General features: G+C 44.6%; 4 protein-coding genes across 4 annotated transcripts; all 4 read left to right on the top strand.

Moving 5' to 3' along the window:
* The first annotated feature begins 9,651 nt into the window (after positions 1 to 9,651).
* Positions 9,652 to 14,356, top strand: LOC132115284 (thyrotropin-releasing hormone receptor). Its single transcript, XM_059523661.1, has 4 exons — positions 9,652 to 9,787; positions 10,487 to 11,317; positions 12,364 to 12,624; positions 13,965 to 14,356. The coding sequence occupies exons 2-4, from the start codon at positions 10,535 to 10,537 to the stop codon at positions 14,088 to 14,090; spliced, it is 1,170 nt and encodes a 389-aa protein (XP_059379644.1). The 5' UTR covers positions 9,652 to 9,787; positions 10,487 to 10,534; the 3' UTR covers positions 14,091 to 14,356.
* A 6,758-nt stretch (positions 14,357 to 21,114) lies between these two features.
* Positions 21,115 to 23,014, top strand: LOC132115057 (fibroin heavy chain-like). Its single transcript, XM_059523465.1, has 4 exons — positions 21,115 to 21,166; positions 21,492 to 21,901; positions 21,953 to 21,977; positions 22,137 to 23,014. Coding segments are annotated over exons 1-4 (1,131 nt in total). The 5' UTR covers positions 21,115 to 21,165; the 3' UTR covers positions 22,832 to 23,014.
* A 9,398-nt stretch (positions 23,015 to 32,412) lies between these two features.
* On the top strand, positions 32,413 to 38,251 carry LOC132115056 (fibroin heavy chain-like). Its single transcript, XM_059523464.1, has 4 exons — positions 32,413 to 32,584; positions 32,722 to 32,802; positions 33,114 to 34,314; positions 38,239 to 38,251. Exons 1-4 carry the CDS (start codon positions 32,503 to 32,505, stop codon positions 38,249 to 38,251), a joined length of 1,377 nt encoding a protein of 458 aa, XP_059379447.1. The 5' UTR covers positions 32,413 to 32,502.
* Positions 38,252 to 56,780: 18,529 nt separating this feature from the next.
* LOC132115055 (fibroin heavy chain-like) lies at positions 56,781 to 59,704 on the top strand (the record flags this gene model as incomplete). Its single annotated transcript, XM_059523463.1, has 5 exons — positions 56,781 to 57,003; positions 57,141 to 57,236; positions 57,531 to 57,699; positions 57,844 to 57,938; positions 58,413 to 59,704. Coding segments are annotated over exons 1-5 (1,734 nt in total), but the record flags the coding sequence as incomplete, so codon positions are not given.
* Positions 59,705 to 71,744: the final 12,040 nt, after the last annotated feature.

Genomic DNA, 71,744 nt, shown 5'->3' with positions numbered 1-71,744 from the left:
ACACCCTCCTTTGACCCGAAGCCCGTTTAGGAAAACGGTGAGCCGAGACCATAGGCGGGCGGAGACGCCTTCCTCTGACCCGAAGCTCGTTTAGGAAAACGGTGAGCCAAGACCACAGGCGGGCGGAGACGCCTTCCTCTGACCCGAAGCCCGTTTAGGAAAACGGTGAGCCGAGACCACAGGCGGGCGGAGACACCCTCCTCCGATGAGAAGCCCGTTTAGGAAATGGTGAGCCGAGACCACAGGCGATCGGAGACGCCTTCCTCTGACCCGAAGCCTGTTTAGGAAAATGGTGAGCCGAGACCATAGGCGGGCGGAGACGCCTTCGTCTGACCCGAAGCCCGTTTAGGAAATGGTGAGCCAAGACCACAGGTGGGCGCAGACACCCTCCTTTGACCCGAAGCCCGTTTAGGAAAACGGTGAGCCGAGACCACAGGCGGATACAGATACAGCAGTGGTTTACTTGTGTCAGTGGTTTGGTTCAATCTATATACCAGATTCTTTCTGGTGTATTGAACTTGATTCGGGTATTTTTCAGCTGGCTACATCTGTGTTTAGCTGTGTGGAAAATTGGTTCAAATCTGTTCATCTTGATCAAAAAGTTCAGCAGATTGTACCACTGGAAGACCTCAGCAAACTGCCAGGATTCTCTTTCTCCAAGCCTGGAAGGAGGATGGATAACTTTTAAATAAATAAATAAGTGACATTTTGTTTGTGTTTTTATTTACTCATGAGTAAGTGGTGTCCAGTTGACAGAGGTCTTCAGTATAAAACTACAGCCATTTGGACAAACTTCAGAATCGATGAAGTTCAACAGAAGCATGAAGATCCTTCAGCTTGCAACATCGTCTTTCAAAGAGTTCATCTATCATCTTTAAGAGCGAGGCCTATGAGGAATGGGATGGGATTGTTTTACAGTTGGAGTTCCAGAAGGTTCCATAGCCTGATAGTTCTTGGGTCATTGAGATTGAGCTGTTGGATTCACTTTGGGCTGGAAAACCCCTTCTAAAGATGGTTGAGGATGATGGTCCTTGCGCTGTAATGCATTTGGACAACACTCAGCGATTAATATGGCTTGCCTCATGCTCATGGTGATCGAGTTCATTGGTACAACAGTACCAATGAACAGACAAGAAAAAAAGAAAGGAAGAAAGAATAAGAAGGAAGATGCTTTTTTTCAAATCTGTTGGAAACTTTCTTCTGTGGAATACAAAAGAACATTCACCAAACACAGATTTATCACTCGTTATCACAGCAAAGTAACTGTTTAAATCGAATATGTTTTAAGTATTCAATTAACTTTGGCACATAATGTGTTTCTCTGTATGCATGAATGAGGTGAGTGTGTGTGTTTCTGCTTCAGTTTTCCAGAAACTTCTGTAAGGCATCGCCCAGACACGTCACAAAACCTCTTCACCTCGATCATTGGTTCTGTCTCAGATCCAGCGAAGGATTTCTACCTGGGTGCATTTGACTTCAACATCTCTCAGTCATTAAAAAGTGCTAGAAACACTTAGTGCACAAACAGACTCTGTTTGCACTAAAAGTTCCCTTGCTTCACTGTCAGACCAATATCCAACAAAATCTGACAATATGGATACATTCCTCCAACAGTAATTGTGTTAAAACATTTAAGCACAACATGACTCATTCAAAACAGGTGTGTCCCCTTATCATAAACCTGCCATAAAGTTATGCTATGAATTCCCCTAAGATCTCAGGCTGTATAAAACATCGTCATTCCAGCCCAGTTACACTAACCAGTGTTAAGTCCATTAATAAAAATACAATCCTGCCTGTTTCAACACCAGCACTTCATGCAGAACTCAAGTAATGCTTACTCTTGCTATGGTGTGCTAATGCTCTATGAGCATTTTGTGTATAAAGTACTTTAGTTACATCATTGCTAGCCCGGCCCCCTGCCATTCATTTATTTAACTTTTCCAACATTACCAACATTCTTCAAAATATTTAAAGAAACTCATACAGGTTTGTAAATACATGAGGGTGAGTAAAAGTAAATTTTTGGGTAATTAACCCTTTAATTGTGTGGCCATTTGTTTGTGTTTTTGGCCTATACTTTGTTCTTAAAACCCATCCAAAAGTTATTTAGCTGTAGCATGTTATGCTAGGTGAGTTTTTCAGGTACTGTTAGTGAGGTGGCCCCCTCTTGTGGCTGGAGAAATTTACTACATTTAAAATGTGCTCATCCTGGGTGCATAGCTATTACTGAACTAAATTCAGAGATCTGCAGGTCATCATATTTAAGATCTGGGTCTCATATATTAGAGAGTCTACAGATTGACTTTAATTATTTACCTTTATGAAGTCTTGGTTGTTTCTCTATTAGTAGTTAATTAGTTACTTGTTTAGCCCTGAATGTAAAAAAAAAAAGGGATAGTTCACCCAAAAATGAATATTCTGTCATTTACTCGCCTCTTGTAGTTCCAAACCTGTATGACTTTCTTTTTTACTGTAGAAAACAAAAGATGAAGTTTTGATGAATGTTGAGAAAATATGAGGCTGAGTAATTGATGACAGAATATTATGAAGAAGCACTTGGTATGTTGCTCCTTATTAAAAAAAATTTTACTTAAAAAAATTAATAGTACTTAAGCAAAGTATGTTTAAAATTATGTCCACTCACATGAGATGAAGACATCTGTGACCTAGTGATTATTTTAGGGGGAGCAGATCACCTCATGAGGATCAGGGTTGCCCAGTTTCACCCCCCTGCCAAATTATAACCCACCTCGTTACCTGATTGCCTAACCCCTCCTCCACATCTAATCCTAAACCTACCAATACTAAAAGGTGAAAATCTGGCCGGGAGTAAGAATAGGGCACAACACTGAGGGGGGTGTATTCCAGAAATCAAGGTTAACTTGAAGTCACATATACATGTATACATTTTCTTGTTGTCTTGTTTTGTAGCACGCAGCTTGTTTTCCACTGTCTGCCTGTTTTCATGCTGTCATGTTTTGTGTGAACAAGTGATTTGAGTGTTCTCATTAGCTGCTTGTTCGGGGAGCCGTTTCAATAACTAATGACTAATCCTGAGATGGGAAACTGTCCCCTTGTCCAAATATCCGCACATGTGGTCTTTGCACTTGACCACTTATATGACGTATTTCCTATATTTGGTTAAAGTGAGCATGAAGACCACAAGTGCGTGTAGAATATTTCATTACCTGATGGGATACGCTTACAGTGTTGTAAAAATGCAAGTGTTTAAAGAGCTTTCTTTTTATTTTCAATACTTAAAATAAACTTCTTAATGTCTGTTCAGTAGTTTCTATAACAGAAGACAAAATTTAATGTTGTGATGCTTCCAATTAAGTGATAAAAAGCAGTTGCAAATGTTGCACAAAACAATTATCACCACACCAATAAAACATGCATCTCTTTGTTTTACTACCAAATTGTAATAGCTTATTATTATTATTCAATATACGTGGTATGAATCTCTTTTACGCCGCAAGCCATATATGGATGCTATTGTTGCCTTGGTAACGCTGGATACAGGATTCCCCTGCTTCCACAGTCAGACCATCAAACTGCTCAGGTGAGTTCAACACAACTAACAGTGGAGCAGAAGGGAAATTAGATTTATATTTGATTCATATTGGAAAATATATTTGATTTATATGGAAAAAATGTAATGTTTAGAAAAATCAAGCTACAAAAATTTGTATTTGAATGAGATTAATTATCAGTGAGTTTTTGAAATAATGAACAAATCATGCAACATGTAAATTTAGTGAGTTAAAAAGTTAAATTACAGTACAGAATTATTAAGAAAGCATAACAGATGGCATAAAAATCTCAACAATGTGATTTATGGTTTTCCTTGATTGTAAATTGAATATTAGGCATTTTTAAAGTTTGTCCTCGATTTTTTTCCCCAACATTTTATTTAACTGTAATTGTTTTTTTTGTGTTATTATTATTATTATTATATTTGTTTGTTTATTTATTTATTTTGTTTGTAGAGATAATATTGTTAAATTATTCTATGCAATTCATTAAAATATAATTATGATTATTTAAAATGTATTACTTGAGTATGTCATGAATTTAGCCTTTGACGTTGATGTTAGACTCTATACCATCTAAGCTCCTAAAAGAGGTGCTTCCAAAAGTCATAGATCCTCTTCTGACTATTATTAATTCCTCATTGTCATTAGGATATGTCCCCAAAACCTTCAAACTGGCTGTTATTAAGCCTCTCATCAAAAAACCACAACTTGACCCCAAAGAACTAGTTAATTATAGACCAATCTCGAATCTCCCTTTTCTGTCCAAGATACTAGAAAAGGTGGTATCCACACAATTATATTCCTTCTTAGAGAAAAATGGTATATGTGAGGATTTCCAGTCAGGATTTAGACCGTATCATAGTGCTGAGACTGCTCTTCTTAGAGTTACAAATGATCTGCTCTTATCATCTGATCGTGGGTGTATCTCTCTATTAGTTTTAGTGGATCTTAGTGCTGCGTTTGACACAATTGACCTCAACATTCTTTTGCATAGACTTGAACACTTTGTTGGCATTAATGGAAGTGCATTAGCATGGTTTAAATCGTACTTATATGACCGCCATCAGTTCGTAGCAGTGAATGAAGATGTATCCTATCGATCACAAGTGCAGTATGGAGTACCTCAAGGCTCAGTACTAGGGCCGCTACTCTTCACGCTTTATATGTTACCCTTGGGAGATATCATCAGGAAACATGGTGTTAGCTTTCACTGTTATGCTGATGATACTCAGCTCTATATTTCTTCGCAGCCCGGTGAAACACACCAATTTGAAAAACTAATGGAATGCATAGTCGATATAAAAAACTGGATGACGAGTAATTTCTTACTGCTAAATTCTGAAAAAACAGAGGTGTTAATTATAGGACCTAAAAACTCTGCTTGTAATAACCTAGAACACTGTCTAAGGGCCCTATCTTGCACCCAGCGCAATTGACTTTGTACACCGACGCTTGTGTCATTCCTATTTTGCACCCGGGCAAAGCGCGCTTTTCCCTCCACAGAAGCACGTCGCTAAACTAGGGAATGAACTTGCGCTCCCTGGGCGGTTCAGCGCAAAAAAGGAGGCGTGTTCCGGAGCAAACGTTCCTTCATGCTATTTTGCAGGTTTAGAAAATAATTGCGCTACCAACCAGGAAAAAATAGTTCAAAGTCAGTGGCGCGTTGCGCATGTTATTCATATGCTATTTTAAGGGCGCATGCTTGGCCATAATCAATGTAGCGTGTGCACAACGTGCACGATTCTCTCATCTACACAGAAGCAGCAGTTATCATTTTTGCAAATCATACATTATTACGATAGATAGATAGATAGATAGATAGATAGATAGATAGATAGATCTACAATTTATTATAAAAGCATACATCTAGCTTACACATTTACCCAAATTATAATACGCCTTTTTAACCGAAGTTATTTTGGGTGGGTTTCTCCATCCCCAACGTCCCTGACGAGAGCGTTGCTCTCCTCGGCTGTGAACCGCTCCTGGCGCGCGTCTGGCAAATCCGCCGTTTTAATAGGAATCCGCTTTAGAACAAGCGCGCCTGCTCTTAAAGGGAATGTGAGATGATGCTCTGATTGGTTTATTTCACGTAACGCCCAAACCACACCTATGAATAATGAAGCTACTTCAGACCAACCCATTTTAGATTTGCGCCTGGCGCAAGAGCCGTTTATCCCGCCGGGAAAATAGCAACAGCGCCGAGACCCGCCCACAAAGTTACTTGCGCCTTGCGCTTTGACACTTGCGTTTCAGATCGTTAAAATAGGGCCCTAAGACTCGATGGTTGCTCTGTCAATTCTTCGTCATCAGTTAGGAACCTAGGTGTGCTATTTGATCGCAATCTTTCCTTAGAAAGCCACGTTTCTAGCATTTGTAAAACTGCATTTTTCCATCTCAAAAATATATCTAAATTACGGCCTATGCTCTCAATGTCAAATGCAGAAATGTTAATCCATGCATTTATGACCTCAAGGTTAGATTATTGTAATGCTTTATTGGGTGGTTGTTCTGCACGCTTAGTAAACAAACTACAGCTAGTCCAAAATGCAGCAGCAAAAGTTCTTACTAGAACCAGGAAGTATGACCATATTAGCCCGGTCCTGTCAACACTGCACTGGCTCTAGAATACCTAGAATATCAAAATCAACTGCGGGCGGCAGATCCTTTTCCTATTTGGTGCCTAAACTCTGGAATAACCTACCTAACATTGTTCGGGAGGCAGACACACTCTTGCAGTTTAAATCTAGATTAAAGACCCATCTCTTTAACCTGGCTTACACATAACATACTAATATGCTTTTATTATCCAAATCCGTTAAAGGATTTTTAGGCTGCATTAATTAGGTAAACCGGAAACACTTCCCATAACACCCTATGTACTTGCTACATCATTAGAAGAATGGCATCTACGCTAATATTAGTCTGTTTCTCTCTTGTTCCGAGGTCACCGTAGCCACCAGATCCAGTCTGTGTCCAGATCAGAGGGTCACTGCAGTCACCCGGATCCAGTACGTATCCAGACCAGATGCTGGATCAGCACCTAGAAAGGACCTCTACATCCCTGAAAGACAGCGGAGACCAGGACAACTAGAGCCCCAGATACAGATCCCCTGTAAAGACCTTGTCTCAGAGGAGCACCAGGACAAGACCACAGGAAACAGATGATTCTTCTGCACAATCTGACTTTGCTGCAGCCTGGAATTGAACTACTGGTTTCGTCTGGTCAGAGGAGAACTGGCCCCCCATCTGAGCCTGGTTTCTCCCAAGGTTTTTTTCTCCATTCTGTCACCGATGGAGTTTCGGTTCCTTGCCGCTGTTGCCTCTGGCTTGCTTAGTTGGGGACACTTCATCTACAGCGATATCGTTGACTTGATTGCAAATAAATGCACAGACACTATTTAACTGAACAGAGATGACATCACTGAATTCAATGATGAACTGCCTTTAACTATAATTTTTGCATTATTGACACTGTTTTCCTAATGAATGTTGTTCAGTTGCTTTGACGCAATGTATTTTGTTTAAAGCGCTATATAAATAAAGGTGACTTGACTTGATGTTTTAAAATTATTTTAATAACCCTGGAGTGAGTGAGAAGGAAGCAGCAGCTTTTATCATCTCACACATTAATGAATGACATTTCCCGAAATGTTTCAGTAGAAAAAACTGCTCATAATATAAATAAGATGACATGAAATGTTTTTCATTTGTTCCAGGAGCAAAACGTATGACATGATCCAGTACTATCAGAACCAGATCCCCTACTGAGTGTGTGTGTGTTTCTCTTACTGTCTCTTAACGCTAAGTTGCTCTGTTGTCTCGGTCTGGTGTGTTTGTGCACTTTATACACCTGAAATGTGTTTGCATGGATTTATTCGCACTGATTTCAGCACTTATGAAATGTTTTCTGCACACGTCACACTGTCTGCTGCACGATGGGTTTTGCGGTATGTGACTGTTTATTGATCAGTTGATTGTACAGTTTGACTAATCTTTGTTTATACAGATCGATTTTCTGCCTCTCTTTCTGTTCTACTCTGTTAGTTTGGATTATTTATTCTGTGTGTGTGATATTTAATAAATCCCCATAGTAGTTCCCTGTACACATTTGTAATGCCTATTCACTGACATTTAGTACATGTTACAATATTACATTTGATGTAAAAACGAGTGAGTCTACAATTTCAGTGCATTCAATATCAAACTCATTTGAGCTGCACAATCACTTCCTTTAATCAGTCAGTCCCAGCGGGCACCTTGATGTTGAAAAAACAAACATTAACATCAAACATCGATGTCAAAAATGCAAATCAAACCTTTTCACATCCACACACTGATATAAAAAAACATATGCTATGAAAGACAATTTCTTGAAACTTGAAATCAATAATACAGATGCAAATCCAACATGAAATGCACCTATTCTGATCTCAAACAGGAATTTTCTGTGCACCGCTACTCCAAATTGGCCAAATTCTGTAACATTCTGCATTATACAGCTTTATTCCTGGATGATAAAGGACATGTGTGTGGATGTATAATGTACATCAAGTTTCTGATTTGGATATTTGACCTGTTTTCTGACATCAGTGTTTGAAGTCAATTCAATGTCCACTCAACATCAAGTTCCCAGTGGGATGGTGGATGAATGGACATCAATATGTGGATATTAAATGGACATCAAGTTTCTGACGTCAGTCTGATTTGGATATCTGACCTGTGTTTTGAAGTCAGTGTTTGATGTCAATATTTAAGGTCTTTTGAACCTCATTTGTCCACTAGGACACGTCTCAAAGGGAGATGCGGAGAATGCATGCTGTTCGAGGCCCCAGTTAAGAAAAAAAAAATCGAAATAAACTTAATCAGGCTGACAAAGAATTCATATTATGCAATAAATATCAATCAAACACACAAATCAAGGATGTCAATGTGATATGAAATCCATTTGACGTCTAAAGCATGGCACTTATTTGATGTAAACTGAACGTTAAACATATTGGCCTGTATTTCGCTGATTTCACACGATTATATAAATATGATAATCATTTTTTCATGATATAAAAATGTGCAGCGGGTTCATTACTCATAGTATTTTTTTTTTCATTTCATCTGGATTGTTCGCTTCATTATTTCCCCCATTATTTTAGTTCTTGTGCATCAGCTGGAAACAATTCAACTAAACATTTAATGACCACCTGGATAATAAATGAGAAAATTCAGACATTAAGAACAAATTCCAATAATGACAGATAATCTGCTGCACTGAACTCTGAACTATAAAGAGTCTCAAATAGGGCAATATTTGGCCGAGATGCAACTATCTGAAAATTTGGAATCTGAAGGTGCAAAATAATCGAAATATTGAAAAAATCGCTTTTAAAGTTGTTCAAATGAAGTTCTTAGAAATGCATATAACTAATCAAAAATTATGTCTTGACATATATAGACAGTAGGAAATTTACCAAATATCTTCATGGAACATTATCTTTACTTAATGTCCTAATGATTTTTGGCATAAAAGAAAAATCTTTTTTTGGTTATTGCTACAAACATACCCCAGAGACTTAAAAGTGCTTTTGTGCTCCAGGCTCACATTTAGCTTTGTCACCAGTGACTCGTGAAAGTCGGGGATAAATTTCAGAAGCCGATCGGTCGCAATGCCACATCAGCTTTTAGATGACCAGCAAACTGATATTTATTTGAATGAATATTTGTCTATTTCTCCTACATATAAGTGCAAATGTTTAGGTAAATGGTCAATGCTGTGTGTTCACACACTAAAGGTACTCTTTTCTGATTGGGCTATTAAACGTCGGCTTTGTTTGACATTGCATTGCATTGTAGACTCATGTTGTTTAAAGACGTAAAAAAAAGCAGCTTCATCAGTTCATGACCTTCATTGCAAAATAACTTCAATGAACTAACTCCTAACTGAACACATAGACAGTAATTAATGAAGAGAGAGAGAGAAGAAAGATTCATTAGTGAAGGTGTTTCATCATGGCCATTGACCCAAAAGAGCCCTTAAATATGCTACTCATAATTGAACAAAAAGCTTTAGACAAGAATGAAGAGACAGCGAGGAGAGAGATTGATTGGCAGTGAGAGAAAGAGGAGGAGAGAGAAGAGACGAAGAGGACTGATGCTGGTTCTCAGCAGATGCTGCAGCTCTCTGGAGAAGAAACACCTTTCGTTAGTGAAGTATAACTGAAGATCCATCGTCTGGAAGATCATCCAGCTTCACGGTGAGGGACATTTCATGCATCTGAGAGCACATGCATTCATTTGTACACGAAATATGTGAAACAATTGCATTCATTTCTTAAAAGTTAGATTTTCAACTGTGTATAAAGGTTTTGTCCTAAGTAACTGTTTTATTTTATCTTTTGCATGAAATGTCGTAGTGGAAGTGATGCAGCTCATGAAAAAAAGGAGTCTGTGATAATCCTTCAGCCTGTATTTTTCAGTTAATGTATAAAATGATCTGTAAATATTATGGAATTGTGTATCAGGGTTGACTAAAAACAGACAAAAATAAACATTTTAAATAACATATAAATAAAATACACTTTAATTAAAACAATATCAAATATAAAAAGGCATTTTAAAATATATATATATATATAAAAAAATATTTCCACTATTTATTTTTTTTCCGCTATGCATATTAAAAATATATTTATTCACTTTCCACTATTAATTTTTTTTATTTTATTTCAACTATTTTATTTCTCATTTTCATTTAGTTCAACTTGATGTACTAAAATGACCAAAACTAAAACAAAAAAATATATAGAAATAAAAAAGACAATAAAATACGAAATTTTAACTAAAATTAAATATTAAATAAATATAAATAATATTAATAAAAATTCTGAAGATATCTAAAAACTCATCAAAGAAATGGTGTGCATTTTTCTTAATTCTTCTCCAACTTTCTCCAGGAGTTTTGTTGAGATGGCTATAATGGGAATATCTTGAGAAACTCCACGATGGATAACAGCAGCTCAACATCTCCTGACAGAAACTCCAGCGACGGTCAGACGCTGACCACGATGCCGGAGAACTCGCTGGAGGTTCAGGCGGTCACCATCTCTCTGTCGCTGCTCATCTGCGGCGTGGGAATCGCTGGGAACGTCATGGTGGTTCTGGTGGTGATCCGTAGCAAACACATGATGACCGCGACCAACTGTTACCTGGTAAGTTTAGCCATGGCTGATCTGACCGTGCTTTTGGCCGCCGGTTTACCAAACATCTCTGAGGTTGTGGCTTCGTGGATCTATGGTTATGCCGGCTGTGTTTGCATCACGTACCTGCAGTATCTGGGAATCAATGTCTCCTCCTGCTCCATCACGGCCTTCACCATCGAGCGCTACATCGCCATCTGCCACTCCATCAAAGCCCAGTTCATCTGCACCGCATCGAGAGCCAAGAAGATCATCGCCTGCGTCTGGATCTTCACATCTCTGTACTGCATCATGTGGTTCTTCCTGGTGGACACCAATGAGACGGTTTATTCTAACGGCGTCGTGGTTCGCTGCGGCTACCGGGTGTCCAGGAACCTCTATATGCCCATCTACTTCCTGGACTTCACCCTGTTTTATGTGGTTCCTCTCGTCGTGGCTTTGGTTCTTTACGGTCTGATCGCCAGGATCTTGTTTCAAGACCCGCTGCCAACGAATCTGTCCGAGCAGAAGCTCTCCGTCCATCAGAGCCGACGACAGAGCTCTGTCAAAGTTTCCTGCAGAGCAAACGCAGCGTCTTCCAGAAAACAGGTGCGCTCTGTCGGTCTGTCAATCATCTGCATTCTAGAAACCATAAAGAAACAAACTATTCTTTTATTTATATATTCATGTGAGTCTGGGTAATTCAGATAAAATATATATTTGTTTTTATGAATAATTTCTAAAGAAAGAAATAAGTATATGCTTATGTATTTGTTCGTCTATAGTGTAGAAGAAAAATGTATATATATTATATAGCTTTTTTTATTTTTTTTTAATAGTTTAAATTATTTTTTATTTTAAGATTTTCTATTTTTATATTGTTTTATATTTTGTTTTTTTGTGGTATTGTTTTTATTATTTTTTTATGTTTATATAGATTATTTTATTTTTTTATTTCAGTAATACTAATTTTAGTTTAACTAAATAAAAATGTGAAGTTTCTTTGGGAACTAGTTAAAATAAGTTTTAGTTAATTATAATAACCCTGATATATACATTATAAATACTGTGTGTGTGTGTGTGTGTGTGTGTCTATATACATATATATGTATATGTTTAAGGGTCAAAAATGAGATGTCAACATTTTGGTGTCCACATCAAATCAAGTCTACTAAAGTAATTTTATATACACAAAAAACATGGTAAATGTAAGTAAAGAGGCTACTTTCAGTCATAATATACATTATTATTATTTTTAGTGAGATGATGTTCTGTATCATCTTACAAAAATATGATTTTTACATATATGATCAATAATTTGTCAGCAGGAGTGTTTTTGAGACAGTGTCGTTTTTGCCTGACAGATAATATAAAAGGCTGAAATTCACATTAAGGAGGATCTGAGCAATTTTTTAGAGACCAGCATTATCGGAGAGAGTCCAATCAACCAGCAAGGACTTCTAGCTTCATGGTTCGATTTCCATATTTTGAGAATCAAAGCGCAACTCGCATTTCTTCAGAAAGTGTCAAACTTATGCAATCATGTGCAACTGCTCTGCATTTAAAAGTAAATAGACAAAACCAATGCAGCAGCTCATATTTCCATTTTCTTCTACTCTATTGTATTAATAAAGCAGACTTGACTTGTGTTGCAGGTCACAAAGATGCTGGCGGTGGTGGTGGTTCTGTTCGCTCTCCTCTGGATGCCGTATCGGACTCTAGTGGTTGTGAATTCCTTCATGGATCCGCCGTATCTCAACACCTGGTTCCTGCTCTTCTGTCGCATGTGCATTTACACCAACAGTGCCGTCAACCCCATCATCTACAACGCCATGTCGCAGAAGTTTCGAGCTGCTTTTAAGAGGCTCTGCGTCTGTAAACGCAGGTCAGATCAGAGCCGAGTGAGCAAAAGCACTGTAAGTGTTTATTACAGCTTCATAAAAGACTTCTCCGGTGAAAGCAGTATGAAGAAACATGGCAGTGTGAAAACAGACTCGCTTGAGCACATTAAAGGAATAGTTCAGCCAGAAATGAATATGTGCTCACCCTCAGGCCATTGAAGAATATGAGAATGCATCATTGCATCAGTGTCTCATCAATGGATGCTCTGCAGTGAATGGGTGCCGTCAACATGAGAGTCCAAACAGCTGATAGAAACATCCCACGAGTCCTCTATCCACAATAACGCTTCCGCCAGTGAAAAAGTGTTCTGGTCTGAATCAGGAGAGAAATCTGCACAGATCAAGAAAGCCAAAATAAATGTGTGTGTGGATTTTGATGTCAGAGACTACAAGAGACTTTTTCACTGGAGGAAGCGTTATTATGGATTATGGACTATTTTATCAGTGTTAGATCATGCCTCCATGACAGAAACATCAGATCCGGTCAGAAAATGTCAGTTTTGTCTGGTAACAGAATATCTATTTAGCAAAATTGTCTAATTCCCAAAACCCGTTAACAGCAAGACTTGTCTTGTACACAAAAATATATCAACAGTCTTTTATCAACCATGAACTTCCCATAAACGTTGAATTTCCATAAACATTATCCTTACCTCTTTACAAACACGCAGCTTTAGTCTTCTCCAGATGTTCACTGATGGACTGGAGTGCTGTGGATTATTGTGATGTTTTTATCAGACTCTCATTCTGACGGCACCCATTCACTGCAGAGCATCCATTGATGAGACACTGATGCAATGCTACATTTCTACAAACCTGATGAAGAAACACACTCATCCTGATCTTGTATAACCTGAGGGGTGAGGACATTTTCAGTTTTGGGTGAACAAATCTTTGTTTTATTTACAACTTAGAAAAGTAATTTTTACAGTGTATAAAGTGTGGTGGTGTCACAATAATATTACAGTAAAGTTTAATACAGTTATTGCATGTAAATGGTGTATAAGCACATGTCACTGTGGTTTTAGTGTTCACTAGTAAGTAGATCCATAGAAAAACAGTATAGTAGCTGATAAATAGGAAAAATAATTCAGTTTGTTCGCATGCCTCGCTGCTGTGTTTATGAATTCAAACTATTAATAAGAAACTTTAATAGTATCTCAGTGATACTAATATGATAGTATAATATCGTCAGTGATATGGCTGTTTATTGAATTTGTTCTTCAGTCTCTGTTTCGTTGTATTATTGTAATTTTCATCTAAATGTATTGATATCCAGAAAGTAAATTTAGCTTGGTGCTTCATATCCACTTGAATCCTTTACTTGTTTCATCTGTCATTCTGCTTCATTTTAGGATTTCATTCCTGACAGTCACCAGGTAAAAATAGCTGTTTCATCATTCCCAGTGGGAACACAAGCACACGTGGGTCTCTATATCCACGCATCTGATCAAACACATCCACAGTTCACATTTCCCTGAACTGAAGCTACATCAGAAGCTACATCATCTCCCGTTCTGTTTTTAGTTATTTTTGTTTGCTTGATTTGAGCTATTTTAGTTCATGCTTTCATTTTTTCACTCTGTTTTGCATTCTGTCATGCTCTTCATGTCAGGTATGGGTTATTCATAAATAGCACTCTTATGTTCCCAGAATTCACTTTTCACTTTTTACTTGCACTAAATATTTTAAAGGTTGCAGCACTCAAACTTAAGCCTGGTAAACAGACAAACTACTGTTTTTCTGCCATCCACACACACACATAGAAAGAGAGAGAGCTTCTTTTGTTTAAAGACCGCATGTAATCAAAACTGACGCCATTTGGTTAAATGCAATTCATAAAAAAAGAAAGTTTGTCTTAAAGAGTCTTTAATCACTATCTAATAACTTGCCCCTTCTCTGAAATCACTGTTCAAGAATAGCTGAAGCCTGGTTTTGAACCAGCAAACTTCCAGTTAAGATGATAATGATTAAGATGATTCTTAACAAATAAGAGAGCATTAAAAACTAGCGTTATTCTGCTGTTCTGCAAAATAGAAAATAGGTAGTTTTAATATAATAAATCAACTTTGGTTAGCAAGTGTGTTGTCCTACCGGAGTTGTATTGAGCATCTTTTTCTTTTATAAAAAGTCTAGCATCATTTTAATTGATTTTAGTCCACTTTGGTCTGTATTTGTTTCTAAAAGGCGTGTTAAAACAAAATGAACTGTGGTCAAGCAGCTTAAAAAAGTAAAATGCTAACAATTTTTAGTAGTTCATCTACTACTATTTCAGTTTTTCTATAATAATTATTTTCTGATTAACTTTTTGGACAGTTTGGCACATTATATCTATACTTTTTATTTAAATGTATTTCTTTATTTTACAGTCATTCAGTAGAAGTTTTATAAGGAGATAGTGATAATATTCTCTGTATGATCTCATTCATAACACAGATCAGTCTGGTCTTGGTGGATAAATATAGTCTTCTAAAGGATAAATAGATCTTAATGGCTCTGAGATGCTTTCAGCTCGCTGTATTATGCTACTAATGTTATGTTCCTTATGTGCTGCTTAGCAGGATCATCTCCTGACCTGCCATTTCCCTTGTTTTAGATTCGAGTGAAATGTCATGGATGTTAAATGATCCACAGTATCTTGCAACTTCAACATCAATGCTTTTGATGACAGGAAATCCATTCAGTTTCATATAAATGACACAAAAAAAAAATGCATTATTAAATACAGTCATCATTTGATCTCCCTTTCACTGTTATTCTTGAACTAAAGCCTCTATTGCATTAGCAATTTATTTTCCACCAAAATGTAGACTCTGAATGACAAATGTATATTTTCTGCTGATTTTGAATCATTATTTACATATACAGTATTCACTCAAAATTGGGTATTTTAATTACATAGCCTACATGCTGCAAAAAGTCGTAATCGTAATATTTTACAATAAATGCTATTTGAAGATTCATAAATTAATACCAAAAAATAAGCACGTTTATTAATCCTTATGTTGGATCAGCACACAATATTTATATTTTATGGCCAAGTTTTTCTACTAACTTGAACTTTCATAAAGCAGTGAGTTAGCTGCGTGAAGTTACTGCATTTGAAAACACGCCGTTTATCCTGCAGTTGAGCTGGATTTCAGCTCACCTAAAACACATTTTTTTGCTGAAAATTTGCTCATCCTCAGGCCATCCAAGATATAGATGAATTTATTTCTTCATCTGATTTGGAGAAATGTAGCATTGTGTCGCTTGCTCACCAGTGGATGCTCTGCAGAGAATGGGTGCCGTCAGAATGAGAGTCCAAACAGCTGATTAAAACATCACAACAATCCACAAGTGGTAGAGCGGGGCACAAAGTATACAGGGTAAAAAGTAACAGACTTTTTAGATAGTTGCACTGGGTCAACCATGACGTGCTTCCGGGCTTTTCACCACACTATCAGCAGATGTCTTCCCACCATCTTTCAAGAGATTTCGGCAAAGTTTGGATGAGAACCACAGGAGAAACTCTTTCAGCAGCATGCAAGTATTTCTTCTTATAGAACTGTAGTTGTTTTTCGATTTTTTAAAAATGTGTGAAAGTATGTTAGTCCAATCTTACATTACTGTGATTACCGTCTTCTTGACTAAAAGATTGTACCATTTTAAAAGATGAGAAAAACGCTATCGAGCCAGTGCTGAGGTAAACACAACACACTGGGTGTTACAACTAAGCCACACATTGCGTACATCAATTATCGGCTAACACTTGATGCATTTATTTCACAGGGTGAGAGATAGGAGAAGGTCCAAAACTACAGGAGTGACTAGGGAAGTTTTGAGTTTGGTGGCCAGGGAAGTGAAGAGAGGCATGTCCTCAATCAGTGATCAGTAGGGCTGGGACAATAAATCAATGCATTGCCATTCACGGTTCGATTCTGAGATTTTCGTAATGCATCGTGATTCTCTCTCGAATCGATTCTGTGAACATCCTTGTAATTTGCTTTAGTCTTTTCAAACATTATGAATTATTATTTTAGGTTTAAGTGGTGTGTGTGTAAGGAACTGGAAGCAAGCAGAATATGGCTATTTCTAAAGCAAGTAGTGCAATCTGCTGTTAAAAACTAGCTCAGAATTCAAGAGAGAATCACGATGCCTACTGAAAATCTCAGAATCGATGCAGAATCATTTCTCGATTTGTGATGCATTGTTTGTAGCAGCCCTAGTGATCGTATAGTACATGTTAGGTATTGCGCAGTACTTTTAAAGGCAAGCGCGAACAAACATACACAACAATGGTGGAGTATGGGTCTGTTGTTGCTGCTTAAGAGTTTGCTAAAGCTAAAAAGTGTGGATATACTTCACCAATATTACCAACAGTGGAGACGCATCATATACATCATATAATCAAGCCTTCCCTGCAGGTACTGTTTACTAACAAGGTGACAGCGCCAACTACTGGCCTGGCAGACGTAATACAGCGTTTTTGGCTATTTTTGCGGATATGTGTAAATGCAAATCATTTCACCTGCATAGGCCTATCAACAGACACACACATAAATACACACATAGCCTAGGCTATCTACATACATATTTGGGATGCAACATTACATTTAGCATGGCTGATTCATTCAGGATTGAAAAAGATGGTTCTTTATGAATTGTCCATTGGATCATTAGACTTCAATTCGAATCCAAATCCAAAATTTATCAATAAGTCATGCACTCTTAAAAATAGACGAGTTATTTTTTCATGCATTTTTTTGTGTTGTTTTGTGATACATGTGTTAAAAATTAAAAAGTTCAATGCCAATCACATTGCTGCTTGCATCATTTCATGAACCGCTACTCCACTCAAGAGAAAGTTTCTTCACGCTTCAATAAAATTTACAAACCAGATTCCAAAAATGTTTTGGACACTGAACAAATTGTGAGTATAAAAGGAAATGAATTACATTTACAAATCTCATAAACTTATATTTTATTCACAATAGAATATAGATAACATATCAAATGTTGAAAGTTAGACATTTTGAAATGTCATGCCAAATATCGTTTTGGATTTCATGAGAGCTACACATTCCAAAAAAGTTGGGACAGGTAGCAATAAGAGGCCAGAAAAGTTAAATGTACATATAAGGAACAGCTGGAGGACCAATTTGCAACTTATTAGGTCAATTGGGAACATGATTGAGTATAAAAAGAGCCTCTCAGAGCGGCAGTGTCTCTCAGAAGTCAAGATGGGCAGAGGATCACCAATTCCCCCAATGCTGCGGTGAAAAATAGTGGAGCAATATCAGAAAAGAGTTTCTCAGAGAAAAATTGCAAAGAGTTTGAAGTTATCATCATCTACAGTGCATAATATCATCCAAATATTCAGAGAATCTGGAACAATCTCTGTGTGTAAGGGTCAAGGCCGGAAAACCAGACTGGATGCCCGTGATCTTCAGCCCTTATAGAGCACTGCATCACATACAGGAATGATACTGTAATGGAAATCACAACATGGGCTCAGGAATACTTCCAGAAAACATTGTCATGAACACAATCCACCGTGCCATTCGCCATTGCCAGCTAAAACTCTATAGGTCAAAAAAGAAGCCATATCTAAACATGATCCAGAAGCGCAGGAGTTTTCTCTGGACCAAGGCTCATTTAAAATGGACTGTGGCGAAGTGGAAAACTGTTCTGTGGTCAGACGAATCATAATTTGAAGTTCTTTTTGGAAAACTGGGACGCCAGATCATCCAGACTAAAGAGGACAAGGACAACCCAAATTGTTATCAGCGCTCAGTTCAGAAGCCTGCATCTCTGATGGTATGGGGTTGCATGAGTGTGTGTGGCATGGGCAGCTTACACATCTGGAAAGGCACCATCAATGATGAAAGATATATCCAAGTTCTAGAACAACATATGCTCCCATATAGACATCGTCTCTTCCAGGGAAGACCTCGCATTTTCCAACATGACAATGCCAGACCACATACTGCATCAATTACAACATCATGGCTGTGTAGAAGAAGGATCCGGATACTGAAATGGCCAGCCTACAGTCCAGATCTTTCACCCATAGAAAACATTTGGCACATCATAAAGAGGAAGATGCGATAAAGAAGACCTAAGACAGTTGAGCAACTAGAAGTCTGTATTAGACAAGAATGGGACAACATTCCTATTCCTAAACTTGATCAACTTGTCTCCTCAGTCCCCAGACGTTTACAGACTGTTATAAAAAGAAGAGTGGATGCCACACAGAGGTAAACCTTTTTGAGATGTGCTGATGCCATGAAATTTAAAATCAACTTATTTTCCCTAAACAATACTGTAATGATAAAAACCTTTGTAATCGTCGGGAAGAAGGAGGCGGGAACCGGCGGACAATCAAATAACATTTTAATACAAAATAAACACAAAACAGCACACCAGCCCCTCACGGACGACTGGTGCGCTCAAATAAAAACCAAAACACAACTAAGAGCCCAGGCCTGGTCCTCTCTCGTCCTTCACTGTCGTCGCTCCAGTTTTATATCCTTCCATCTCCTACGTGGGACTCGAGACCGGCGGTGGGTCGCAGGTGTCACTGATTTGCCCAATCATTGCCGGCCTCACTCCTTGTTCCCACGTCCCTCGGCCCGACCCCACTCGCCACAAATACATTTTCTCATTTTAAACAAAGTCGTGCATCTTCGGATGCGGAGCACGCGCAATGTTAAAATGATGTCATTCAGAGTGAGGGAGTATTGCTAGTTTGAAATCTGTTATTGTTAAAAGTGTTTTGTGTTTTATGTTGTTGAAAAAGGGAAAGAAAATCAGTGTTGTACATGATTGTTTTAGGCCTGTAATTGATTGATTATTGAGGTGATGAATGTAGGTCTGTAATTTGTGTGAAAATATTTTTGAAGAATTGAAGGATGACTTGTCATAATATTGTGTATGCTTGTTGCACCAACCTGAGTATTTCCATTTTGAAGTGTTTGAAATATGTTTTAAAAGGGAATGTGAAACAGTACATTTTTGGCTTAGGCCTGTAATTGACTGATTATTGTGTTTATATATAAGTAATAAGCCTGTGGAAATACTTAATGTTATATTACTGTTGAAAATGTTGAATTATAGTTGACAGTTTGTATAGTTATATACTATTTGTATAGTTAAATATTTTGCTAGTGCTAACAGGCAACAAAGAATCTCAAAGTAGAACCTTGTTTTTCATAATGTTTTTGCAAGTGGTAGATCGGTTTACATTTGGACTTTGGATGTAATCTTAGGCTTGAAAAGGTTGGTGACCACTGGTCTAACTCATAGTGTAAAATAGTCTAACTGATTGCTTTTAGCTGCCCATAACTCCTGGTCTAGGATCTGTTTTCTTTGTAATAATAGCATGACGAAATCTATTTGGAAAATAATCCAGTGTATCTGCCCTTCTGTTTTGGAAAGTGTCACATGATTTTACAAAGCATTTTCACAGAGGTGAGCAAAGTAGCCAATCACAGACATATTTGTTTACTTCTACAAAGCATTGTGTTTAGGTTGGAATCCTGAGTTCAATCATGCTCATAACTTCATAGAAAATGAATAAAAAAAATTCAAATGTCATCCTGTAGACATTTTAAGTGAGTAAAAACACATTGTGTAGACACATTGGTTAACTTTGTGAGGTCATGATGAATGGGTGACCTTTTTGAAAAATTTAAAGGGAGCGCTCTTTCCATGCTGTATACCAGTGGTTCCCAATTCTGGTCCCGGAGAACCTCTAACACTGCACATTTTAGATGTCTCCCTATTCAGACGCACCTGATTTAACTCATCAACTCATTGGTGAAAACTCCAAGACCTCAAATTTGTGCATCAGATAAGAGAGACACCAAAAACGTGAATGGTTTGAATGTAGCATTCATCTCATACAACCCCAATCAAACACACCTGAACAAGCTAATCAAGGCCTTCCATTCAGATTACTAGAAAGCTACTGGCAGGTGAGTTTGATCAGGGTTGGAGTTGACCTGATCTCCTTGGATCTTTAAAACCCCATTTACAGAGGATGCTGTTACAACAACACATTTATTTGTTTTAGTTTTATGCGCTTTGGCTATATTTAGCTATCTGCTCCTTCTGATACGCCAATTCAGACCATTTTCCAGCAGAGCCCATTGTGAGATCGTAGGCTGGGAGGATGACAGCTCGAATGTATTGCTCATTTGGTGCAGTTTTATTGTGTCTGTTTGGAAACTTGAACATAACCGATGCTACTCTAGGTGAGATGATCTGTCGGCTTCATTTACACAGCCTGTAGAAACCCCAAAAATAAGTGACCCTTCGTCTTTGTGTGTAGGATAAGGAATGGGTAGTAGATCTTTTAAAATGCTTGATTTGAAGCAGATAAATGTTATATTGTGTTAAGGCATTGGCAATCTGCTGAGGCTGAAAGAGTTGCTGTCCCATCGAGGATGTTCTTCTGATAGACACTGCTCTGGAAGACAAGACTGCTCTGGAAGACAAGACTGCTCTGGAAGACAAGACTGCTCTGACTGCTCTCGATTTCAATGTGATCGTGTTTCCAGTGAGCCTGGTTCAAGTGAGTTTCCATTTAAAATAGATGCTTGGGTCCTCCAAAAAAAAAATCTAATACATGTGTGGGTTTTTTATTTTATTTTTATTTTTTTCTCGTTAATTTTAATGATGAGAATTATTACATTTTGCCTTCTGTTACTCTTGTCTAGAGTAGGTTTGAATTTCTCCTTTTAGGGTAGTTTAAAACACTGGATGGCTTTACAAAATACACTGGAATAATTCTTGGAATAAAATTCACTCCGTGGCATAAGTCTTCTGCTGTATATTGACATGGGCATGGCATACAGTCTATGCGCATCAACTAAAGCTGACTGTCTGTGTCCATGCAGTGAAACCAGGTCAATGTCCTGACCCGAAGAACATTCCACTGTCTGCTAAAAACTGTGTCCATGATGGCCAGTGTCCTGCCACACAGAAATGTTGCCCAACCACCAGTGGCCATGCATGCAGTGAACGAAGCGGACAGGGCCAGGGAAGCGGCCAGGGCTCCGGTAGCGGCCAGGGACGCGGACAGGGAGGCGGCCAGGGTGCCGGAGGCGGCCAGGGCACCGGTAGTGGACAGGGAGACGGCCAGGGCGCGGGTAGCGGCCAGGGTGCCGGCCAGGGCCAGGGAAGCGGCCAGGGTGCCGGCCAGGGCCAGGGAAGCGGCCAGGGTGCCGGCCAGGGCCAGGGAAGCGGCCAGGGTGCCGGCCAGGGAAGCGGACAGGGCCAGGGTGCCGGCCAGGGAAGCGGCTATGGTCAGGGAACTGGTAGTGGACAGGGAGTTGGTCAGGGAAGTGGCTATGGTCAGGGAACTGGTAGTGGACAGGGAGTTGGTCAGGGAAGCGGCTATGGCCAGGGAACTGGTAGTGGACAGGGAGTTGGTCAGGGAAGCGGCTATGGCCAGGGAACTGGTAGTGGACAGGGAGTTGGTCAGGGAAGCGGCTATGGCCAGGGAACTGGTAGTGGACAGGGAGTTGGTCAGGGAAGCGGCTATGGCCAGGGAACTGGTAGTGGACAGGGAGTTGGTCAGGGAAGCGGCTATGGCCAGGGAACTGGTAGTGGACAGGGAGTTGGTCAGGGAAGCGGCTACGGTCAGGGAAGCGGCTACGGCCAGGGATCTGGTAGTGGCCAGGGAGTTGGTCAGGGAAGCGGCTACGGCCAGGGAACTGGTAGTGGACAGGGAGTTGGTCAGGGAAGCGGCTACGGTCAGGGAAGCGGCTACGGCCAGGGAACTGGTAGTGGACAGGGAGTTGGTCAGGGAAGCGGCTACGGTCAGGGAAGCGGCTACGGCCAGGGATCTGGTAGTGGCCAGGGAGTTGGTCAGGGAAGCGGCTACGGTCAGGGAAGCGGCTACGGCCAGGGAACTGGTAGTGGACAGGGAGTTGGTCAGGGAAGCGGCTACGGTCAGGGAAGCGGCTATGGCCAGGGAACTGGTAGTGGACAGGGAGTTGGTCAGGGAAGCGGCTACGGTCAGGGAAGCGGCTATGGCCAGGGATCTGGTAGTGGCCAGGGAGTTGGTCAGGGAAGCGGCTACGGTCAGGGAAGCGGCTACGGTCAGGGATCTGGTAGTGGCCAGGGAGTTGGTCAGGGAAGCGGCTACGGTCAGGGATCTGGTAGTGGCCAGGGAGTTGGTCAGGGAAGCGGCTACGGTCAGGGATCTGGTAGTGGCCAGGGAAGCGGTCCGTGATGTGGTCAGGGAAATTGTGGTCTTTGAAACTTTACTTGGCATTTTGCATAACGCCTACTGGAGATCTTTTCAATTCAGTGCTGTGTTCATAAGAATTTTTCCCTTTTTGCTACAACATTTCAGAAAGACTGTATCTCTCCTGTATCGCCTCCTTCCCTTAAATAAAAAGAAAATTGCTTGATTGTAAGTTGTGGTGTTTGACTTTCTCACATAACCCAGTTCTGGCATCAGTGCTTTGTGTAAGTTCCTCTCCATGAGACCTGGACATTTGCAGTATTAGACTTATTTATTTATTTTTTTTAACAAAATATACCACATGTCATGGGGACTCAAATGGCACCAGCTCTTTTCCACACCTTCTGCAAACTTTTTTTAAACAGTAAAGTTCAGATGGATGATGGTTGTAATGGGGGTATAATCGATTACAGTGACCTTCAGCAGGGTTCGAAATGACTTGGGACTCTTGGGGGGTCCCCTAAAATTTTATTAATTAGCAAACAAATGTATGATCAAAAAAGAGAAAGGTAATCGAAGCCCTCACCCCGCTGCAAATATCTAGATACATCCCCGACCCACCCATATAGACACAGAGTAAAATTAAATTCTGAAAAACTATTACTTCTTGCTTTACTACTCCTTCCAATACTTCCCGAAAACAATTTCCCCTGATGATTTGAGTAGCTCTTTTTGTAAAGTTCTAGGATGATTGGGGTAATTTCCGTTTTCTTTCTCCGACTGCGTTTATGGGGAAACTCGTTGAGACGGGCACTTTGACTTCTTTTTTTCTGACACCTCGTTCATTTTTTTTCCATTCAAACACCGATAAGAAAGACAAGGGAATTCGGTGTTCACGAACTTCTGTCTGCGACTTTGTGGCTCTGTGCGCCGACAGACCAATCTACAGTTGTGGCCAAAAGTTTTGAAAATTACATCAATATTAGTTTTCAAAAAGTTTGCTGCTAAACTGCTTTTAGATCTTTGTTTCAGTTGTTTCTGTGATGTACTGAAATATAATTACAAGTACTTCATACGTTTCAAAGGCTTTTATCGACAATTACATGACATTTATGCAAAGAGTCAGTATTTGCAGTGTTGGCCCTTCTTTTTCAGGACCTCTGCAATTCGACCGGGCATGCTCTCAATCAACTTCTGGGCCAAATCCTGACTGATAGCAACCCATTCTTTCATAATCACTTCTTGGAGTTTGTCAGAATTAGTGGGTTTTTGTTTGTCCACCCGCCTCTTGAGGATTGACCACAAGTTCTCAATGGGATTAAGATCTGGGGAGTTTCCAGGCCATGGATCCAAAATTTCAACATTCTGGTCCCCGAGCCACTTAGTTATCACTTATGCCTTATGGCACGGTGCTCCATCGTGCTGGAAAATGCATTGTTCTTAACCAAACTGTTGTTGGATTGTTGGAAGTTGCTGCTGTTGGAGGGTGTTTTGGTACCATTCTTTATTCATGGCTGTGATTTTGGGCAGAATTGTGAGTGAGCCCACTCCCTTGGATGAGAAGCAACCCCACACACGAATGGTGTCAGGATGTTTTACTGTTTGCATGACACAGGACTGATGGTAGCGCTCACCTTTTCTTCTCTAGACAAGCCTTTTTCCAGATGCCCCAAACAATCGGAAAGCGGCTTCATCAGAGAATATGACTTTGCCCCAGTCCTCAGCAGTCCATTCACTATACTTTCTGCAGAAGATCAATATGTCCCTGATGTTTTTTTTTTAAAGAAGTGGCTTCTTTGCTGCCCTTCTTGACACCAGGTCGTCTTCCAAAAGTCTTGGCCTCACTGTGCGTGCAGATGCGCTCACACCTGCCTGCTGCCATTCCTGAGCAAGCTCTGCACTGGTGGCACTCCGATCCCGCAGCTGAATCCTCTTTAGGAGACAATCCTGGCGCTTGCTGGACTTTCTTGGACGCCCTGAAGCCTTCTTTACAAGAATTGAACCTCTTTCCTTGAAGTTCTTGATGATCCTATAAATTGTTGATTTAGGTGCAATCTTAGTAGCCACAATATCCTTGCCTGTGAAGCCATTTTTATGCAACGCAATGATGGCTGCACGCGTTTCTTTGCAGGTCACCATGGTTAACAATGGAAGAACAATGATTTCAAGCATCACTCTCCTTTTAACATGTCAAGTCTGCCATTCTAACCCAATCAGCCTGACATAATGATCTCCAGCCTTGTGCTCGTCAACATTCTCATCTGAGTTAACAAAACGATTCCTGAAATGATCTCAGCAGGTCCTTTAATGACAGCAATGAAATGCAGTGGAAAGGTTTTTTTGGGATCAAGTTAATTTTCATGGCAACGAAGGACTATGCAATTCATCTGATCACTCTTCATAACATTCTGGAGTATATGCAAATTGCTATTATAAAACTTAAGCAGCAACTTTTCCAATTTCCAATATTTACGTAATTCTCAAAACTTTTGGCCACGACTGTACAACCAAACACCAAATTGGTCTATAATTTTTCTCTAAACAAATGTAAAAAAAAAAAAAACTCAGTTTTTGCTGTTGCACTCTATATATCAATTGTGATTTATGAAAATAAATTAACATTTTTCTTTATTATTTTTTGGGGGGGGGGGGGGGGGGGAGCTTGCAGAAAATATTTTTGTGTAAATTATCCTATACTTTACCTTGGTAGACAATTATCTTTATTTAAAATGTTTCAAGTCGTATGACTTTTCATTTTGTTATAATGGGAAAAATCATATATACACATCACATAAAAAAACATGTATGTATATATAAAAATACCATGACAGCTGCGCGGGCAGGGCGGGCAGGGAAGTGGCCAAGGCGCCGGTAGCGGACAGGGAAGCGGCCAGGGCGCCGGAAGCGGACAGGGAAGCGGCCAGGGCACCGGAAGTGGCCAGGTCGCCGGTAGCGGCCAGGGAAGCGGCCAGGGCACCGGTAGCGGCCAGGGAAGTGGCCAGGGCGCCGGAAACGGACAGGGAAGTGGCCAGGGCGCGGGTGGCGGCCAGGGAAGCGGCCAGGGCGCGGGTGGTGGCCAGGGAAGCGGCCAGGGCTCCGGAAGCAGACAGGGAAGTGGCCAGGGCGCCGGTAGCGGCCAGGGAAGCGGCCAGGGAAGCGGCCAGGGAAGCGGCCAGGGCGCCGGTAGCGGTCAGGGAAGCGGACAGGGTGCCGGAAGCGGACAGGGAAGCGGCCAGGGCGCCGGTAGCGGATAGGAAAGCGGCCAGGGCGCCGGTAGAGGACAGGGCGCCAGTAGCGGCCAGGGAAGCGGCCAGGGCGCCGGTAGCGGACAGGGCACTGGTAACGTCCAGGGAAGTGGCCAGGGCGCCGGTAGCAGTCAGGGAAGCGGCGCCGGTAGCGGCCAGGGAAGCGGTTACGGCCAGGGTCAAGGAGTTGGCCAGGGAAGTGGTTACGGCCAGGGTAGCGGTAGCGGACAGGGAAGCGGCCAGGGCACCGGTAGCAGACAGGGAAGCGGCCAGGGCACCGGTAGTGGACAGGGAAGCGGTTACAGCCAGGGTCAAGGAGTTGGCCAGGGAAGCGGCTTCGGTCAGGGAAGTGGCTACGGCCAGGGTCAAGGAGTTGGACAGGGAAGCGGTTATGGCCAGGGTCAAGGACTTGGCCAGGGAAGCGGCTACGGTCAGGGAAGCGGCTACGGCCAGGGTCAAGGAGTTGGCTAGGAAAGCGGCTACGGCCAGGGAAGCGGCTACGGCTAGGGTCAAGGAGTTGGCCAGGGAAGTGGCTATGGCCAGGGTCAAGGAGTTGGCCAGGGAAGCGGCTACGGCCAGGGTCAAGGAATTGGCCAGGTAAGCGGCTACGGCCAGGGTCAAGGAGTTGGTCAGGGAAGCGGCTACGGTCAGGGAACTGGTAGTGGTCAGGGAAGCTGCTATGGTCAGGGAACTGGTAGTGGCCAGAGAAGCGGCTACGGCCAGGGTCAAGGAGTTGGTCAGGGAAGCAGCTACGGTCAGGGAACTGGTAGTGGCCAAGGCGTGGGTCAGGGAAGCGGTTATGGCCAGGGTCAAGGAGTTGGCTGGGGTAGCAGTCAGTGATGTGGTCATGAACAGTGATGTGGTCATGAGTGATGAACTGGTCTTTGACACTTTCATAGGAATTTTGCATAACACCTACTGGATCTCTTCAATTCAGTTCTTTATTCTTGTGGATTTTCTCCCCCTTTTTGCTACAACAGTTCAGAAAGACTCTGTCTCTCTGCCTCCTTCCCTTAAATAAAAAGAAAATTGCTTGATTGAAAGTTGTTATCATTTGGCAATTAATCCAAGATGGCGCCGCACATGGCTGCTTCAGTGCTTGGCTCTCCAGTGTTTGTACTGTTTTTGTTCGTTTTTCCTGTTTTTTGTTTAACAAACACGATCAGTTTCACCAGGGATGAACTGCTGAACATTCGGCAGAACACACCACATGATATTTTTCCGGATTTATATTATACAGACGTTTTACTGAACATTGTTATCGGAGGAGCAGCGGCGCTGATCAAGCGCTTCAGGACGCGCAGACGGGGAAAGCGAGCGGGAGCGCTCGTCAGACTCAGGAAGCGCGGATTTCGAACGCCGTTGCCTAGCATCCATCTCGCAAATCTCCGCTCTCTACCCAACAAAACGGACGAACTCCTTCTGCTCTCTCGGACAAATAAGGATTTCTCTCACTCTGCTGCTCTGTGTTTCACGGAAACCTGGCTGAATGACGCCATACCGGACAGCGCACTCCATCTGCCGGGCTTTCAGCAGTTTAGAGCGGATCGTGACGCAGAATCAACGGGGAAATCGCGCGGCGGCGGGACATGCTTTTACATCAATGAACGGTGGTGTACAGATGTAACTGTGTTAAAGAAGATGTGCTGTCCTGATCTAGAAACGCAGTTTATCAACTGCAAGCCGTTCTATTCGCCGCGGGAGTTTCACTCGCTCATTCTGGTTAGTGTTTACATTCCACCTCAAGCGCATGTGAGCTCAGCTTTACAGAAACTCGCTGATCAGATCACAGACACAGAACAACAACACCCGGACTCTGTTTTAATCATTCTTGGGGACTTTAATAAAGCCAATCTCTCCCGTGAACTGCCAAAATACAGACAGCATGTTACCTGTCCCACCAGAGACAGTAATATACTGGATCACTGTTACACCACAATAAAGGATGCATATCACTCTGTTCCACGAGCAGCTTTGGGACGTTCTGATCACTGTCTGGTTCATCTTATACCGACCTACAAGCAGAAACTTAAATCTGCTAAACCTGTAGTAAAGACTGTGAAGAGATGGACCAGCGAAACAGAGCAGGATTTACAATCTTGTTTTGACATCACAGACTGGAGCGTTTTTGAAGCTGCTACCACCGATCTGGACGAACTCACAGAGACTGTAACATCCTATATTAGTTTCTGTGAGGATATATGCATTCCTACCAGGACTTATTTAACATTCAACAATGATAAGCCATGGTTTACAGTAAAACTCAGACACCTTCGTCAGGCCAAAGAGGATGCCTACAGAAATGGGGACAGGGTCTTGTACAATCAGGCCAGGAACACACTGAACAAAGAGATTAGAGCGGCTAAAAAGACCTATGCTAAAAAGTTGGAAGACCAGTTTACTTCCAACGACTCTACTTCAGTTTGGAGAGGACTGAGAGCCATCACAAACTACAAGACACCATCCCCTTGCACTGAGGCTAATCAACGACTTGCTAACGACCTGAATGAGTTTTATTGTAGATTTGAAACCCCCAACACCCACTCTGACCATCTCCCTACACAACCATTAACACCTCCTGCAATCCCCCTCTCCATACCTCCTGCTCTTCAAATCTGTGAAGATGATGTGCGCCAGGTCTTCAAGAAAAACAAAAGAAGAAAAGCACCAGGCCCAGATGGCGTTACACCAGCCTGTCTGAAAATCTGTGCTGACCAGCTGGCCCCCATCTTTTCACAGATCTTCAACAGATCTCTGGAGTTGTGTGAAGTGCCTTCCTGCTTCAAACGCTCCACCATAATCCCCATTCCAAAGAAACCCAAGATAACAGGACTTAACGACTACAGACCTGTGGCTCTAACGTCTGTCGTCATGAAGTCGTTTGAAAAACTGGTTCTGGCTTATCTGAAGGACATCACTGGACCCTTACTGGACCCCCTGCAGTTTGCGTACCGAGCAAACAGGTCCGTGGATGATGCAATCAACATGGCATTGCACTTCATCCTGCAACATCTGGACAAAACAGGGACTTATGTGAGGATCCTGTTTGTGGACTTTAGTTCGGCTTTCAACACCATCATCCCAACAACCCTCCAAACCAAACTGACCCAGCTCTCTGTTCCTAGCTCTATCTGTCAGTGGATCACCAGCTTTCTGACAGATAGGCAACAGTTAGTGAGACTGGGGAAATTCATGTCAAACAGCTGCTCCACCAACACTGGTGCCCCTCAGGGATGTGTTCTCTCCCCTCTGCTCTTCTCCCTGTACACCAACGACTGCACCTCTAAAGACCCCTCTGTCAAGCTCCTGAAGTTTGCAGACGATACTACAGTCATCGGCCTCATCCAGGACGGTGACGAGTCTGCTTACAGACAGGAGGTTGAGCAGCTGGCTGTCTGGTGCAGTCTTAACAACCTGGAGCTGAACACGCTCAAAACAGTGGAGATGACTGTGGACTTTAGGAGAAACCCCCCTGCACTTTCCCCACTCACCATCATGAACAGCACTGTGGCTGCAGTGGAGTCATTCAGATTCTTGGGAACCACCATCTCTCAGGACCTGAAGTGGGACAATCACATTGGCTCCATTGTGAAAAAAGCCCAACAAAGGTTGTACTTCCTTCGCCAGCTGAGGAAGTTTAACCTGCCACAGGAGCTGCTGAAACAGTTCTACTCAGCCGTCATTGAGTCAGTCCTGTGTACTTCAATTACTGTCTGGTTTGGTTCAGCTACAAAATCAGATATCAGAAGACTACAGAGAACTGTTCGGACTGCTGAAAGGATTATTGGTGCTCCCCTGCCCACCCTCCAAGAACTGTACACATCCAGAGTGAGGAAAAGGACTCAGAAAATCACTCTGGATCCCTCACATCCAAGTCACCCCATCTTTGAACTTTTGCCATCTGGCCGGCGCCTCAGAGCCGCAAATACAAGAACAGCAAGGCACAAGAATAGTTTCTTCCCCCAGGCAATCTACCTCATGAACAGTTAAATGTTTCCCACTTAAACGTATGCTTATGCAAAAATGTGCAATATCCTTATATTTATTTGTTACCCCTCCATCCTAGAACATTCCTGCATCTCACTCAATCCTATTCCATTATCATTTATAGCACAATTGTTTATACACTTATTTATTTGCCAATTTGTAAATCTCCTGTAAATTTTTTTTTTTTTTTTTTTTTTGTCTGTGTGTTGTTGTCTCTGTTTACTGGAAGCTTATGTCACTAAAACAAATTCCTTGTATGCGCAAGCATACTTGGCAATAAAGCTCTTTCTGATTCTGATTCTGATTTCTGATTGACTTTCTCAACATAACGGAGTTCTGGCATCAGTGCTTTGTAAGTTTCTTTTCATGAGACCTGGACACTTGGTGTCTTGGCCCATTTTACACAAAATATTCCACTTTATGTCATGGGGACTCAAATGGCACCAGCTGGTTTCTGCACCTTCTGCAAACAGGTTTTTTTTTTTTTCAAACCAAGCCTATGAATGCCTGAGGTTAGGATCTCATTAATTCTGCCAAAATAAAACTTCCAGTGATGGAGAAGAGCATGCTTTTGTGCATTTGCATTATAAATCAGTGTCATGAGCCTTTTGCACATGCTTAAAGCAAACCAGTAAAGTTCAGATGGATGATGATTGTAATGGGCAAGGCAGCAACGTAATGACATCATATAATTCAAATTATCTGCATAGCATGTGTGAAAGACTCCAATGCAAATATGAAGTAGTAATTTTATGACGAATGAATCTTTTAAGTGAGTATAATCAGCTGTGTCATATGGTATTCAAGACTACACAACATTATTATACTCTCTTTAGCTTTACATGATTATTATTGAAAATGATCTGATGAATGAGTGACCGTTTTTGATAAATTTAAAGCTCTTTCCATGCTGTATACCAGTGGTTCCCAATTCTGGTCCCGGAGAACCTCCAACACTGCACATCTGCACCTCCAACGGTGCAGAGTTTGGCTCCAACCCTGATCAAAGTCACCTCCATGTGATTTTCTAATGATACCAAAAACACTGATTAGCATGCTCAGGTGTGTTTGACTAGGGTTGGAGCCAAACTCTGCACCGCATTGGCCCTCCAGGGCAAGATTTGAATAGCCCTGCTCCAAGACCTCAGATGTGTGCATCAGAGAGGGCTTTCACACTGGCAGTTTAGTGCGGACGCACTAAAGGGCACGGTTCGAATGAAAAATCGCTTATGTGAACGCTGTCATCGGACCCTGGTGCACACTGGAGTACCGAACCCGAGACTACCTGAAGAAGATGGTCTGAGTTTGGTTGCTCCTGAACTGTGGCACGGTTTGTGTGAATGTGCAAGCAACATGGATTCGGGTGCACACTTGTTCAGGAAGTAAAGTATCCTGCGCATGCGTAACACTGTCGATATGATTGTTTCCTCAACATACGAGAGAGCCGAGGTTGATTCCACACACTCCTAAAAGTCAAAATTAAATAAATTAAAATTAAATAATTAATGTATTATTATGCTGTGCATAATAGCACCAAAATAGCGAAAAAAATTATGCAACTATGCTCAGTCGCGTTGTGTTCTTCATGCGTTTTCCGTGTGCGTTTGCGATGACGTAAGGTGACTGCAAACGCACCTGGGTTTGATACAACTATTAAGTGTGAAAGCAGACCACGCTGCGGGCGGCGCCAGGAACAATCGCATTTGGACCTCAGCAAACGAGTCCAGTGTAAAAGCCTTCAGATAAGGCCCTGTCCACACGGACATGGGTATTTTTATAACCGTGACTTTTTTTACGCGGTTCGGCCTTTCGTCCACACGAAAACGCAGTTTCAGGGCACCGAAACCGAACATTTTTGAAAACTACGGCCAGGGTGAGCATTTTCAGAAACGCCGGTTGCAGTGTTGTCGTGTGGACAGTATAACCGGGGTTTTTGCCTTGCGACGTCAGAGTGTGCGCCGTTATCCGCTGTGTTTGACGTCAGATTGTGCGCTGCTGACTGCTTCTGATTGGCCAAGGTGACTTTACAATTTGGGTTATATCGCCGCCTGCTGGTGTGGCATGCTCTTGACAGCGCTTGATAGCATGTTTTGGCGTTTTCATGTGGACAGGATTTTTTTTTTAAACGCAGGAGGAAAAACTCCGGTTATAAAAATACCCATGTCCGTGTGGACTAGGCCTATGAGAGACACCAATAACGTGAATGGTTTGAATGCAGCATTCATCTCATACAACACCAATCAAACACACCTGAACAAGCTAATCAAGGCCTTCCATTCAGATTACTAGAAAGCTACTGCCAGGTGAGTTTGATCAGGGTTGGAGTTGACCTAATCTCCTTGGATCTTTAAAACCCCATTTACAGAGGATGTTGTTACAACAACTCACTTATTTGTTTTAGTTTTATGTGCTTCACTGTTTGCTCTTTCTGGCACACCAATTCATTTTCCAGCAGAGACCATTGCGAGATCGTAGGCTGGGAGGATGACAGCTCAAGTGTATTGCTTGTTTGGTTCTGTTTTATTGTGTCTGTTTGGAACCTTGAACATAACCGATGCTACTCTAGGTGAGATGATCTGTTGACTTCATTACACAGCCTGAAGAAACAAAAAAATAAGTGACTCGGTCTTTGAATGTAGGAATAGGTAGATTTTTAAAATGCTTGATTTTTGAAGCAGATAAATATGTAATATTTGTATTAAGATTTGAGCCATATTGCCAAGCTGGTGAAGCTGACGGACTTGCTGTCCCATCAAAGATGTTCTTCTGATCGTCGTGTTTCCAGTGAGCCTGGTTCAAGTGAGTTTCAGTTTATAATGGATGTTGGGGGTCCTCCAAAAAAATCAAATGATTTTTTTTTTTTTGGTCCATCGATTTTAATGAGGGGAAAAAATTAAAAATTTTACCTTCTGTTACTCTCGTCAAGTAGGTTTGAATTCCTCCTTTTAGGGTAGTTTAAAACAACGGATGGCTTTACAAAATACACTGGACTAATTCTTGGAATAAAATTCTTTGTCTTAAGTCTTTTGCTGTATATTTGACATGGCATACAGTCCATGCACATAAACTAAAGCTGACTGTCTTTGTCCATGCAGTGAAACCAGGTCAATGTCCTGACCCAAAGAACATTCCACTGTCTGCTAAAAACTGTGTCCATGATGGCCAGTGTCCTGCCACACAGAAATGTTGCCCAACCACCAGTGGCCATGGATGCAGTGAACCAAGTGGCCAGGGAAGCTGTCAGGGCGCCGGTCAGGGAAACAGACAGGGCGCCGGACAGGGTGCCGGTCAGGGAAGCGGCCAGGGTCAGGGAAGCGGCCTGGGAAGCGGTCAGGGAAGCGGCCAGGGCCAGGGAAGCGGCCAGGGCACCGGCCAGGGCCAGGGCGCCGGCAAGGGAAGCTTACAGGGTGCCGGACAGGGAAGCGGACAGGGTGCCGGCCAGGGTCAGGGAAGCGGACAGGGTGCCGGCCAGGGTCAGGGAAGCGGACAGGGCGCCGGACAGGGTCAGGGAAGCGGCCTGGGAAGCGGACAGGGTGCCGGCCAGGGTCAGGGAAGCGGACAGGGCGCCGGACAGGGTCAGGGAAGCGGACAGGGCGCCGGACAGGGAAACGGACAGGGCGCCGGACAGGGAAGCGGACAGGGTGCCGGACAGGGCCAGGGAAGCGGACAGGGTGCGGGAAGCGGACAGGGTGCCGGTCAGGGAAGTGGACAGGGTGCCGGACAGGGTCAGGGAAGCGGCCTGGGAAGCGGACAGGGTGCCGGTCAGGGAAGCGGACAGGGCGCCGGTCAGGGAAGCGGACAGGGCGCCGGACAGGGTCAGGGAAGCGGCCTGGGAAGCGGACAGGGCGCCGGTCAGGGAAGCGGACAGGGCGCCGGTCAGGGAAGCGGACAGGGCGCCGGACAGGGAAGCGGACAGGGCGCCGGACAGGGAAGCGGACAGGGCGCCGGACAGGGTCAGGGAAGCGGACAGGGCGCCGGACAGGGTCAGGGAAGCGGACAGGGTGCCGGTCAGGGAAGCGGCCTGGGAAGCGGACAGGGTGCCGGTCAGGGAAGCGGACAGGGCGCCGGTCAGGGAAGCGGACAGGGTGCCGGTCAGGGAAGCGGCCTGGGAAGCGGACAGGGTGCCGGCCAGGGTCAGGGAAGCGGACAGGGTGCCGGCCAGGGTCAGGGAAGCGGACAGGGTGCCGGCCAGGGTCAGGGAAGCGGACAGGGCGCCGGTCAGGGAAGCGGACAGGGCGCCGGACAGGGTCAGGGAAGCGGCCTGGGAAGCGGACAGGGTGCCGGCCAGGGTCAGGGAAGCGGACAGGGCGCCGGTCAGGGAAGCGGACCGGACGCCGGACAGGGTCAGGGAAGCGGACAGGGTGCCGGTCAGGGAAACGGACAGGGTGCCGGACAGGGAAGCGGACAGGGTGCCGGACAGGGAAGCGGACAGGGTGCAGGAAGCGGACAGGGCGCCGGCCAGGGAAGCGGACAGGGCCAGGGTGCCGGCCAGGGAAGCGGACAGGGTGGTGGTCAGGGAAGCGGTCAGGGTGCCGGTCAGGGAAGCGGACAGGGTGCCGGTCAGGGAAGCGGCCTGGGAAGCGGACAGGGTCAGGGAAGCGGCCTGGGAAGCGGACAGGGTGCCGGCCAGGGTCAGGGAAGCGGACAGGGTGCCGGCCAGGGTCAGGGAAGCGGACAGGGCGCCGGTCAGGGAAGCGGACAGGGTGCCGGACAGGGTCAGGGAAGCGGCCTGGGAAGCGGACAGGGTGCCGGCCAGGGTCAGGGAAGCGGACAGGGTGCCGGCCAGGGTCAGGGAAGCGGACAGGGCGCCGGTCAGGGAAGCGGACAGGGCGCCGGACAGGGTCAGGGAAGCGGCCTGGGAAGCGGACAGGGTGCCGGTCAGGGAAGCGGACAGGGTGCCGGTCAGGGAAGCGGACAGGGCGCCGGTCAGGGAAGCGGACAGGACGCCGGACAGGGTCAGGGAAGCGGACAGGACGCCGGACAGGGTCAGGGAAGCGGACAGGGCGCCGGTCAGGGAAGCGGACAGGGTGCCGGACAGGGAAGCGGACAGGGTGCCGGCCAGGGAAGCGGACAGGGTGCGGGAAGCGAACAGGGCGCCGGCCAGGGAAGCGGACAGGGCCAGGGTGCCGGCCAGGGAAGCGGACAGGGTGGTGGTCAGGGAAGCGGTCAGGGCGTTGGTCAGGGAACTGGTTTTGGTCAGGGAGTTGGTCAGGGAAGCGGCTATGGCCAGGGAACTGGTCGTGGACAGGGAGTTGGTCAGGGAAGCGGCTATGGCCAGGGAACTGGTAGTGGACAGGGAGTTGGTCAGGGAAGCGGCTACGGTCAGGGAAGCGGCTATGGCCAGGGAACTGGTAGTGGTCAAGGAAGCGGCTACGGTCAGGGAAGCGGCTACGGTCAGGGAAGCGGCTACGGTCAGGGAAGCGGCTATGGCCAGGGATCTGGTAGTGGACAGGGAGTTGGTCAGGGAAGCGGCTATGGCCAGGGAACTGGTAGTGGACAGGGAGTTGGTCAGGGAAGCGGCTATGGCCAGGGAACTGGTAGTGGACAGGGAGTTGGTCAGGGAAGCGGCTACGGTCAGGGAAGCGGCTATGGCCAGGGAACTGGTAGTGGACAGGGAGTTGGTCAGGAAAGCGGCTACGGTCAGGGAAGCGGCTATGGCCAGGGGACTGGTAGTGGCCAGGGAGTTGGTCAGGGAAGTGGCTACGGTCAGGGAAGCGGCTACGGCCAGGGATCTGGTAGTGGACAGGGAGTTGGTCAGGGAAGCGGCTATGGCCAGGGAACTGGTAGTGGACAGGGAGTTGGTCAGGGAAGCGGCTACGGTCAGGCAAGTGGCTATGGCCAGGAAACTGGTAGTGGACAGGGAGTTGGTCAGGGAAGCGGCTACGGTCAGGGAAGCGGCTATGGCCAGGGGACTGGTAGTGGCCAGGGAGTTGGTCAGGGAAGTGGCTATGGTCAGGGAAGCGGCTACGGCCAGGGATCTGGTAGTGGACAGGGAGTTGGTCAGGGAAGCGGCTATGGCCAGGGAACTGGTAGTGGACAGGGAGTTGGTCAGGGAAGTGGCTATGGTCAGGGAAGCGGCTACGGCCAGGGATCTGGTAGTGGACAGGGAGTTGGTCAGGGAAGCGGCTATGGCCAGGGAAGCGGCTATGGCCAGGGGACTGGTAGTGGCCAGGGAGTTGGTCAGGGAAGTGGCTATGGTCAGGGAAGCGGCTACGGCCAGGGATCTGGTAGTGGACAGGGAGTTGGTCAGGGAAGCGGCTATGGCCAGGGAACTGGTAGTGGACAGGGAGTTGGTCAGGGAAGTGGCTACGGTCAGGGAAGCGGCTATGGCCAGGGGACTGGTAATGGCCAGGGAGTTGGTCAGGGAAGCGGCTACGGCCAGGGATCTGGTAGTGGACAGGGAGTTGGTCAGGGAAGCGGCTATGGCCAGGGAACTGGTAGTGGACAGGGAGTTGGTCAGGAAAGCGGCTATGGCCAGGGAACTGGTAGTGGCCAGGGAGTTGGTCCGTGATGTGGTCAGGGAAATTGTGGTCTTTGAAACTTTTCTTGGCATTTTGCGTAACGCCTACTGGAGATCTTTTCAATTCAGTGCGGTGTTCATAAGAATTTTTCCCTTTTTGCTACAACATTTCAGAAAGACTGTATCTCTGCCTCCTTCCCTTAAATAAAAAGAAAATTGCTTGATTGTAAGTTGTGTTGTTTGACTTTCTCACATAACCCAGTTCTGGCATCAGTGCTTTGTGTAAGTTCCTCTCCATGAGACCTGGACATTTGCAGTATTAGACAATTATTATTATTTTTTTTAAACTAAATATACCACATGTCATGGGGACTCAAATGGCACCAGCTCTTTTCCGCACCTTCTGTAAACTTTTTTTAAATTTATTTTTGTCTTCTCAAAAACATCTCATTAATTCTGAAATAAAACTCCCAGTGATAGAGAAGAGCATGCTTTTGTGCATCTGCATTATAAATCAGTGTCATGAGCCTTTAGCACCGGTTGAATAAAGCAAATCAGTAAAGTTCAGATGGATGATGGTTGTAATGGGGGTATAATCGATTACAGTGACCTTCAGCAGGGTTCGAAATGACTTGGGACTCTTGGGGGGGTCCCCTAAAATTTGATTAATTAGCAAACAAATGTATGATCAAAAAAGAGAGAGGTAATCGAAGCCCTCACCCCGCTGCAAATATCTAGATACTTACATCGCCGACCCACCCATATAGACACAGAGTAAAATGAAATTCTGAAAAACTATCTATCACTTCTTGCTTCACTACTCCTTCCAATACTTCCCGAAAACAATTTCACCTGATGATTTGGGTAGCTCTTTTTGTAAAGTTCGAGGATGATTGGTGTAATTTTGTAGGGCCGGCCTAGTGCTTCTGCATAGAAAATAATAAAGTACAAGCATATATAAATGCAATAGAACAAAAATACATTTGAAATAAAGCATTGCTTTTGGTTTTTCAGGTAAATTAACTGTATTTAGTTACAGAAATCGAATAAATTAAATGTAAAATAACACTGCATTCAATGTATACATTGAATATGATTCATATAATTAATACAGTTCATCTTTAGCTACAAAAGTGTATTTTCTCTTTCTCTTTTGTTGTTTGATTGGCTTTGGTGACACAAACAGCTGCAGGTATATTGGGTTGCTGTCCCTTTAAGATAAATGCATTTATCTAATACCGGTAATGACACGCATCCGTTTTCTTTCTCCGACTGCGTTTATGGGGAAACTCGTTGAGACGGGCACTTTGACTTCTTTTTTTTGGACACATCGTTCATTTTTTTTTCCGTTCAAACCGATAAGAAAGACAATGGAATTCGGTGTTGTTCACGAACTTCTGTCTGCGACTTTGTGGCTCTGTGCGCCGACAGACCGGTCTACATTTGGATGTTTAACATAAATATATAGCCTACAGATACAGCAAAGACAACGTTGGCAGTATTGACGGCAAAATAGGCTACAGCATATTTCGTTCTGTATTGACAGGAAGTTTTTTAAAGCAGAATTTGATGAGAATTTGATGCAGTTGCAGATACCATAGAGAAAAAGAACCACTAGGCGGGAGGCGCCGAAAAGCGCGCTGTTTTTGCATCCCTGATTTCTGCAATTTCCCCCAACAGCCATGCTATCTCATAAGCACAATTTACCCTTGAAAAAAGTTGGTGATCTTTCCTTTTCCTGTTTTTCTCTCCATGTGCAGGATGCTAAATTAAGAAAAATAATATTAGCTTCCCAGATTGCTTACCAAGCTCTCATGTGCAGTCATGCTCGCAGATCATTTGGCTTTATACACATAAGTTACAGCTAGCAAGAAAAGTTGACAAATGTACTCTTCTACATTACACTGGGTATCTCTAATGTTAGTTAAAGCAACTTTTGATATAGGATCTCGAACTAATAATAATAATAATAATTCATTACATTTATATAGCGCTCTTCTAGACACTCAAAGCGCTTACATTGGCAGGGGGTATCTCCTCATCCACCACCAGTGTGCAGCATCCACCTGGATGATCTGGCCATATTGCGCCAGAACGCCCACCACACACCAGCTTACTGGTGGAGAGGAGACAGAGTGATGAAGCCAATCAGCAGATATGGGGATTGTTAGGAGGCCTTGATGGTCAGAGGCCAATGGGCGAATTTAGCCAGGATGCCGAGGTCACACCTCTACTCTTTTCGAAAGACTTCCTGGGATTTTTAATGACCACAGAGAGTCAGGACCTCGGTTTATCGTCTCATCCGAAGGACGGTGCTTGTTGACAGTATAGTGTCCCCATCACTACACTGGGGCGCTAGGACCCACACAGACCACAGGGTGAGCACCCCCTGCTGACCTCACTAGCACCTCTTCCAGCAGCAACCTAGTTTTCTCAGGAGGTCTCCCATCCAGGTACTGACCAGGCTCAGCCCTGCTTAGCTTCAGTGGGAAACCGCTCTTGGGCTCCAACTCCTAACTCCTAATATTTTACTATAAGCAATTATGGATATATAAACACAATCGAAGCACTTACAGGATTTTCATTCAGGATTTCACTCTTTATAATGTCTCTTTTTGCCGCGTTCATCTAGTATGTGTCTGCGGGAGCACCACAACTATCTGTGACGCTGTATAGGAACTCAATCGGCTAATAGCTGTCCTGATTGCTGCCTCGCGCTAGGAAATCAATTAATTACCGTTATAAATACAAAATGTCACTAAAACCTATAAATTTCACAATCATTTTTAATGTTAAAATATATTTGTCGGGGACCCCCCAAAATCCAAAAATGAATTCTTATGGTGGGTCCCTAATGACTTATGGAGGGTCCGGGACCCCCCCAGACCCCCGTCATTTCGAACCCTGACCTTCAGGAGACATGTTAATGTGCAAACAGACAGTGTCTGTGTGCTCCCTGATAGCTTTTTGCACAAGCACATTTCAGTATGGTCGTGTGTCTGGCAAGTGTTTTATAATGGACACTCACTGTAGAAGTGTGCTATTATAGGAGTTGGCTGCAGTCAGTGGTGTTTAGATACATATGAGCAAAAACACTAGCTCTGACAGGGTACTGTTCACTGTTGACGTAGAGGATTATAATGTAAAAGGAGCTCATTCAAATACTGAGGTGCTAAACCATTCAGGGCTTTATAGGTAATAAGCAATATTTTAAAATCTATACGATGCTTGATAGGGAGCCAGTGCAGTGTTGATAGGACCGGGCTAATATGGTCATACTTCCTGGTTCTAGTAAGAACTCTTGCTGCTGCATTTTGGACTAGCTGTAGTTTGTTTACTAAGCGTGCAGAACAACCACCCAATAAAGCATTACAATAATCTAACCTTGAGGTCATAAAAGCATGGATTAACATTTCTGCATTTGACATTGAGAGCATAGGCCGTAATTTAGATATATTTTTGAGATGGAAAAATGCAGTTTTACAAATGCTAGAAACGTGGCTTTCTAAGGAAAGATTGCGATCAAATAGCACACCTAGGTTCCTAACTGATGACGAAGAAAAAACACCTCCATTGTGCTCGAATTCTACATAGTGGACACCAAAGCACCCCCCATCCTAGGGATGAGAGCTAGCCTAGACCTTAAGTTAATCAAGCTGATACTAACTGTGGCCGAGGGAGAAGCGAAACCATGCACAGATACAGACAGCCTCCTTAAAGAATACACAGACATATTCCAGGGCATAGGAGAGTTTCCAGGGGAGTGCAACCTCCATGTCGACCCACACGCCACACCAGTAATGTACCCACCACGAAGAGTACCGATCGCTCTGCGAGACAGACTGAAAAAAGACCTCGACAAGGTGGAAGAGAGCAACATAATTTGCAAAGTGACAGAGCCCACAGAATGGGTTAATGCCCTTGTTGTTGTAGAAAAACCCCAGACTGGCAAGCTGAGGATCTGCCTGGACCCCAGAGACCTCAACAAGGCGATAAAAAGGCCACACTACCCCTTACCGACTTTAGAGGATGTCACCACAAAGCTTGCCGCAGCGAAGTACTTCAGTGTCCTCGACGCCAAATCAGGCTATTGGGCCATAAAGCTGAGTACAACGTCATCCCTGCTAACAACATTTAACACCCCATTCGGCAGATAAAGGTTCCTTAGGCTGCCACCCGGAATCAATTCAGCTCAAGACGAATTCCAATGGCGCGTCGAAGAGACATATGAGGGCCTCACAGGTGTAGCTGCCATCGTCGACGACATACTCGTTTTCGGCAAGACAAAGCTTGAACACGACAACAACCTCAGGGACATGCTGAAATGGACAAGAGAAAGAGGGGTAACGCTAAATCCTGATAAATGCCAAATATGTGTATCAGAGGTCAGCTACTTTGGCCACACGCTCTCGCGAGAAGGTGTCAAGCCAGACGAAAAACCCATTGCCTAGGCTTCCAAGTCACTCAACAGCACCGAAGTGAATTATGCTTAGATAGAGAAGGAACTTTATGCAGTTTTATTCGGCTGTAAGCGTTTTCACGAATACATGTATGGCCGGAGAGTGATTGTAGAATCCGACCACAAACCTCTGGAAGCTATCCTACGAAAACCGCTGGCTGCAGCACCACCGCGGCTACAGAGGATGATACTACAGCTCCAGTAATATAACATACACATCATCCACCGGCCCGGAAAGGACATACCAGTGGCCGATACATTGTCCCGAAAATCCATCGAGCACCAAGACAGCAGCCTTATGGAGAGCATGGAAGCACAGGTACACACACTCATGAGCACTGTCCCAGTGAGCGACAGGAAGCTACTGGAGATCAAGGACGTAACAGCACAGGATGCACAGCTTACTGTGCTCAGAAGAGCCACACAGAACGGATGGCCAGACGAAAGGAGGAAATGCCCACCCAGCATCCAAGAATATAGGAACCACCGAGATGAGATCTCCGAGATGGTAGGAATACTTTTCAAAGGTGAGAAAATCATAGTTCCCCTGAGCCTCAGAGGAGACATAATCCCCGCGTGCACGCAAGACACATGGGCATGGAGAAAAGCAAACACAGAGCACGAGACCTCCTGTTCTGGCCCGGGATGGGCAAACAAATAGAAGCAACGGTAGAACAGTGCAGTATATGCCAGGAATGACATGATGCTAACCCCAAAGAACCACTGTGGTCCCATGACTTACCCGAGAGACCATGGCAAGTGGTAGGCACAGACCTCTTCACATGGAACACTCAAAACTTCATTGTCATTGTAGACTAATACAGTAGATTCTTTGAAATGGAGCAGCTCACAAATACAACCTCACTTGCAGTAATCGCCAAACTCAAGTCTGTGATCGCTCGTCACGGCATTGCAGAGACAGTCATCAGTGACAACGGACCATGCTACAGCTCTGAGGAGTTCCACCGCTTCGCAAACGCATGGGACTTCACCCATACCACCACAAGTCCGCGTTACCCACAGAGCAACGGCCTTGCTGAAAAGACCGTCCAGACAGCTAAGCGCATCCTGGACAAAGCAAAAGCTGGAAACACAGACCCCTACCTCGCTCTGCTGGAGTACAGGAAAACTCCAGTTGACAACCTTCAGTCACCGGCCCAGCTTCTGATGAGCCGACGACTGTGCTCCATACTCCCAGCGACCAGTAGGCATCTGCAGCCACAGGTAGCACCTCAAAGAGCTGTCCAAAACAGACATAAGGCATGACAACACCGCCAACAAGCATACTTCAACAGAGGCACCAAGCCACTGCCTCACCTACCTGCCGGCACACCCATTCGTTTCCATCAGGAAGATGGCTCCTGGAGACCTGCAACGGTAACACAACAGCAGAGATGCTCAATACACCAAAGACACACAGCATGCAGACACACACACCAATAACACACAGTCCCCCCCCCCCCCCCCCCCCCCCCCGAAGCTGCGGACCGTCCGCAACCAACAAACCAACAAAAGCCCAATTACACAACAAGGTTTGGCCGCATCTCCAGGCCAAGACAAATCCTTGACCTATAATGTAAAGGGTGTAGGTGGATCGCTGCCCTAAAAAAAAAAATCTGAATTTTGTAAAGTTGTACTTAAGCTGTTGTTGTTTTTGTCTCTTGACAAAAAAAGAGGGAAACGAGAAAGGTGTTTTCAAGTTTTAATATCTGTTACTTACCTTCTACCTCTGAAACACTGTGAAATCAGTTTAACTGCCTGTTCTGTTTTTCTTACACAACTAGTTCAATACCTTTATTTGTCCCCCAGTGGGGCAATTAGTTTTACAGCATAGGAGCACACAAACTTACAAAAACAAATACACATAGTATAATAAAATAAAATAAATATAATGCACATTCTGATCAAATAAAATAATGTGTAAGCTACCTTACCCTCCTAGCATTTAGAAGAGAGACAGCAGATGGAACAAAGGAGTCTTTAAATCTGTTTGTTTTAGCAAATGGGAGTCTGAGCAATGAACCTGATGGTAGAAACTGAAACTGTAGATATAAAGGATGAGAGCAGTCAGTCAAGATAGAGTTTGCTTTCTTTGCAGCTGTTTTTCGTAAAGATCCTGTAAAGTTTCTTGTGGAAGCCCTATAATTTTACTACTAACACTAACAACCTTGTTCAGTAGGTTCCTCTCTTTTACCCTCAAGGATTGAAACCAACAAACAAGGGAGAACTTAATAATAGACTCAATAAAAGAACGATAAAACTAAATCTTCAAAGTAGAGTCAACCTGGAATTTAGATTGAAACGCTGCTGGCTTTTCTTATGAATCGAGTCAGTGTTTTTCTTAAATGTCAGCTTGTTATCGAGGAAAGTGCCTAAGTACTTATAAGACTCTACCGATTCGACTGTCTGACCATCAATCACTATAGTGTCAGGGGAAGGCTGGGCACGTCTAAAATCAATGCACATGTCTTTTGTCTTTAAAACGTTTAAGGATAAAAAAAGATTCCTGACACCATTTCAAAAAGTAATCAATCACAGGACCATGCGAAGTTTCAGTGCTATTCAACAGGCTCACTATGACTGTGTCATCCGCAAACTTCAATATATGACGGTTTTCAAAACTACTACAACAGTCATTTGTGTACAATATGTACAGCAAAGGAGAAAGAACGCACCCTTGTGGTGAGCCAGTAGATGTTACAGATAGATCAGAAAATTTGCCATTTACTCTGACTCTTTGCGTGCTGCCTGTAATAAAGTCCAAGATCCAGCCAACAATACTACCTTCTAGACCAAAGTTATCCCTTAGTCTCTGGATTAGTAGATGAGGCTGAATAGTGTTGAAGGCAGATGAAAAATCAACAAACATCAATCTGACATGGTTGTTTGGACTGTCAAGGTGCTTACAGATGTAATTCAACAGAGTTATGGTGGCATCCTGAACACCTCTCTTGGTCCTGTACGCGAACTGCAGGGGATCCATCAGGTGTTCAGTAGTTTTCAGCAGTTCAGCTTTGATTAGTTTTTCCAGTGACTTCATCACTAATGAAGTCAGGGCTAGAGGCCTAAAGTCATTTAATGATTTGGGATGTTTAGATTTACCAACAGGGACTATAGTAGACTGTTTCCACAGATTAGGCACCTTCTGTTGAGACAAGGATAAATTAAAAATACAATTAAAAATCGGGCCTAATTGTACAGCACAGTTGGAGAGTAATCGACTACTGATATTATCTGGACCAGCACTTGTTCTTATTTTACAGTGTTTAAAAGTTTTAACAACAGAATATTCATCAAAAAGAGTGGAAAAACATTGTTTTGATTCCAGTGCTGTATTTCTCAGCGTCATTATTTCATTATTGAAAAAATGCACATCGAATCTGGAGTAAAATTTGTTTAGCTCTTGTGCCAGGACCAGATCAGAGGTGAACCCATCTAATGAGACCCTTTTCTTTACATTGTCAGTCAAACCGACCATAGACCTGATACTGTCCCATGCTGAACCCATATTATTGTTGCTAAGCATTTGAAAATAAGCATAAGTTATCGATGAACTGACCACATCAGTGAGTTCGTGAATGTCTCTAGAGGATTCAGTGAACACCTCCCAGTCTGTGCTCTCCAGACAGCCCTGGAGGGTGAGGGTGGCCTCTTCCGACCACACTTTGATGTTTCTAGTTGTCACCTTCCCCCTCTGAAGACATGTCCGATAGGATGGAACCAAGTACACACAGTTATGGTCAGCTGAGCCGAGAGGGGGGAATGAAATTGATCTATATGCATTTTTGATGGACCCATAACACTTGTCCAAAATCCTGTTTTTCCTAGTGGGGCAGGAAACGTACTGATAAAAGCTCCTGAGAGATTTGTCAATGAGCAATGATTAAAATCTCCTAAAACCAGGTTAGGAGCATCAGGAGATAAAGACTGAAGTTTATGCACAGACTGAGAAATGAGCTCTGAGGCGTTTTCTTCATTCGCCTTTGGATGAACGTAAACGACAGTAACGAAAATCTGTGGGAATTCTCGTGGCAAATACATAGGGCGCATGGACAAAGAAAGCAGCTCCACGTCCTTGGTGCAAAGTCTCTCTCTCACTATAACATTTTTACACCAGCGTTCATTTATGTACTCGCATACTCCACCTCCGCATGATTTCCCGGTAGTCGTGGACGTTCTGTCGGTGCGAAACGGGATCCCAAACCCGTCTATAACTAAATCACCGTCAGCCTCCCTTTCCCCGAGCCAGGTCTCTGAAAAGGCCAGAATACAGGCGTCTTTAAATGCGTGTTGATGGCGAACAAGAGCCTGGAGTTTGTCAGTTTTATTACGGAGAGAACGGGCGTTGGAAAGGATAATTGAAGGCAGGGGAATGCGAGACGGATGTTGCCCGTCTCATACGCTCCCGCACCCCGCCTCTTCTTCCTTGCCTCCTTGGCCTCCGTTCCGAGTTCTGAAGTGATCGCCTTTCCAGAGACCGGCCAATTCCTCCAGATCAGGTATGATCAAGTCCACTGGTGGTCCGCTGATCACAGGTTTTTCAAATGTTAGCAGATAGTCTTTGGAGTATTGAATCGGCCAGAGTGATCCCAGGTGCCATACGGATGCCAAAAACAGGAATAAAGTCGGATCCATGTCGCTGAGTTTTGACGCGCTTTAACAAGCCAGAGTAGATGTTTGATGTCAAAGATGTAGATGTTTGATCAGTACAAAAAACTAACTAAAACTAAAACAAACTACTTAACAGGCTTTTAAACAAAAAAACTCTGACAAACAAAATGGACATGCTTCCAACTGCTGCCGGTCGCTGTGTACAAATGCGCCCAAAATCTCTCACCAGTTCTAGTTCACCTTTAAGTTACTTGAATCAAATGGAAAATGAAAACATTATTTCTTACTTAAAAATTAATGACTTATTGGTGCACATGTCGTATGTCATTTAATTGCTACCTGGTACCTGTTTACATCACAGCAATGACGCTAACGACTACAGACTCTATTTGTCAGACCGTTTATATGTGCATTCAGCACAATTGTTATGTTCGCAGAATTAATGTTGTGTGTGCTTGGGTAATGCCATTTTTTTTCTTGAGAAGGGAGATGTAACATCCTGACTGTTACTGTATGTCCTAAAAGTGACACCGTAGCCCTCGGGCAAGTCTCGCATCCCGCGAGATTAGAGAGAGCAAGGGTAATAAAAGCACGTAGTGAAGAAAGCTCCGTGTCGGTTCCAGTTATTACATCCATAATATAGTTTAGCCAGTGAGCAAACATTACACAGATCACCATGTTCGACAAATTAAGGTTTTTTTTTTTTTGTTTATTTTGCTCTGTTTAATAATTTGGAATGGATCAGTGTATAAACAGTCAGGTTAGGGCGACTGGTATAGTGGTCTGTTTGCGTCTCCGTGTGGTCTTGTTTGGGATTGCAGTGTGATTTGTAGTTATTTCTATACTGTGCATAGTTTGGATGTCAGAATCAGAATGCAAATCATTTTTATAGAACACTGTTGTCAAAGATGCCATTTGAAGCTAAACGCAGACATTTAAATTGACAGACTATGGATGAAGCCTGCTATGATTACACTGGTTTTAAAGCATGAATTTGATTTAAACAATCGGCCTATATAATATTCACATATGCAGTTCATAGGGGACATATTGTATTAGCCCTGCAGTTACAGCATGAAATGGACTACTATTTAAACCTATAACATTTATGCAACCTATTTTATCTCACAATTCTGACTTTTTTTTTCCTCACAAATACAAGTTTATATCTCCTGTTTTGCACTTTATAACTCAATTTAACTCAACGATTGCAATTGTGTCAATTCTGAGAGGGGTAAAAAGCCAAGTTTTGGATATAAATTCATGATTCTGAGTCGAGGGGAAAAGAGAGAACGAAGAGTTGATTTTTCTTATCAGAATTGTGAAATATAATCTAGGAAAATTACCTTTTTAATAATTTTTTTCCATGGCTACCATATAGACCCCCAGACAGCAAGCAATTTCGGCCCAGATCTGGCCCACATTTGGCCCACATTTAGCCTTGCTGTCTGGGCCGCTACTTTAAAATGGTCATTTTCTGCCACCAGATAGACTCCGCCCACAAAAAAACGCTATCACTGTTTGCAAACACCAAATTGGTCTATAATTTTTCTCTAAACAAATGTAAAAAAAAAACAACAAAAAAACTCTGTTTTTGCTGTTGCACTCTCTATATATATTGTGATTCATGAAAATAAATTAACATTTTTCTTTATTATTTTGGGGGAAAAAAGCTTGCAGAAAATATTTTTGTGTGAATTATCCTATACTTTACCTTGGTAGACAATTATCTTTATTTAAAATGTTTCAAGTCGTATGACTTTTCATTTTGTTATAATGGGAAAAAATCATATATACACATCACATAAAAAAACATGTATGTATATATAAAAATACCATTACAGCTGCGCGGGCGGAGTGGACAGGGAAGCGGCCAGGGTGCCGGTAGCGGCCAGGGAAGCATCCAGGGAAGCGTCCAGGGCGCCGGGAGCAGACAGGGAAGCGGCCAGGCCGCCGGGAGCGGACAGGGAAGCGGCCAGGGAAGCGGTTACGGCCAGGGCAAGGAGTTGGCCAGGGAAGCGCTACGGCCAGGGTAGCAGTAGCGGACAGGGAAGCGGCCAGGGAAGCGGCTACGGCCAGGGTAGCGGTAGGGGACAGGGAAGCGGCCAGGGAAGCGGCTACGGCCAGGGCGCCGGTAGCGGACAGGGAAGCGGCCACGGCCAGGGTCAAGGAGTTGGCCAGGGAAGCGGCTACGGCCAGGGTCAAGGAGTTGGCCAGGGAAGCGGCTACGGCCAGGGTCAAGGAGTTTGCCAGGGAAGCGGCTACGGCAAGGGTCAAGGAGTTGGTCAGGGAAGGGGCTACGGTCAGGGAACTGGTAGTGGCCAAGGCGTGGGTCAGGGAAGCGGTTATGGCCAGGGTCAAGGAGTTGGCTGGGGTAGCGGTCAGTGATATGGTCATGAACAGTGATGTGGTCATGAGTGATGAACTGGTCTTTGACACTTTCATAGGAATTTTGCATAACACCTACTGGATCTCTTCAATTCAGTTCTTTATTCTCGAGGACCCCCCCCCCTTTTGCTACAACAGTTCAGAAAGACTCTGTCTCTCTGCCTCCTTCAATTAAATAAAAAGAAAATTGCTTGACAAAATATTCCACATTATGTCATGGGGACTCAAATGGCACCAGCTGGTTTCTGCACCTTCTGCAAAACAAGCCTATGAATGCCTGAGGTTAGGATCTCATTAATTCTGCCAAAATAAAACTTCCAGTGATGGAGAAGAGCATGCTTTTGTGCATTTGCATTATAAATCAGTGTCATGAGCCTTTTGCACATGCTTAAAGCAAACCAGTAAAGTTCAGATGGATGATGATTGTAATGGGCCAGGCAGCAATGTAATGACATCATATAACTCAAATTATCTGCATAGCATGTGTGAAAGACTCCAATGCAAATATGAAGTAGTAATTTTATGACGAATGAATCTTTTAAGTGAGTATAATCAGCTGTGTCATATGGTATTCAAGACTACACAACATTATTATATTCTCTTTAGCTTTACATGATTATTATTGAAAATTATCTGATGAATGAGTGACCGTTTTTGATAAATTTAAAGGGAGCGCTCTTTCCATGCTGTATACCAGTGGTTCCCAATTCTGGTCCCGGAGAACCTCCAACACTGCACATCTGCACCTCCAACGGTGCAGAGTTTGGCTCCAACCCTGATCAAAGTCACCTGCCTGTGATTTTCTAATGATACCAAAAACACTGATTAGCATGCTCAGGTGTGTTTGACTAGGGTTGGAGCCAAACTCTGCACCGCATTGGCCCTCCAGGGCAAGATTTGAATAGCCCTGCTCCAAGACCTCAGATGTGTGCATCAGAGAGGGCTTTCACACTGGCAGTTTAGTGCGGAACAGGGCACGGTTCGAATGAAAAATCGCTTATGTGAACGCTGTCATCGGACCCTGGTGCACACTGGAGTACCGAACCCGAGACTACCTGAAGAAGATGGTCTGAGTTTGGTTGCTCCTGAACTGTGGCACGGTTTGTGTGAATGTGCAAGCAACATGGATTCGGGTGCACACTTGTTCAGGAAGTAAAGTATCTTGCGCATGCGTAACACTGTCGATATGATTGTTTCCTCAACATACGAGAGAGCCGAGGTTGATTCCACACACTCCTAAAAGTCAAAATTAAATAAATTAAAATAAATAATTAAAATAATAATTATTATTTATTATTTCTAAGCAGGGCAGCTCAGCCCTGCTTAGCTTCAGTGGGAAACCGGTCTTGGGCTCCAGGGTGATATGGCTGCCGGTATATGTATTATTAAAATGTATTATTATGCTGTGCATAATAGCACCAAAATAGCAAAAAAAATTATGCAACTATGCTCAGTCGTGTTGTGTTCTTCATGCGTTTTCCATGTGCGTTTGCGATGACGTAAGGTGACTGCAAACGCACCTGGGTTTGATACAACTATTGAGTGTGAAAGCAGACCACGCTGCGGGCGGCGCCAGGAACAATCGCATTTGGACCTCAGCAAACGAGTCCAGTGTAAAAGCCTTCAGATAAGGTTACTTTTTTTACGTGGTTCGGCCTTTCGTCCACACGAAAACGCAGTTTCAGGGCACCGAAACCGAACATTTTTGAAAACTATGGCCAGGGTGAGCATTTTCAGAAACGCCGGTTGCAGTGTTGTCGTGTGGACAGTATAACCGGGGTTTTTGCCTTGCGACGTCAGAGTGAGCGCCGTTATCCGCTGTGTTTGACGTCAGATTGTGCACTGCTGACTGCTTCTGATTGGCCAAGGTGACTTTACAATTTGGGTTATATCGCCGCCTGCTGGTGTGGCATGCTCTTGACAGCGCTTGATAGCATGTTTTGTAAGGATGGCTGGAGCGAAACAGTCGTTCCGAAGCTTTGCGAGATCCCGAAGCACAGATGTGTCGAAACACTGATCCGAAGCGTGATTTGAAACACCCATGTCACGTGACTATGACCAAACGAAGCCTCGAAGTGTTTCACTAATTGTTTCATCAGGTGTGGTCCGCGGAATCAGCGTTTGATTGGAACGGTCGGGAACAGACCACACAATCGCACATCTGTATAAAAGTGTATAAATAAACGCATTTTGACCTCGTGGGTTTTTGTGAGAGGAGTTTGACTTTGAGATAGCGGATTTTTGGTGATATAGTGACATAGTGCGATTTGATTAGTTATAGGCAATTTAGACTTACATTTAAATTTACACAACACATTGACTGAGAGGCTAGAGACAGACAGAGTATACATATAGTGACACATTAATAGATACATAGATATAAATATATATAGACAGCTAGATTAATAGATAGATACATATATAGATAGATTACAGATACATATATAAATACATATATTATAGATAGATACATATATAGATAGATTATAGATACATATATAAATACATATATTATAGATAGATACATATATAGATACATAGATTATAGATACATATCTAGATACATAGATCGATTCGTATATAGATAGATAGATTTGGATAGATAGATAAAATGGAAGCTCCCCAGAAGAGATGCCGTACATCTGTGGTGTGGGAGCATTTCCATTTAGAAACCCCAAATAAAGTGAGATGTGTGTATTGTGATCGGCAGCTAGCCTACTGCAACAATACATCATCCATTTGAGGAGCACTCATCCTGCCATTTTGCAGGGTGCAGAGGATGGCATTCCCCCTGTACCTAGGCCTGCTACTGACACTGCTGGGCCATCTAAGCAAGTGTTGTTGCTTTGGGATATAATTATAATTGAAATATAATTACAACCTTTTGGGACACTGTTTATAAAGTTTATAAGTTATATAAAGCACTGATTATAAACACTGGAAGGTTTCCAAATAATGAACCAGTAGGCTATACTTTTAATAGATGTGCACTAATTGAAGCTGTATTTTTCCAATGTATTTGTCTGAAAGTATGTTTTGTCTTCTCTTTTAAAAGTCAGACAGAGGGAATTGGATGTGGCTCTTATAAACATGGTGGTGAAGGATCTGCAGCCCTTCACCATCGTGGACGATGAGGGATTCAGGGCATTTGTGAACAAGCTTGATCCAAGCTATGTCCTCCCATCCCGAAAGGTGCTTAAAATAATGGTCAGCGAAAAGTACAACAAAGCCAAGGAGAAGACAATGGAGGACCTACAAAAGGCCGAATTTGTTAGCCTTACAGCTGACATGTGGTCCTCCATTAATATGGATGGATATCTTGGTGTGACTTGCCATTACATAACACCAGAGGCAAAAATGGCAACTGTTGTACTGGGTGTAAGGAGGTTTTACCAAACCCACACAGCCCAGCATCTCATGGAGGCTAAAGCCTTGCTAATGGCTGAGTGGGGAATAACCTCCAAAGTTCAGTGCATGGTGACTGACAATGCATCTAACATGATCCTAAGTGCCCAGCTACTCCACCTTCGCCATGTCCCATGTTTTGCTCATACTTTAAATTTGATTGTGAAAAAGGCACTAGATCAAACCCCAGTCATCAATGAAATACGCCAGAAAGATAGTGGGGTTGTTCAGATCCAGCTGCAAAGCAAAGGACAAGCTTGTGGAGATGCAGAGCTTGATGGGAAGACCAACTCTGAAACTGATACAGGAGGTTGACACGAGATGGAACAGCACATTTGACATGCTACAGCGCTTGTATGACCAACGTGAACCAGTGGCTGCTGCACTTTCCAACTTAAACAATGATCAGAATCAGAATCAGAATGAGCTTTATTGCCAGGTATGTTCACACATACGAGGAATTTGTTTTCGTGACAGAGCTCCGCAGTGCAACATAACAGCGACAGAACAAAAAACACAATAAGGAATAGAAAATACAAATAGGTGGGTAAGGATTGACAATATACAAATTGACAATGTATGGCAGGTATATTAAAATGAGCATTTATGTATATACATGTATATTATGTGGAAAAATTTTAACTGTACGCTAAGTATGTGTGTTTGGATAAATAAGTGTATGTGTATATAAATATAAATATAAATATAAGTAGTATAGTGTGTTCCATGTATGTACATGTATATTATGTGCAAAAGATTTACGTGTACGCTAAGTGTGTGTGTTGGATAAAAAGTGTCGTGTATATAAATATAAATAGTGTAGTGTGTCCCACAGTTATTATCAGCTGTTCATAAGATGGATTGCCTGAGGGAAGAAACTGTTCCTGTGTCTGGTCGTTCTGGTGCTCAGTGCTCTGTAGCGTCGACCAGATGGCAACAGTTCAAAGAGGGAGTGATTGAAAGAGGGAGGGTCCAGAGTGATTTTAACAGCCCTTTTGCTCACTCTGGATAAGTACAGTTCTTGAATAGATGGGAGGGTTGTACCGATGATTCGCTCAGCAGTCCGGACTACCCTCTGTAGTCTTCTGAGGTCAGATTTAGAAGCTGAGCTGAACCAGACAGTTACTGAAGTGCAGAGGATGGATTCGATGATGGTGGAGTAGAACTGTTTCAGCAGATCCTGTGGCAGGTTAAACTTCCTCAGCTGGCGAAGGAAGTACAACCTCTGCTGGGCCTTTTTCACAATGGAGTCAATGTGAATGTCCCACTTCAGGTCCTGAGAGATAGTGGTGCCCAGGAACCTGAATGACTCCACTGCAGTCACAGTGCTGTTCATGATGGTGAGTGGGGGGAGTGCAGGGGGGTTTCTCCTGAAGTCCACGATCATCTCCACTGTTTTGAGCGTGTTAAGCTCCAGGTTGTTGAGACTGCACCAGACAGCCAGCTCTTTAACCTCCTGTCTGTAAGCAGACTCGTCACCGTCCTGAATGAGGCCGATGAGTGTGGTGTCATCTGCAAACTTCAGGAGCTTGACAGAGGGGTCCTTAGATGTGCAATCGTTAGTGTACAGGGAGAAGAGCAGTGGGGAGAGAACACAGCCCTGGGGAGCTCCGGTGCTGATTGTACGGGTGCTGGATGTGTATTTTCCCAGTCTCACTAGCTGCTGCCTGTCTGTCAGGAAGCTGTTGATCCACTGACAGACGGAGGTGGGCACGGAGAGCTGAGTTAGTTTGGGCAGGAGGAGGTTTGGCATGATCGTATTAAAAGCCGAGCTGAAGTCCACAAACAGGATCCTCACATAGGTTCCCGGTCTGTCTAGGTGTTGCAGAACATAATGCAGTCCGATGTTTACTGCATCGTCCACAGACCTGTTTGCTCTGTAGGCAAACTGAGGAGGATCTAGCATGGGTCCAGTGATGTCCTTCAGGTGGGCCAGCACCAGTTTTTCAAATGACTTCATGACTACAGACGTTAGAGCCACAGGCCTGTAGTCATTTAGTCCTGTAATTTTGGGTTTCTTGGGGATGGGGATGATGGTGGAGCATTTGAAGCATGAAGGGACTTCGCACAGCTCCAGTGATCTGTTGAAGATCTGTGTGAAGATGGGGGCCAGCTGGTCAGCACAGGATTTCAGACAGGCTGGTGTAACACAATCTGGGCCTGGTGCTTTTTTCCTTTTCTGCTTCCTGAAGACCTGGCGCACAGCATCTTCGCTGATCTGTATTGCAGGTGTGGGGGAGAGGGGGGATGCAGGAGGTGTGAATGGTGAGAGCGCTTGATTGGAGAGGTGTTCAGGGTGGGTTGCAGGAGTTGTGAGTGGTGTGAACAGTTGTTTGGAGAGGCATTCAGGGTTGGTTGCAGGAGTTGTGAATGGTGTGAATGGTTGTGTGGGGAGGTGTTCAGGGCAGGTGATGGGTGTTCTTTCAAACCTGCAGTAAAACTCGTTCAGATCGTCTGCCAGTCGTTGATTTTCCACAGTGCTGGGGGGTGGTGTCTTGTAATTGGTGATCTTCTTTAGACTTTTCCACACTGATGCGGAGTCGTTCGAAGTGAACTGAGTCCTTATTTTTTCAGAATAATTCCTCTTTGCCACTTTGATCTCCTTTTCCAGTGTGTATTTAGCCTGTTTATTCAAGACATTGTCCCCCTTCCTGTAAGCATCTTCTTTGGCCTGACGGAGCTGTCTGAGTTTTGCAGTGAACCACGGTTTGTCATTGTTGTAATTTAGTTGAGTCTTGGTAGGAATACACATATCCTCACAGAAACTGATATATGATGTTACGGTCTCTGTGAGTTCGTCCAGATCGGTGGAAGCAGCTTCAAAAACACTCCAATCAGTGAGGTCAAAACAAGATTGTAAATCCTGCTCTGCTTCATTAGTCCATCTTTTTACAGTCCTTAATACAGGTTTAGCTGATTTTAGTTTCTGCCTGTAGGTCGGTATATGATGAACCAGAAGGTGATCAGAACGTCCCAAAGCTGCTCGTGGAACAGAGTGAAATGCATCCTTTATTGTTGTGTAACAGTGATCCAATATATTACTGTCTCTTGTGGGACAAGTAACATGCTGTCTGTATTTTGGCAGTTCACGGGAGAGATTGGCTTTATTAAAGTCCCCAAGAATGATTAAAACAGAGTCTGGGTGTTGTTGTTCTGTCTCTGTGATCTGCTCAGCGAGTTTCTGTAAAGCTGAGCTCACGTGCACTTGAGGAGGGATGTAAACACTATCCAGAATGAACGAATGAAACTCCCGCGGCGAATAGAACGGCTTGCAGTTAATGAAGAGCGTTTCGAGATTTGAGCAGCACGTCTTCTTTAACACAGTTACATCTGTACACCACCGTTCATTGATGTAAAAGCATGTCCCGCCGCCGCGTGATTTCCCCGTTGATTCTGCGTCGCGATCCGCTCTAAACAGCTGAAAGCCCGGCAGATGGAGCGCGCTGTCCGGTATGGTGTCATTCAGCCAAGTTTCCGTGAAACACAGAGCAGCAGAGTGAGAGAAATCTTTATTTGTCCGAGAGAGCAGAAGCAGTTCGTCCGTTTTGTTGGGTAGAGAGCGGAGATTTGCCAGATGGATGCTAGGCAACGGCGTTCGAAATCTGCGTTTTCTGAGTCTCACGAGCGCTCCCGCTCGCTTTCCCCGTCTGCGCGTCCTCTTGAAGCGTGTGATCAGCGCAGCCGCTCCGCCGACAAGAATGTCCAGCAAAACATCAGAATAGTCGAAAACCGGTGAAATATCGGGAGATGTGTGTTGCCGAATATCCAGCAATTCGTCCCTGGTGAAACTGATTGCAGGAATATAACTAAAGACAGGACAAACTAACAAAAACACAAAAACAACTGCAGAGCACGTCACGGAGGCAGCCATCCTGTATCGGCGCCACTCGTCTAGCTACTGCTCCCCTGACAAGTATTGATTATGACATTATTGAACAATCATTGTCAATACTGCAACCATTCAAACTCGCAACAACAGAGATGTCAGAGGAAAAGAGAGTGTCTGCTTCAAAGCTTATACCACTGTACAGGATGTTGCAGCACAAGCTTAAACAGAAAAAAGGAAATGCAACGCAGGAATCAACTGTTCAATTAGGTAGGCCACAATGACCATACTACCCATGTGATTGGCCATAACTGTCATATTATTGTCATTATTATAAATATGTGTTTCTCCTGTTTTGGCTCATAGGCTCACATCTGCAAGAAGGTCTGCACTCCAGATGTGGAGGTTATGAGAGTTTTAGAGCCTTGGCACTGGCTACACTGCTGGACCCAAGGTTCAAAAATGTGGCATTTGGAAATGCTGCCAAAGCCCAGGAAGCTGAAAAGCATATCACACTGGAGTGTGCTTCACTGATGTGTTCAAACACAAATCCTGGTGAGCAGTTTCAGTCTGTGTTATGTTATGTAATCTGAATCATGTAATATAATATATCCTTCATATATGCCGTCAGTTTAGGATTTGTTACTAATTGCTGTTTTCATTTTTATTCAGACCCAGAAATGTCAACATCACACCCATCACCATCAACATCAACACCAGTAGAAACACAGGACAGTTTATGGGAACTTTTTGATACTCGCATCCATCAAACCAAGATGATACACAATGCTACAGCTGATGCCACAGTGGAAGTGAAAAAATACATCAACGATGCGTATTTGCCCAGAACTCATGATCCACTAACTTACTGGAAAGAGAGAGCAGTAATCTTTCTTCATTTGTATGTCCTTGCAAAAAAATATCTTTGTATGCCAGCAACAAGTGTCCCTTGTGAGAGGATTTTTTCAAAGGCTGGAGAAATTATCTGTAAAAAAAGAAGTAGGCTAAGTCCTTCCACAGCAGATAAATTAATATTTTTGAATAAAAATCTCTAAAAAAGTGAGACATTGTGGCTTGATTTCTTTTATTAATATTAATTTTTCATGACCAAAATAACATTATGCACAGTGAGGAGCCTATAGGTTACAAGCTTCACATATTAGAACATTATAATAATAAAAAAACAACACATTTTTTTAATGGCTCGTCAAGGTTGTTTCAGATCAACACCTGCAAGTGACCACTAGGTGTCACCGTTGAGACGGGTGTCGGATTGATTCGAAGCCTCGAAACAATATGGCACATTTGGTTCAACTGTTTCATTGGTTCACGAGGCCTCGATTTTGCCATCACTAATGTTTTGGCGTTTTCATGTGGACGGGATTTTTTTTTTAAACGCAGGAGGAAAAACTCCGGTTATAAAAATACCCATGTCCGTGTGGACTAGGCCTATGAGAGACACCAATAACGTGAATGGTTTGAATGCAGCATTCATCTCATACAACCCCAATCAAACACACCTGAACAAGCTAATCAAGGCCTTCCATTCAGATTACTAGAAAGCTACTGCCAGGTGAGTTTGATCAGGGTTGGAGTTGACCTAATCTCCTTGGATCTTTAAAACCCCATTTACAGAGGATGCTGTTACAACAACACACTTATTTGTTTTAGTTTTATGTGCTTCACTGTTTGCTCTTTCTGGCACACCAATTCATTTTCCAGCAGAGACCATTGTGAGATCGTAGGCTGGGAGGATGACAGCTCAAGTGTATTGCCTGTTTGGTTCTGTTTTATTGTGTCTGTTTGGAAGCTTGAACATAACCGATGCTACTCTAGGTGAGATGATCTGTTGACTTCATTACACAGCCTGAAGAAACAAAAAAATAAGTGACTCGGTCTTTGAATGTAGGAATAGGTAGATTTTTAAAATGCTTGATTTTTGAAGCAGATAAATATGTAATATTTGTATTAAGATTTGAGCCATATTGCCAAGCTGGTGAAGCTGACGGACTTGCTGTCCCATCAAAGATGTTCTTCTGATCGTCGTGTTTCCAGTGAGCCTGGTTCAAGTGAGTTTCAGTTTAAAATGGATGCTGGGGGTCCTCCAAAAAAATCAAATGTTTTTTTTTTTTTGGTCCATCGATTTTAATGAGGGGAAAAAATTAAAATTTTGCCTTCTGTTACTCTCGTCAAGTAGGTTTGAATTCCTCCTTTTAGGGTAGTTTAAAACACCGGATGGCTTTACAAAATACACTGGACTAATTCTTGGAATAAAATTCTTTGTCATAAGTCTTTTGCTGTATATTTGACATGGCATACAGTCCATGCACATAAACTAAAGCTGACTCTCTTTGTCCATGCAGTGAAACCAGGTCAATGTCCTGACCCAAAGAACATTCCACTGTCTGCTAAAAACTGTGTCCATGATGGCCAGTGTCCTGCCACACAGAAATGTTGCCCAACCACCAGTGGCCATGGATGCAGTGAACCAAGCGGCCAGGGAAGCTGTCAGAGCGCGGGCCAGGGCGCCGGCCAGGGAAGCGGACAGGGCGCCGGACAGGGTGCTGGTCAGGGAAGCGGCCTGGGAAGTGGCCAGGGCCAGGGAAGCGGCCAGGGCGCCGGTCAGGGAAGCGGCCAGGGCGCCGGTCAGGGTCGAGGAAGCGGCCAGGGCGCCGGACAGGGTCGAGGAAGCGGCCAGGGCGCCGGACAGGGTCGAGGAAGCGGACAGGGTGCCGGACAGGGTCGAGGAAGCGGACAGATTGCCGGACAGGGTCAGGGCGCCGGACAGGGCGCCGATCAGGGAAGCGGACAGGGCGCCGGTCAGGGAAGCGGACAGGGCGCCGGTCAGGGAAGCGGACAGGGCGCCGGTCAGGGAAGCGGACAGGGCGCCGGTCAGGGAAGCGGACAGGGCGCCGGTCAGGGAAGCGGACAGGGCGCCGGTCAGGGAAGCGGACAGGGCGCCGGTCAGGGAAGCGGACAGGGCGCCGGTCAGGGAAGCGGACAGGGCGCCGGTCAGGGAAGCGGACAGGGCGCCGGTCAGGGAAGCGGACAGGGCGCCGGTCAGGGAAGCGGACAGGGCGCCGGTCAGGGAAGCGGACAGGGCGCCGGAAGCGGACAGGGCGCCGGTCAGGGAAGCGGACAGGGCGCCGGTCAGGGAAGCGTACAGGGCGCCGGTCAGGGTCGAGGAAGCGGACAGGGCGCCGGAAGCGGACAGGGCGCCGGAAGCGGACAGGGCGCCGGACAGGGTCAGGGAAGCGGACAGGGCGCCGGACAGGGTCAGGGAAGCGGACAGGGCGCCGGACAGGGCGCCGGAAGCGGACAGGGCGCCGGACAGGGCGCCGGACAGGGCGCCGGACAGGGCGCCGGACAGGGCGCCGGAAGCGGACAGGGCGCCGGACAGGGTCAGGGAAGCGGACAGGGCGCCGGACAGGGTCAGGGAAGCGGACAGGGCGCCGGACAGGGTCAGGGAAGCGGACAGGGCGCCGGACAGGGTCAGGGAAGCGGACAGGGCGCCGGACAGGGTCAGGGAAGCGGACAGGGCGCCGGACAGGGTCAGGGAAGCGGACAGGGCGCCGGAAGCGGACAGGGCGCCGGACAGGGCGCCGGAAGCGGACAGGGCGCCGGACAGGGCGCCGGAAGCGGACAGGGCGCCGGACAGGGCGCCGGAAGCGGACAGGGCGCCGGACAGGGTCAGGGAAGCGGACAGGGCGCCGGACAGGGTCAGGGAAGCGGACAGGGCGCCGGACAGGGTCAGGGAAGCGGACAGGGCGCCGGTCAGGGAAGCGGACAGGGCGCCGGTCAGGGAAGCGGACAGGGCGCCGGTCAGGGAAGCGGACAGGGCGCCGGTCAGGGAAGCGGACAGGGCGCCGGAAGCGGACAGGGCACCGGACAGGGCGCCGGAAGCGGACAGGGCACCGGACAGGGCGCCGGAAGCGGACAGGGCGCCGGTCAGGGAAGCGGACAGGGCGCCGGTCAGGGAAGCGGACAGGGCGCCGGTCAGGGAAGAGGACAGGGCGCCGGACAGGGTCAGGGAAGCGGACAGGGCGCCGGACAGGGTCAGGGAAGCGGACAGGGCGCCGGACAGGGTCAGGGAAGCGGACAGGGCGCCGGACAGGGTCAGGGAAGCGGACAGGGCGCCGGAAGCGGACAGGGCGCCGGACAGGGCGCCGGAAGCGGACAGGGCGCCGGACAGGGCGCCGGAAGCGGACAGGGCGCCGGACAGGGTCAGGGAAGCGGACAGGGCGCCGGACAGGGTCAGGGAAGCGGACAGGGCGCCGGACAGGGTCAGGGAAGCGGACAGGGCGCCGGACAGGGTCAGGGAAGCGGACAGGGCGCCGGTCAGGGTCAGGGAAGCGGACAGGGCGCCGGACAGGGCCAGGGAAGCGGACAGGGCGCCGGACAGGGCCAGGGAAGCGGACAGGGCGCCGGACAGGGCCAGGGAAGTGGACAGGGTGCGGGAAGTGGACAGGGTGCCGGCAAGGGACAGGGCGCCGGCCAGGGAAGCGGACAGGGCCAGGGTGCCGGCCAGGGAAGCGGACAGGGTAGTGGTCAGGGAAGCGGTCAGGGCGTGGGTCAGGGAACTGGTTTTGGTCAGGGAAGCGGCTATGGCCAGGGAACTGGTAGTGGACAGGGAGTTGGTCAGGGAAGCGGCTATGGCCAGGGAACTGGTAGTGGACAGGGAGTTGGTCAGGGTAGCGGCTACGGTCAGGGAAGCGGTAGTGGACAGGGAGTTGGTCAGGGTAGCGGCTACGGTCAGGGAAGCGGCTATGGCCAGGGAACTGGTAGTGGACAGGGAGTTGGTCAGGGAAGCGGCTACGGTCAGGGAAGCGGCTATGGCCAGGGATCTGGTAGTGGACAGGGAGTTGGTCAGGGAAGCGGCTATGGCCAGGGAACTGGTAGTGGACAGGGAGGTGGACAGGGAGTTGGTCAGGGAAGCGGCTATGGCCAGGGAACTGGTAGTGGACAGGGAGTTGGTCAGGGAAGCGGCTACGGTCAGGGAAGCGGCTATGGCCAGGGGACTGGTAGTGGCCAGGGAGTTGGTCAGGGAAGTGGCTACGGTCAGGGAAGCGGCTATGGCCAGGGGACTGGTAGTGGCCAGGGAGTTGGTCAGGGAAGCGGCTACGGCCAGGGATCTGGTAGTGGACAGGGAGTTGGTCAGGGAAGCGGCTATGGCCAGGGAACTGGTAGTGGACAGGGAGTTGGTCAGGGAAGTGGCTACGGTCAGGGAAGCGGCTATGGCCAGGGGACTGGTAGTGGCCAGGGATTTGGTCAGGGAAGCGGCTACGGTCAGGGAAGCGGCTATGGCCAGGGGACTGGTAGTGGCCAGGGAGTTGGTCAGGGAAGCGGCTATGGTCAGGGAAGCGGCTACGGCCAGGGATCTGGTAGTGGACAGGGAGTTGGTCAGGGAAGCGGCTATGGCCAGGGAACTGGTAGTGGACAGGGAGTTGGTCAGGGAAGTGGCTACGGTCAGGGAAGCGGCTATGGCCAGGGGACTGGTAGTGGCCAGGGATTTGGTCAGGGAAGCGGCTACGGTCAGGGAAGCGGCTATGGCCAGGGGACTGGTAGTGGCCAGGGAGTTGGTCAGGGAAGCGGCTATGGTCAGGGAAGCGGCTACGGCCAGGGATCTGGTAGTGGACAGGGAGTTGGTCAGGGAAGCGGCTATGGCCAGGGAACTGGTAGTGGACAGGGAGTTGGTCAGGGAAGCGGCTATGGCCAGGGAACTGGTAGTGGCCAGGGAGTTGGTCAGGGAAGTGGCTACGGCCAGGGATCTGGTAGTGGCCAGGGAAGTGGTCCGTGATGTGGTCAGGGAAATTGTGGTCTTTGAAACTTTTCTTGGCATTTTGCATAACGCCTACTGGAGATCTTTTCAATTCAGTGCGGTGTTCATAAGAATTATTCCCTTTTTGCTACAACATTTCAGAAAGACTGTATCTCTGCCCCCTTCCCTTAAATAAAAAGAAAATTGCTTGATTGTAAGTTGTGTTGTTTGAATTTCTCACATAACCCAGTTCTGGCATCAGTGCTTTGTGTAAGTTCCTCTCCATGAGACCTGGACATTTGCAGTATTGGACAATTATTATTTTTTTTTTAAACTAAATATACCACATGTCATGGGGACTCAAATGGCACCAGCTCTTTTCCGCACCTTCTGTAAACTTTTTTTATTTATTTTTTGTCTTCTCAAAACATCTCATTAATTCTGAAATAAAACTCCCAGTGATAGAGAAGAGCATGCTTTTGTGCATCTGCATTATAAATCAGTGTCATGAGCCTTTAGCACCGTCTGAATAAAGCAAACCAGTAAAGTTCAGATGGATGATGGTTGTAATGGGGGTATAATCGATTACAGTGACCTTCAGCAGGGTTCGAAATGACTTGGGACTCTTGGGGGGGTCCCCTAAAATTTTATTAATTAGCAAACAAATGTATGATCAAAAAAGAGAGAGGTAATCGAAGCCCTCACCCCGCTGCAAATATCTAGATGCTTACATCGCCGACCCACCCATATAGACACAGAGTAAAATGAAATTCTGAAAAACTATCTATCACTCCTTGCTTCACTACTCCTTCCAATACTTCCCGAAAACAATTTCACCTGATGATTTGGGTAGCTCTTTTTGTAAAGTTCGAGGATGATTGGTGTAATTTTGTAGGGCCGGCCTAGTGCTTCTGCATAGAAAATAATAAAGTACAAGCATATATAAATGCAATAGAACAAAAATACATTTGAAATAAAGCAGTGCTTTTGGTTTTTCAGGTAAATTAACTATTTAGTTACAGAAATCGAATAAATTAAATGTAAAATAACACTGCATTCAATGTATACATTGAATATGATTCATATAATACAGTTCATCTTTAGCTACAAAAGTGTATTTTCTCTTTCTCTTTTGTTGTTTGATTGACTTTGGTGACACAAACAGCTGCAGGTATATTGGGTTGCTGTCCCTTTAAGATAAATGCATTTATCTAATACCGGTAATGACACGCATCCGTTTTCTTTCTCCAACTGCGTTTATGGGGAAACTCGTTGAGACGGGCACTTTGACTTCTTTTTTTTGGACACATCGTTCATTTTTTTTTCGTTCAAACACCGATAAGAAAGACAAGGGAATTCGGTGTTCTGTTCACGAACTTCTGTCTGCGACTTTGTGGCTCTGTGCGCCGACAGACCAGTCTACATTTGGATGTTTAACATAAATATATAGCCTACAGATACAGCAAAGACAACGTTGGCAGTATTGACGGCAAAATAGGCTACAGCATATTTCGTTCTGTATTGACAGGAAGTTTTTTAAAGCAGAATTTGATGAGAATTTGATGCAGTTGCAGATACCATAGAGAAAAAGAACCACTAGGCGGGAGGCGCCGAAAAGTGCGCTGTTTTTGCATCCCTGATATCTGCAATTTCCCCCAACAGCCATGCTATCTCATAAGCACAATTTACCCTTGAAAAAAGTTGGTGATCTTTCCTTTTCCTCTTTTTCTCTCCATGTGCAGGATGCTAAATTAAGAAAAATAATATTAGCTTCCCAGATTGCTTACCAAGCTCTCATGTGCAGTCATGCTCGCAGATCATTTGGCTTTATACACATAAGTTACAGCTAGCAAGAAAAGTTGACAAACGTACTCTTCTACCGATCGCTCTGCGAGACAGACTGAAAAAAGACCTCGACAAGATGGAAGAGAGCAACATAATTTGCAAAGTGACAGAGCCCACACAATGGGTTAATGCCCTTGTTGTTGTGGAAAAACCCCAGACTGGCAAGCTGAGGATCTGCCTGGACCCCAGAGACCTCAACAAGGCGATAAAAAGGCCACACTACCCCTTACCGACTTTAGAGGATGTCACCACAAAGCTCGCTGCAGCGAAGTACTTCAGCGTCCTCGACGCCAGATCAGGCTATTGGGCCATAAAGCTGAGTACAACGTCATCCCTCCTAACAACATTTAACACCCCATTCGGCAGATACAGGTTCCTGAGGCTGCAACCCGGAATCAATTCAGCTCAAGACGAATTCCAAAGGCGCGTCGAAGAGACATATGAGGGCCTCACAGGTGTAGCTGCCATCGTCGACGACATACTCGTTTTCGGCAAGACAAAGCTTGAACACGACAACAACCTCAGGGACATGCTGAAATGGACAAGAGAAAGAGGGGTAACGCTAAGTCCTGATAAATGCCAAATATGTGTATCAGAGGTCAGCTACTTTGGCCACACGCTCTCGCGAGAAGGTGTCAAGCCAGACGAAAAACCCATTGCCTATGCTTCCAAGTCACTCAACAGCACCGAAGTGAATTATGCTCAGATAGAGAAGGAACTTTATGCAGTTTTATTCGGCTGTAAGCCTTTTCACGAATACATGTAGGGCCGGAGAGTGATTGTAGAATCCGACCACAAACCTCTGGAAGCTGTCCTACGAAAACCGCTGGCTGCAGCACCACCGCGGCTACAGAGGATGATACTACAGCTCCAGTAATATAACATACACATCATCCACCGGCCCCGAAAGGACATACCAGTGGCCGATACATTGTCCCGAAAATCCATCGAGCACCAAGACAGCAGCCTTATGGAGAGCATGGAAGCACAGGTACATACACAGGTACTGGAGATCAAGGACGTAACAGCACAGGATGCACAGCTTACTGTGCTCAGAAGAGCCACACAGAACGGATGGCCAGACGAAAGGAGGAAATGCCCACCCAGCATCCAAGAATATAGGAACCACCGAGATGAGATCTCCGAGATGGAAGGAATACTTTTCAAAGGTAAGAAAATCATAGTTCCCCTGAGCCTCAGAGGAGACATAACCCCCTCGTGCACGCAGGACACATGGGCATGGAGAAAAGCAAACACAGAGCACGAGACCTCCTGTTCTGGCCCGGGATGGGCAAACAAATAGAAGCAACGGTAGAACAGTGCAGTATATGCCAGGAATGACATGATGCTAACCCCAAAGAACCACTGTGGTCCCATGACTTACCCGAGAGACCATGGCAAGTGGTAGGCACAGACCTCTTCACATGGAACACTCAAAACTTCATTGTCATTGTAGACTAATACAGTAGATTCTTTGAAATGGAGCAGCTCACAAATACCACCTCACTTGCAGTAATCGCCAAACTCAAGTCCGTGATCGCTCGTCACGGCATTGCAGAGACAGTCATCAGTGACAACGGACCATGCTACAGCTCTGAGGAGTTCCGCCGCTTCGCAAATGCATGGGACTTCACCCACACCACCACAAGTCCGCGTTACCCACAGAGCAACGGCCTTGCTGAAAAGACCATCCAAACAGCAAAGCGCATCCTGGACAAAGCAAAAGCTGGAAACACAGACCCCTACCTCGCTCTGCTGGAGTACAGGAAAACTCCAGTTGACAACCTTCAGTCACCGGCCCAGCTTCTGATGAGCCGACGACTGTGCTCCATACTCCCAGCGACCAGTAGGCATCTGCAGCCACAGGTAGCACCTCAAAGAGCTGTTCAAAACAGACATAAGGCACGACAACACCGCCAACAAGCATACTTCAACAGAGGCACCAAGCCACTGCCTCACCTACCTGCCGGGACACCCATTCGTTTCCATCAGGAAGATGGCTCCTGGAGACCTGCAACGGTAACACAAACGCAGAGATGCTCAATACACCAAAGACACACAGCATGCAGACACACACACCAATAACACACAGCCACCCCCCCTCCCCCCCAAACCTGCGGACCGTCCGCAACCAACAAAAGCCCAATTACACAACAAGGTTTGGCCACATCTCCAGGCCAAGACAAATCCTTGACTTATAATGTAAAGGGTGTAGGTGGATCGCTGCCCTAAAAAAAAAAATCTGAATTTTGTAAAGTTGTACTTAAGCTGTTGTTGTTTTTGTCTCTTTAAAAAAAGAGAGGGAAACGAGAAAGGTGTTTTCAAGTTTTAATATCTGTTACTTACCTTCTACCTCTGAAACACTGTGAAATCAGTTTAACTGCCAGTTCTGTTTTTCTTACACAACTAGTTCAATACCTTTATTTGTCCCTCAGTGGGGCAATTAGTTTTACAGCACAGGAGCACACAAACTTACAAACACAAATACACATAGTATAATAAAATAAAATAAATATAATGCACATTCTGATCAAATAAATGAATGTGTAAGCTACCTTACCCTCCTAGCATTTAGAAGAGAGACAGCAGATGGAACAAAATAGTCTTTAAATCTGTTTGTTTTAGCAAATGGGAGTCTGAGCAATGAACCTGATGGTAGAAACTGAAACTGTAGATATAAAGGATGAGAGCAGTCAGTCAAGATAGAGTTTGCTTTCTTAAACAGCTGTTTTTCGTAAAGATCCTGTAAAGTTTCTTGTGGAAGCCCTATAATTTTACTACTGACACTAACAACCTTGTTAGGTAGGTTCCTCTCTTTCACCCTCAGGGATTGAAACCAACAAACAAGGGAGAACGTAAAAATAGACTCAATAAAAGAAAGATAAAACAAAATCATCAAAGTAGAGTCAACCTGGAATTTAGATAGTTTTCTAAGACAAAAAAGATGCTGCTGGCTTTTCTTATGGATCGAGTCAGTATATTTCTTAAATGTCAGCTTGTTATCGAGGAAAGTGCCTAAGTACTTATAAGACTCTACCGATTCGACTGTCTGACCATCAATCACTATAGTGTCAGGGGAAGGCTGAGCACGTCTAAAATCAATGCACATGTCTTTTGTCTTTAAAACGTTTAAGGATAAAAAAAGATTCCTGACACCATTTCAAAAAGTAATCAATCACAGGACCATGCGAAGTTTCAGTGCTATTCAACAGGCTCACTATGACTGTGTCATCCGCAAACTTCAATATATGACGGTTTTCAAAACTACTACAACAGTCATTTGTGTACAATATGTACAGCAAAGGAGAAAGAACGCACCCTTGTGGTGAGCCAGTAGATGTTACAGATAGATCAGAAAATTTGCCATTTACTCTGACTCTTTGCGTGCTGCCTGTAATAAAGTCCAAGATCCAGCCAACAATACTACCTTCTAGACCAAAGTTATCCCTTAGTCTCTGGATTAGTAGATGAGGCTGAATAGTGTTGAAGGCAGATGAAAAATCAACAAACATCAATCTGACATGGTTGTTTGGACTGTCAAGGTGCTTACAGATGTAATTCAACAGAGTTATGGTGGCATCCTGAACACCTCTCTTGGTCCTGTACGTGAACTGCAGGGGATCCATCAGGTGTTCAGTAGTTTTCAGCAGTTCAGCTTTGATCAGTTTTTCCAGTGACTTCATCACTAATGAAGTCAGGGCTATAGGCCTAAAGTCATTTAATGATTTGGGATGTTTAGATTTACCAACAGGGACTATAGTAGACTGTTTCCACAGATTAGGCACCTTCTGTTGAGACAAGGATAAATTAAAAATATAATTAAAAATCGGGCCTAATTGTACAGCACAGTTGGAGAGTAATCGACTACTGATATTATCTGGACCAGCACTTGTTCTTATTTTACAGTGTTTAAAAGTTTTAACAACAGAATATTCATCAAAAAGAGGGGAAAAACATTGTTTTGATTTCAGTGCTGTATTTCTCAGTGTCATTATTTCATTATTGAAAAAATGCAAATCGAATCTGGAGTAAAATTTGTTTAGCTCTTGTGCCAGGACCAGATCAGAGGTGAACCCATCTAATGAGACCCTTTTCTTTACATTGTCAGTCAAACCGACCATAGACCTGATACTGTCCCATGCTGAACCCATATTATTGTTGCTAAGCATGTCTTCTAATTTTCTTTTATAAGATAATTTAGCTCTCCTAATTTCCCTTTTAATTTCCTTATGTACAGACAGGTCAGTAGAATCTCCCTGTTTAAAAGCCTGTTTCTTTTTATTTAGTAGCACTTTAAGTTTTCTACTTGCCCAAGATTTACTATTTGGGTAGGTTCTGACAGTCTTTACAGGAACAACAATGTCCTCACAGTAAGTTATCCATGAACTGACCACATCAGTGAGTTCGTGAATGTCTCTAGAGGATTCAGTGAACACCTCCCAGTCTGTGCTCTCCAGACAGCCCTGGAGGGTGAGGGTGGCCTCTTCCGACCACACTTTGATGTTTCTAGTTGTCACCTTCCCCCTCGGAAGACATGTCCGATAGGATGGAACCAAGTACACACAGTTATGGTAAGCTGAGCCGAGAGGGGGGAATGAAATTGATTTATATGCATTTTTGATGGACCCATAACACTTGTCCAAAATCCTGTTTTTCCTAGTGGGGCAGGAAACGTACTGATAAAAGCTCCTGAGAGATTGTCAATGAGCAATGATTAAAATCTCCTAAAACCAGGTTAGGAGCATCAGGAGATAATTACTGAAGTTTATGCACAGACTGAGAGATGAGCTCTGAGGCGTTTTCTTCATTCGCCTTTGGATGAACGTAAACGACAGTAACGAAAATCTGTGGGAATTCTCGTGGCAAATACATAGGGCGCATGGACAAAGAAAGCAGCTCCACGTCCTTGGTGGAAAGTCTCTCTCTCACTATAACATTTTTACACCAGCGTTCATTTATGTACGCGCATACTCCACCTCCGCATGATTTCCCGGTAGTCGTGGACGTTCTGTCGGTGCGAAACGGGATCCCAAACCCGTTTATAACTAAATCCCCGTCAGCGTCCCTTTCCCCGAGCCAGGTCTCTGAAAAGGCCAGAATACAGGCGTCTTTAAATGCGTGTTGATGGCGAACAAGAGCCTGGAGTTCGTCAGTTTTATTACGGAGAGAACGGGCGTTGGAAAGGATAATTGAAGGCAGGGGAATGCGAGACGGATGTTGCCGTCTTCTTCCTTGCCTCCTTGGCCTCCGTTCTGGAGTTCTGAAGTGATCGCCTTTCCCGAGACCGGCCAATTCCTCCAGATCAGGTATGATCAAGTCCACTGGTGGTCCGCTGATCACAGGTTTTTCAAATGTTAGCAGATAGTCTTTGGAGTATTGAATCGGCCAGAGTGATCCCAGGTGCCATACGGACGCCAAAAACAAGAATAAAGTCGGATCCATGTCGCTGAGTTTTGACGCGCTTTAACAAGCCAGAGTAGATGTTTGATGTCAAAGATGTAGATGTTTGATCAGTACAAAAAACAAACTAAAACAAACTACTTAACAGGCTTTTAAACAAAAAAACTCCAACTGCTGCCGGTCGCTGCGTACACATGCGCCCAAAATCTCTCACCAGTTCTAGTTCACCTTTAAGTTACTTGAATCAAATGGAAAATGAAAACATTATTTCTGACTTAAAAATTAATGACTTATTGGTGCACATGTCGTATGTCATTTAATTGCTACCTGGTACCTGTTTACATCACAGCAATGACGCTAACGACTACAGACTCTATTTGTCAGACCGTTTATATGTGCATTCAGCACAATTGTTATGTTCGCAGAATTAATGTTGTGTGTGCTTGGGTAATGCCATTTTTTTTCTTGAGAAGGGAGATGTAACATCCTGACTGTTACTGTATGTCCTAAAAGTGACACCGTAGCCCTCGGGCAAGTCTCGCATCCCGCGAGATTAGAGAGAGCAAGGGTAATAAAAGCACGTAGTGAAGAAAGCTCCGTGTCGGTTCCAGTTATTACATCCATAATATAGTTTAGCCAGTGAGCAAACATTACACAGATCACCATGTTTGACAAATTAAGGTTTTTTTTGTTTTTGTTTATTTTGCTCTGTTTAATAATTTGGAATGGATCAGTGTATAAACAGTCAGGTTAAGGCGACTGGTATAGTGGTCTGTTTGCGTCTCCGTGTGGTCTTGTTTGGGATTGCAGCTTGATTTGTAGTTATTTCTATACTGTGCATAGTTTGGATGTCAGAATCAGAATGCAAATCATTTTTATAGAACACTGTTGTCAAAGATGCCATTTGAAGCAAAACGCAGACATTTAAATGGACAGACTATGGATGAAGCCTGCTATGATTACACTGGTTTTAAAGCATGAATTTGATTTAAACAATCGGCCTATATAATATCCACATATGCAGTTCATAGGGGACATATTGTATTAGCCCTGCAGTTACAGCATGAAATGGACTACTATTTAAACCTATAACATTTATGCAACCTATTTTATCTCACAATTCTGACTTTTTTTTTCCTCACAAATACAAGTTTATATCTCCTGTTTTGCACTTTATAACTCAATTTAACTCAACGAATGCAATTGTGTCAATTCTGAGAGGGGTAAAAAGCCAAGTTTTGGATATAAATTCATGATTCTGAGTCGAGGGGAAAAGAGAGAATGAAGAGTTGATTTTTCTTATCAGAATTGTGAAATATAGTCTAGGAAAATTACCTTTTTAATAATTTTTTTCCATGGCTACCATATAGACCCCCAGACAGCAAGCAATTTCGGCCCAGATCTGGCCCACATTTGGCCCACATTAAGCCTTGCTGTCTGGGCCGCTACTTTAAAATGGTCATTTACTGCCACCAGATAGACTCCGCCCACAAAAAAACGCTATCACTGTTTGCAAACACCAAATTGGTCTATAATTTTTCTCTAAACAAATGTAAAAAACAACAACAAAAAAACTCTGTTTTTGCTGTTGCACTCTACATATCAATTGTGATTCATGAAAATAAATTAACATTTTTCTTTATTATTTTGGGGGAAAAAGCTTGCAGAAAATATTTTTGTGTGAATTATCCTATACTTTACCTTGGTAGACAATTATCTTTATTTAAAATGTTTCAAGTCGTATGACTTTTCATTTTGTTATAATGGGAAAAAATCATATATACACATCACATAAAAAAACATGTATGTATATATAAAAATACCATTACAGCTGCGCGGGCGGAGTGGACAGGGAAGCGGCCAGGGTGCCGGTAGCGGCCAGGGAAGCATCCAGGGAAGCGTCCAGGGCGCCGGGAGCAGACAGGGAAGCGGCCAGGCCGCCGGGAGCGGACAGGGAAGCGGCCAGGGAAGCGGTTACGGCCAGGGCAAGGAGTTGGCCAGGGAAGCGCTACGGCCAGGGTAGCAGTAGCGGACAGGGAAGCGGCCAGGGAAGCGGCTACGGCCAGGGTAGCGGTAGGGGACAGGGAAGCGGCCAGGGAAGCGGCTACGGCCAGGGCGCCGGTAGCGGACAGGGAAGCGGCTACGGCCAGGGCGCCGGTAGCGGACAGGGAAGCGGCCACGGCCAGGGTCAAGGAGTTGGCCAGGGAAGCGGCTACGGCCAGGGTCAAGGAGTTGGCCAGGGAAGCGGCTACGGCCAGGGTCAAGGAGTTTGCCAGGGAAGCGGCTACGGCAAGGGTCAAGGAGTTGGTCAGGGAAGGGGCTACGGTCAGGGAACTGGTAGTGGCCAAGGCGTGGGTCAGGGAAGCGGTTATGGCCAGGGTCAAGGAGTTGGCTGGGGTAGCGGTCAGTGATATGGTCATGAACAGTGATGTGGTCATGAGTGATGAACTGGTCTTTGACACTTTCATAGGAATTTTGCATAACACCTACTGGATCTCTTCAATTCAGTTCTTTATTCTCGAGGACCCCCCCCCCCCCCTTTTGCTACAACAGTTCAGAAAGACTCTGTCTCTCTGCCTCCTTCAATTAAATAAAAAGAAAATTGCTTGACAAAATATTCCACATTATGTCATGGGGACTCAAATGGCACCAGCTGGTTTCTGCACCTTCTGCAAAACAAGCCTATGAATGCCTGAGGTTAGGATCTCATTAATTCTGCCAAAATAAAACTTCCAGTGATGGAGAAGAGCATGCTTTTGTGCATTTGCATTATAAATCAGTGTCATGAGCCTTTTGCACATGCTTAAAGCAAACCAGTAAAGTTCAGATGGATGATGATTGTAATGGGCCAGGCAGCAATGTAATGACATCATATAACTCAAATTATCTGCATAGCATGTGTGAAAGACTCCAATGCAAATATGAAGTAGTAATTTTATGACGAATGAATCTTTTAAGTGAGTATAATCAGCTGTGTCATATGGTATTCAAGACTACACAACATTATTATATTCTCTTTAGCTTTACATGATTATTATTGAAAATTATCTGATGAATGAGTGACCGTTTTTGATAAATTTAAAGGGAGCGCTCTTTCCATGCTGTATACCAGTGGTTCCCAATTCTGGTCCCGGAGAACCTCCAACACTGCACATCTGCACCTCCAACGGTGCAGAGTTTGGCTCCAACCCTGATCAAAGTCACCTGCCTGTGATTTTCTAATGATACCAAAAACACTGATTAGCATGCTCAGGTGTGTTTGACTAGGGTTGGAGCCAAACTCTGCACCGCATTGGCCCTCCAGGGCAAGATTTGAATAGCCCTGCTCCAAGACCTCAGATGTGTGCATCAGAGAGGGCTTTCACACTGGCAGTTTAGTGCGGAACAGGGCACGGTTCGAATGAAAAATCGCTTATGTGAACGCTGTCATCGGACCCTGGTGCACACTGGAGTACCGAACCCGAGACTACCTGAAGAAGATGGTCTGAGTTTGGTTGCTCCTGAACTGTGGCACGGTTTGTGTGAATGTGCAAGCAACATGGATTCGGGTGCACACTTGTTCAGGAAGTAAAGT

The sequence above is a fragment of the Carassius carassius genome, chromosome 34 (assembly GCF_963082965.1).
Source record: "Carassius carassius chromosome 34, fCarCar2.1, whole genome shotgun sequence".
Taxonomy (NCBI): Eukaryota; Metazoa; Chordata; class Actinopteri; order Cypriniformes; family Cyprinidae; genus Carassius; species Carassius carassius.
This window is presented reverse-complemented; position numbering and strand designations above follow the sequence as displayed.

Bases quoted from the DNA above. Each gene is read 5' to 3' on its own strand.
- LOC132115284 (XM_059523661.1), top strand. From the start codon at position 10,535: ATGGATAACAGCAGCTCAACATCTCCTGACAGAAACTCCAGCGACGGT. The intron at 11,318-12,363 runs GTGCGCTCTGTC...CTTGTGTTGCAG, and splicing joins CAGCGTCTTCCAGAAAACAG to GTCACAAAGATGCTGGCGGT. The intron at 12,625-13,964 runs GTAAGTGTTTAT...GCTTCATTTTAG, and splicing joins GCCGAGTGAGCAAAAGCACT to GATTTCATTCCTGACAGTCA.
- LOC132115057 (XM_059523465.1), top strand. The intron at 21,902-21,952 runs CAGGGAACTGGT...GGCTATGGTCAG, and splicing joins GCCAGGGAAGCGGCTATGGT to GGAACTGGTAGTGGACAGGG. The intron at 21,978-22,136 runs GTCAGGGAAGCG...AGGGAAGCGGCT, and splicing joins TGGTAGTGGACAGGGAGTTG to ATGGCCAGGGAACTGGTAGT.
- LOC132115056 (XM_059523464.1), top strand. From the start codon at position 32,503: ATGACAGCTCAAGTGTATTGCTTGTTTGGTTCTGTTTTATTGTGTCTG. The intron at 32,585-32,721 runs GTGAGATGATCT...ATTTGTATTAAG, and splicing joins CATAACCGATGCTACTCTAG to ATTTGAGCCATATTGCCAAG. The intron at 32,803-33,113 runs GTGAGCCTGGTT...TTGTCCATGCAG, and splicing joins TTCTGATCGTCGTGTTTCCA to TGAAACCAGGTCAATGTCCT.